Raw genomic sequence first — 72,089 nt, forward strand, 5'->3', positions numbered from 1 at the left:
AAATCCCTTCTTTAACTGAGCTCGGCTGACTGTATAAGTTACACGTATCAATACTCGCCTGATCTAATCTGGTGGCCTAGTATTAGCTTACTTTTACTTATCGTTTTAATCTATTCTCTAATCGAACTTGACTTTAGGCGAAGTTAAACCTTAGGCGAACTTAGCTTTAGGCGAAGTTAAACCTTAGGCGAACTTAGCTTTAGGCGAAGTTGTCATCAGGCGAACTTGGCTTTAGGCGAAGTTGTCATCAGGCGAACTTGGCTTTAGGCGAAGTTGTCATCAGGTGAACTTAGCTTGCAGGCGAAGTTGTCATCAGGCGAACTTGGCTTTAGGCGAAGTTGTCATCAGGCGAACTTAGCTTGCAGGCGAAGTTCATCAGGCGAACTTAGCTTGCAGGTGAAGTTGTCGTCTGCAGCTACTGTTCGTTCTTAAATCCCTTAATCACCTTCGTTTCTTAACCAAATAACTCGATTTAGGTACCCACGGGATCGTCTGACCAGCGCCTACAAACCCCAACATCAAATCGACCTAACATCGATGTTTAAAGGGTGCGATTTAGGCATATAGGTTACGGGTTCTTTTTATCAATCGATTAACCCATCAAATCATAACCATTTTCAGTAAGATTAGCTTTGTTGGATTCGTTTTTACCATACAAACTCAGATCTATCATTTCTCAAATCAAACCGAACCTATACGAACGATTTCTAACTATAAACGTACCTTGAACGAGTCGAACTACGAACACGGTTAAGCCTTGATGTTGTTTTGGTCCGTCACGACGTTCCAGCACCAACAAGCTCGGGTTTTCGCCTTCGGATCTTGGTTCGGGTCGTGTGTGTTTTGGGTGTGTGTATGGAATATGTGAGAATGAGGATTAAAGGGTGATTAATGGTATTTATATTTAGGGATCATGGGCTTAAGCCCATGGACTCTCCTTCCTTCTTTCATAACCCAAGTCCATAACCCATATCCATTACCCAACACTAGCCCGACCCATACCAACTCCTACTCTATTTATTTATTTCCCGATAACCCGAGTAAACTTTCCCTCTATTATTAAGTAATATAATTAATATCATTTTGGAAAATTTCGGGATGTTACAACACTCCAAATGAAGGCTAATAAAAAATTTTCATTTTTGTACCCTTGTGAATTTTCACAAAAACTCGAAATTTTGCAATTTATCCCAAAAGCTAATAAATTTTTTCAAAATTTCGTCCATGTAGCATGTGTTCTTCCCGCCTCATTAACCGTAACCGTCGCACCGGCAACTCTGGCTGCAGTATGTCATCTCGCATTACAAAGGGAATCGTGGAAGACCTCCCAATACTCATCTCTCAACTCCAAACCATGAATGTAACTGCCAATGCTTCCGTAAGCCAAAACCCAACTGTTTGCTCAATCAAGCAATTTAAGAATGCTAACCCGACCGACTACTTTGGGACCGAGGGTGCTACAGCCCTTCTTTAATGGTTCGAGCACATGGAAAGCGTGTTCCTCCACTGTGCATGCCCGGAAGACAAAAAGACCACTTATGCGTCAAGCATTTTCAAATTGAGTGCCCTTACTTGGTGGAATAGCAAAAAGGAAGCCTTTGGGGCTGAGGTTGCCACAACCTTGCCATGGGACGACCTTAAGGAACTCATGCTCAAGGAATTTTGCCCGAAATATGAGCTCCAAAAGTTGGAAGAAGAGTTTTGGAATTTAAAACAAGAAGGTGGTGACAATGTTTCCTACAACGACCGATTCCACGAATTGAGCCTCCTCATCCCGCACATGGTCACTCCCTTGGAGCGTGCCATTGACAAGTACATCACGGGTTTGCCAATGCAAATCCAAGATTCCGTCCTAAGTCGTGACCTGAAGGATCTTCATGATGCCATTACCCTAGCCGGCACCCTCACCGAGAATCACGTTAAGGCCGGGACTTTGATGCGGAAGAAATCCAAAGAGCCTAAAGATAAACCCACGTCTGAGTTCGCCAAAGAGTCCAAGACCGAATCCTCTAAGCCCGAATCCTCCAAACACAACAACAACAACTCATCCCATTACCCGCAAAAACAAAAGAAAGTCAAATTCCCAAAATTATGTCTTGGCCCAATCTCAAGCCCAACAAGCTCAACCCACCAAGAAGCCCTGCACAGGACCCACCCTTTATGTGATACGTGTAAATTCAACCATTCGTCTAACCTCAAGTGTCGTCAATGCACCCATTGTGGTCGTTTTGGTCACCTCTTTACCACATATCGTGAACTCAACCAACCCATGATTCAACCATTTACTTCACCTCTTACCCAACCCCAAGTTTTACCTTATGCTCAACCGTTTACCCAAGCACCCTCAACTATTAGAGCTTGTTACAATTGTGGAGATCCTAACCATTTCCGCAATGCATGCCCAAGACTCGAGCACATGAACCAAATCCAATCTTACCCAAACCAAGCCACTCAATATCAAGCCTATCAAGCCCAAGTTTATCCAACCCATTTTACCCAAGACGAATTCAACCAAGCCTAAGTGAATCAACCTCAACCGATCCAAGCCCAACCCATTCAAGCAATTCAAGCCCAACCTATTCCCAATACCCAAGCCAACCAAAACCCACCCAACCAACCTCAAGTTCACCAAATTGTTCAAGGTACTCAAGGATAAGCCTATTACATCAACGGTTCCCAAGTCTAGCCTCACATTTCAAGAATACATGCTACACAAGAGATGTTTATTTTATCGATTTCTTTTTGCTTTAAACCTCATGTAATGACTTAATCTCAAATATTGTTATGAATAATTGAATAAAGTTTTGTTATGAATGAGGATCATGGTTATTTATTATTGAATTTGATTTCCCATCTATTCCCATTATATCATTTATTGCACTATTTATGGTTACACAATTTATTATCACATTTCAAGTGGTCTATGACCGGTTATTTACTGGGACTATGTGCATGGTGATGCTCATGGTTATCTAACAGTACCGTATTTGTATCATGAACTACCGATGACCGATTTCCTACAAATGTTTCGTTTTAGAAATTGGGACAATGAACATGTATTGTACATAGTTACCTAATAGGAGTCATATGTACAAATTATATTTTGATATTTTAATGCATGACTACCCAAATTCCCCAGAAATCACCTCATTCTCATGGTACTCTATCCTCATCCGATTTTATAGTCTTGACTTCAAGCCTCATCTATATTATTATTATTTTTATATAATTATTATTATTATTTTTATTATTGTTATTATTATTATTATTATTATTATTTTTATTATTATTATTATTTAATTTTTTTTTATCATGTGAGTCGTTTGTTGTGTGAACCTACTATGCTAATAGTTATTCCTGAATTTTGTTATCATCTCAAGTATTTCTATACATCGAATCTGTAAATTGCTTATTTAATTTCAAAATTTTCCTCCATCTAATTTATTTCATTTTGTTGTTATTACTTTTGATTGTTAACTTCAACAATTCGTTATATTTTACAAAGTTGTTTAATATTTAATTGTGATCATCAAATTTCACCAATTTATTTAGTTTCATTTCTCTTGAACAATTAATCCTATTTAAATTTCGATTAAAAAGTTGTCTTTTACCTTGTTTTCGAACCCACACAACTGGACGAACTATGTGCATCATGCGACGATCTAAATAATTATGAGTGCACGCATGATTATCAAAATCCTCGCATGGAACTCATAGTGAATACGGCCATACGGGTGTGTGCCATAACCCAGAACCTAGGGTGATTTGGGGTAACGATACAAATATTGATGTGATAAGGGCATGGTGAATACGCCGATGGTACATCCTATATGTAAGTGTCCTTATCATATTTTCCGTTTGTAGCGTTATCCGAACCACTTGAAAATCTGTTTTATTTTTAAATTTAAAAAAAAATGATTTCTCTCTTGGAACTTATTCCTCACTTTATGATATGGGTTTTTCTTTAATTTAGGGACGAAATTTCCAAAAAGTTGTGAATGCTGTAACATTCGTTATTTTTCAAACCCGAAACCCGACCAATTCTTTTATAACTTGTCATTATCTAAACTATCGTTACTTAATAATCACTAAATTGTTAACTATTTGATCATTGAGTAATTAATTCATTTTCTGCCACTTTGTTTAGTTCTTTTATTTAATAAAATATTATAACTTTTATAAATGTCCATAATATACCTTCTAGCTAACTATTACCCATTTTTGAACGTAAACCAAATCCCGAGGACCTAATCGCAAAATAATCAAATTGTTTTCCCTCCTTCCCAAACCTGTCACCGACATACCTCCCCCCCTACCGAAATTAACCCTCAAATCACGCCATAAAACTTGGAATTGATACGTATGATTGTTTCTTGTTCCAAACGTAATCAAAACATATGGTAAACTCTAATAATTGACAACTAATTTCACTAATTTCATCTATCAAAACTGCGGCTACCTTGATCTCAATACCCTATATATGCTCGTCCAAAGTTCAATTAAACGGACATGCACCATCCTCTCAACGTCGCAAAGCAAAGCCCTATTCCAATTTGTTTTCAAAAGCCATCCAAGTTCGTTGTTGAAATCAAGTTTTGGCCGAGAACCCTAGTTTCCTCGATCTCTTTCGATTCTTACTCAAATCAAGTAATTAAAATTGGGTTTTGGTTTGGATTTAATCAAGGAACAAAAGCCCTCAATTGACTGAGGGCAAACGATCTTGAATTGGGGTTGTTTAAAGTTAGGGTTCATAAGGAATTGGGTAAGTTCCAAACTCTTGTTTATAAAGAATCCAACTCGTCATTTATCAAATAACCAAGCTAGCCTGGATGGTTGTTGCACATTCGTTAAACACTTGAACCGGCTTGGGACGCGGGTTCGATTCCCCCACGCCCGGTATTGTTGAGTTTTTTTTATTTTCTGATTTTAAATTCTAAATTCCTTAATAACTTCATAATGTATTAAAAATTAATATCTTTTACCACTTGCTTATCGAGCCGAACCATATTAAAGGTTCAAAAATAATTTTCCTTTGCTTAGCTTTCCCGTTAACATATATATACTATTACACATAATATTTATTTTATTTACAAAAAAAAATCAAAAATAATAATAATAATAATAATAATAATAATAATGATAATGATAATATGGATAATAATAACTTAAATCCATAAAGTCTCCAAACTCCTTTTAAATTGATTGGTAACCATTTTATTTATCACACTGCATTATATTTTTATATTTGTTTATACTCTCTAGTTATATTTTTTTTTACAAATAGTAAACGTAATAATATTATTAAGTAAATAATTAATAAATAAAATATTCTAAACCCTAGAAGGGTCCAAATCTTTCAACCTTATTATACACCACAATATTGGAAACTAAACTAATAAATTTTCTAATAACAAACTTGTACTTAGAACCTTATCGAATCCCAACTCCGTCATAAGTCTTGTTATTATTATTTCGTTCATTAATTAATATTATCGTTACCAACTAGGAACTTTTGTTGACGTATCCCGAGGAACTCAACCGCGTGTATCTTAATTTTATCGTCATCCCATCTTCGTTAACCCTCTATATTTCAGGTGAGTTTACATACCCACTTTTTCCATCTTTTATATTTTGGAGGTAGCATGTATACCTTATCAACTTTACTCATGTTTTATTTCTTCATCTTTTAAAAGCACAATTCAATTTATGTCTATGTGTGATTATTACATGCTTTATGATTATACTCTATGTGCTTAAGTGTTTATTTTATGTTTGGTGGTTAGTATCTCATCCTCATATATTCTCATCTAGTATGATCATACACTTACCCAAGTACATTGATTTTGTATCAATAGAAACGGGTCCAAATATATTTAGTTGTTTACATTTTCACAAGTGTTGTAATGCTTACCATTTACATATGAATTGTGATTTACCTATACATATATACAACTAAAACTTATGTATTCTCACCAACATTTGTGTTGACAAACTCTATTTTTATACATGTTACAGGTTCAAGTATTTTATATATTCAAGATCGAAAATAGTTAGTTGACCTTAGGATACTTATTCAAATTACTAGTTATGATGTATTTACTTATCGAATTTGTGTACTTGTTTAATGTTAATGAAGTTAAATAATTATTGTCGCTTTAATTAGTGCCTTTTGAGCTATTGTCCAATCAATACGTTACGCCCCGGCATATTCCGCCTTTGGTCGGGGTGTGACATAAAGGGTTATATACAAGTAGGGTGATTAATTCAAAGAAATAAAGTTCTTTCAATTCTTTGCATGTGTCATAATTTACAACACTGTCCATCCATTTTTCGACACAAAACTAGAAATTAAACTGCGGTAGGAGGAAAGCTTACAGTAGAGGATATCAGTCTAGTTCGTATTGAATGGTGTTGCACATGAGCTTACAAATACAATCTTCAAAAGCCGACTTTACACGTAGCCACTTGAGTCTCAACTATTGAGCGACGAAATAAGCTAGTTATATTAAATAACATTAACCACTCAATACACATAATAATCTTTATTATTATAAATATAGTTATATTAAATAGCATTAACCACTCAATACACTAATAATCTTTAATTTAATGATAATCATACTTAATTAATTAAAAATTAGTTTTTGCATTAACTTCGTTACTGGTAAACGGAGACTATCTTTTCGTGACAAGAGAAATATATATATTTTAAGGAGATATATTTATTTTATTCCCTTACTATTTTTTAACAAGAATTATATAAGCATATTGATTGATGTGACAACAGAAACCAGTGTTGGTCTTCTTCTTCTTCTTCTTCTTCTTCTTCTTCTTCTTCTCCCTTCCAAAATAGACGACGAGACGAGTAAACCCACCCAATACCATTCATTGACTCCGTTAAATCCATCCATCCTTCAATTCAATTCAATTCATAATTCTACTGCATATTATTATTATTATTATTATTCAATTCGTTAAATCAATCAATCAATCGATTATGAAGAGTCCTTTCAGAAAAGTACGTGGATTAGGGCTACACAGGCACGATAAGCGTCACCGTATTCAACGTTCTTCCGCTCAATTAGACGAGCTCTCTCAAGCTTCTCAGGTTTTCATTTCCTTCGAATCTCTACTTGTATAATTCATTGTTATGTTTGTGTATGCGATCGAAATTTGAATCGGATTTGTGTTTTTTTGTGATGGAAGGTGATTTTATTAGCTGTTAGGTTTAATTTAAAATTTTATATGCAAATGATTGGTGGATTTTGGGATGAGATCAGTACTGTACCGGTGCGGATACTGAAAACTGAGTGACGATATATACCGAATACCATACCTATTTTGTCGGTTTGGTACCGGTACTGTTACCCGGCACCGTTGAAAAATGGTACCGATATTGAAAACATATGAAATGAATACGGGTACGATCCCAGGACTCACCACAAGGTACCGAAAAGTAGTGGTACTATAAACCAAATACCATGGCTATTTTATCGGTTTGGTAATGGTACCTACCGGTGTCATTGAGAATACTGACAATGCTGAAACCGAATGGTACTGATACTAAAAACATAAAAAAACGAATACTGGTACGATACTAGCACTCGCCACAAAATTGCTCATGCCTAAATCTGTGTATGGAAAGTTGATTGGAGAGGGTTTGTTACATGATTTTGTTTGTTGTGGTATTTAATTTTGTGAATTTTGTTGAATTTTGCAGGATATGCAAGACATGAGAGATTGCTATGACATTTTACTTACTGCTGCTGCAAGCACCACAAACACTGCTTATGGTATCTAAGTGATCCTCCTTTAATAATTAGAGTTATTGAAACTATTTCTTTGAAGGTTGATGTTCTTATGTGCATTTTTATTTGATTCCATATCAATTGTTGTAATCTAATGAAGATTGGCCACCTAAGAACAGTACAAACAGTACACCTGATCCGATAGGGTGTGGTGTTTTCTTGATTTTAACTTTTACTTTGTTCTCTCTCAAAATAATCAACTGAATCTTAAAGATAACAGGGAGATTGAAAACTTCAATATGGTGCTACTGGTTTAAAGTTTTTGTATTGATATTTCAATCTGCCATTTAGAAAAAACTTAACTCTTATCTGGTTCTTAGAAGTATGACATTAGGCATACCATGATACGAACCCGGTTAAGGGTTGTCCATTGCAAAAGAGAAGTAGCGGGAACAGTTTTCTACTTTTGTTAACCACTTGTGTTAGTACTAATACCTGGATGCTCATTTGTTTTGAAATGTTGATGTTTTTATCAAACTAGGTTTTTACCTTTGTAATTGTAGATTTAGCCTATCTCGAATCTGGCTGTTTATCTTAATTTCACTCTCTTAGATTTCCAGTTTCTAACATATCACCTCAGCTTCTCCCAAATTAGTGTCATTGTCTTTATTCTTCATACATCTTGTTAACTTTGGCCATGAATTCCAGAATTCTCAGACTCTTTACAGGAAATGGGTAGTTGTCTTCTTGAGAAAACTGCACTAAGTGATGATGAAGACAGTGGTGAGTATAACCTTATAAAGTGTTCAGCCTTATCTTGTTTTAGCTTTCTTCATGCCCTCATATTTTGTTACGCACACACTCAATTTGCAGGTAGAGTGTTGCTAATGCTGGAAAGGTGCAATTTCAAATCCAGAAGTTCATTGATAAATATGTAGGTTCTAAACTTGTTATCATATACATGTGAAGCATTTTGCTTTTATATATATATATATATATATTGTAAGTTTATAACCATCTCGAATTACCTTTTCAGCGATCACATATCTCTCAGACAATCACAGTTCCTTCACAATCTCTTCTTAATGAATTGCATACAGTTGAGGTCTGTAATTTCTCATCTCATAAATGGTTGCATACATTCATCAGTATATTTATGCATATTTCATACTCTGTCCCACCTTCTGCAGGACATGAAAAAACAATGCGATGAAAAAAGGTACTGCATGATCATTTCGCTTTTCCAATTCATTGATCATTTAATATAATTATATATACACAATTAACTTGTATTTCTATCTATAGGGCGATATATGAAGAAATGAAAATACAGTATGAAAAAGGAAAGATGAAAAGCAGTAAATCAGAACATGTTTCTTCTCGTCAACTGCAAACAGCTTCTGATGAATTTGATGAGGATGCTACTTTATTTATTTATTTTTTATGAAGAGAATGAATCTTTTTATCGAAGGATCAGAAAAAAAAAGGGTCCGGATCTCCTGCGGGAATGATTTGGAAGAGCCAAAACCAAAAATAGTGGTATTTGCTAGCATAGGATTTGAACCTATACTAAAGGTTTAGAAGACCTCTGTCCTATCCATTAGACAATGGACGCTTTCATTGTTATTTTTGGGTATTTTTTCTGATCTTTTAATCTTTTTCGAATGAAATCTTTGAAAAAAGCCCAATCTCGTAGTCTTCTAACTCAAGCAGCTCGGCACTATGCTGCTCAGGTATTTGTCTTTAATATTTATTAATTAATGTTAATATGTTATAACTTATAATTCATAAACTCTTCTATTGGTGAGAAATCTAACATGTTGGAAAACAGATAAATTTTTTTAGAAAGGCTCTCAAATCACTGGAAGCGATCGAACCACATGTTAAATCAACCACTGAACAGCAGCATATTGACTACAATTTTAGTGGGCTTGAAGATGACGATGACGATAGAGATTCTGTATCTCTTTCTGACGATGAAGATGAAGATGATGATAGTGACTTTAACAATGACACATTTGAAGATAGTGAATTGACCATTGACCTACACATTAATGTCAAGAAAATCGAAGTTTCCGTCTCAGAAAACTCAGCAGAGGCAAGAATTTTATTTCTGCTACAACCAAAAAGCTTTATAGTTTATACGTTATAGCCCTAACTCTTACTTTCTGTTATTTCTTTTCTGCAGTTGGATAATGAAGACATTACATTTCCACAAGTTCCTGTCAAATCGGCAATGGTAAAGGAAGTAACATGTTTTCTTTTATTCAATTATTTTGGGGTTAAATTTTGCTACAAAACGTGCATACCTTTGAACTTTCAGGTAAATATGCACAGAAAGTCTTTATGTAACTCGACTATTGATCTTAACAAAGGAAGCAAATCGGCTCCACTTTCCATGGAGAGTAATTATGACCCCTCTGAAAGGTACAGACAGATGCGGCAGTCATCTACTCGAAGACTGAACACTTATGTTCTCCCGACACCACTCGAAAAAAAGTCAGTTACTTCAGGAACTGAAAGTCAAAGTCAAGGACTTAAACCAAAACCACCAACTCGTGTATATCATTCAATGCCATTGGAAAAGATTTCAGGAAAACCGACGCCACTACCAGCTCCTCAAACAGCACACACCTCACCTCAAACTGATCCACATTCGACATCCAGTGCACAGAAAATTAAAAGATATGCTTATTCTGGACCGTTGACTGGGAACTCACAGTCAAACAAGACCCCATTATACGCAAGTGGTCCTATTGGATCCACAGCACGCCATCTGCCCACATCTGGTTCGGTTTTGCAGACTAGTTTGACTCAACCACTGTCATCTTCAGAAGCATACCCGTTAAGTGCCAGTATGGTGTCGTTGCCTGTAATTAGTGAACTTCATGAACTCCCGAGGCCGCCTGCAAAAATGGACATCAAGAAACCTAAAGTCGGGTTTTCAGCTCCTTTGGTGACATACAAAAGGGGGCCTGCTACGAGCATGATTTCACCTCCTCTGTCACCAATAGAGTTTAAAGTTACCTGATGCTCTTGACTCCTGAAACTTCATTGAATATTTCAATCATAGGTATGCATACTTCTACCTAACACTTGTTAATATTGTGTGTATTAAACTTTATCTTCTTATAATGAACTTTTGCAACTTTTTTATGTTATTACAAGTTAGGATTGATGAATTCATTTTTAGATCTGTGTTCTGGATCTTAAAGGTGATATAATTTGTGGTTTGTTGAATTGACAGGCTAGACATATAAGGAACTGTGTGGGAAATGCTCTGAACTACTATCGTAGAGGCGCCAAAACTGTAAATAATTTCCATCATCCAAGGAATCAACAACCTTCTCTTGAGACCCTTTTTTTTTTTTTTGCAATTTCTTAAATCTTCTAGTTTTATTATGTAAGTATGCACACAAAATAACTTCCCAGTCAGATATATTTCATCTTTATATATAATATAAGTGACTTTGTTGATATCAGAATTTCTTAATTGGAACTAGGCTGGTTTATATGCTTTGGTTCACAATTCATGGTTTGAAAAACCAGGTTTAACGGCTCAGTTTATATAAATCACAATAATGTTTATACATAAATCCCGTCTGCTTTTAACAGAACTTACTTGCGTTGACTGTACAAAACGTCTGTTTCTATACTTTCTATATATAATAAAACCAGATTGCAATTACTATCATGTCTTAAAGATACCAACTCTCGTGTCTTAAATTTTACAATTTGGATTTGACATCAACAATCTTAAACCTTCAAACTAAAATGTATACTTGGTTTCGTTTCTAGTTTTGTCGCATGAAGTTTACTTCGAGCAACAGTCAATTTACTTGCAACATTTTGTTGCAACACAAGTAGAGACATTAAGGCTTAAGCGCTTTCATTTTGGACAAAGGATTAGTATATACGGGGTCGATGCTAGTTGTCAACTTGTCACGCATTATATACCTCACATTTCTATTGCATACATTACAGATTGCAGGTATCATAAAGTAGTAATACAGAGCATAATACCACACACTAAATATTTTTAAACATTACTTTATTTGATCATGTAATTCCTAAATATAAGAAATCGGGTCAGTTGCCACTAGACAGTTATCAGATAAGCCACTTGCCAGTTAATACCTAGATTTTTAACAGCGATTACATTATGCATGTAACAGCAAAGTTATTTAAGATGTAAAATCATGTCAATACTTTCAAACGTCAGAATTTCTCGACAGTAGACAAACAAAGATGTCGGGAACAAGAACACAAATACCCGCCAAAAGAGCATTCCAGAACGCAAACGAGGCAATTTGCCCTGCTGGTGGTTATAACTTATAAGCCAACATACTAAGATTCTGACGTCTCAAATAACTTCTCAACCACAGCAACAGTACTTTCCGCTTCAGTCACTTCAGGTCCTTCCTTTTGATTCGCTTCTTCCAGCTCAGCCTGAAACGCACGTCATTGTAAGCCAATCACATATTATTCTAACTATTTGCATTAACAATAGAAGTGACAAATTTAATCCACTTAACTACAAATGAGTTGATAGTAAAAAAAAAATAGAAGAATACCAGTATCCCTTTTAGGTCAGCTAGTGAGGACTCGAGGCGTTTGCGACAATCAGGAATCATCATCCTTGATTCAGCCAACACATTTTCCTGTTCAAATAAATCGAAAAAAAAAGCACTCATTATTAATCAAATAAAGCATATTTTAAACACCTATTTTGAGTTAATTATACCTACTGCTTAAGATCATAAGGATCAGCACCCTTCTCCTTCATGCCAGCCGTCTTGGAAGCTTCCCACCCAACCTCTTTCTCATAAGAGTGTAGCTCTTTCACAATGCGTTTGCACGACGCGGTTTTGATTTTTAGGTTTCTAATAGTTGCCATATTTCCTTAGTATAGTAACTGTTGCATATCAAAATTGCTTCGAATTTTAGAGCTTCAAGTCTTAAAACTTTACAGATATTAAAAAGTAGCACTCGTGTATAGCTTAATACTTGTCTACTTTTCTACGATATTAAACAACTCTTCACTTTTTAAGTACACATTACTAGCATCTTCAGTGTGATCTTCAGGCAGTACAAACAAACAATTTTGGTCCCGTGTAGCCGAGCCAAGCCGAGCCGAGCTCCACTAGGCTCAAGGTTCGGCTCATTTTAAATTACGAGAGCTCAACTCGTCGTGAGACACTTTTTCAAACTTAAGCTCGACTATTAATTAATTTTTATAAGTTTTTAATTATTTTGAGAAAAATAAAAGCCTTAAACGAGCCTAAGCTGTGTGGTTTTAAGAGCCAAAGCTCGGCTTGAGCTTATATGTGCAATGTGAAATTATTATTAATACATTAAAGTGGTAAAACTTATAAAATACATAAAGCTCGGCTCGGGCTCGATAACTAAACGAGTTTTCCTAAATATTGGGAAACACGAGTGTCATTCATTTTGGAGATCACGGCATATAAGAAAACCTAATTAATTAATTATAACAAGTAGCAACATGAAGCGTAAAATTAACAAATGATTGAAAAACGGAGGATGTACGTACCTGGAAATCTGGAATTGAGTGATGATCGGGTGCGAATAATCACTTAATTGGAATTCGGACTTCATTATTTGGATTTAGACTTCAGAATGTGGGCCGGACCCTCAGAATTTGGGTCGTCGGTGCCCCTACCGAATTATTATTGCTCTACCTATTTAAAAAAAATTAAATTACCTGATTGAATAGCACGAGATGCTTAAAAGAAATACAAGAGTTAAATTATTAAATTAAATATATTTTATCAAATTAAATGATTTTATAAGTTTAAATTATACTTTTTAATGGAATATTCATACGTATAAGAGATTTATTCTCACGCAATTCTTCATAATCACGAAAATGCACCTAGTGATTTCATAAGTTGTAATTATATTTTTTAATGGAATGACGAATTTTAACAAAAGATGATAATGTTTTTCATTATAGATGGCATAAAAAACATCATATATAGAATTAGCGTTAGTAAAACATAATTTTGTATTATAGTTTCGAAAGAGATAGATAAAACTCCAAGGATCCATGGATGTTGATTGAATATATGAGAATAAAATTGTTATTCATTCATAATTTCTTATTGTTTTTAACATCTTAGCCTTATAAATATCGTTCATTGACTTTTACCATATTCATCCCTTATACTCAAAAAGTGTATATAAATTGATTTAATAAAAAAAAAGATAGATCTGATTTCATTATATATATATATATATATATATATATATATGTTTATATTGACATAAATGCCCGCACTTTTCTGTGTAGTCATATATATTAGAATCGTAACTCAATAAAGTTAATGATAGGCTTTCGCTTGCATCGTTCCTGAAGAGGTATATACCCGCCTCAACACCGAGCAAGGCGGGTCAACCCACAAGATATAGACAAGAGGCTTGAAATCAAGACATTATGAAGGCACAAAGCCAAAACCTATGCGCATGGCGCATATCACACATGCTCAGGCATCATATGCCCAGGCACCACACATGCTCAGGCATCATATGCCCAGGCACCACACATGCTCAGGCATCATATGCCCAGGCATCATATGCCGCATCATATGCCCAGGCATCATATGCCCAGGCATCATATGCCCAGGCATCACATATGCTCACGCATATCACATATGCGCGTGGCGCATCAACGCGCGGCGCATATCACATGCTCGTGCATATCACATCTGCGCAGGAAACATCTGCGCGTGAGAATAAAGAGAAGACCTCGTGCCTCCTCAGGGTTGGCGCATATCACGCAGGCACATAATCAACCTCGTCCTTATCCAAATCAGGATTAGGGCAACCTTGATTGTGCACGTCAGACAACCTTCCAGAAGGTATCTTTTTAAGGAATAAGAATATGCTGATGTTGACAGCTGCCAAATGAAAGGTGGACAACTCAGCATGACACATGTGATACCACGTGATTACAACCAATGAGAAAGCACCAGGTGTCCCAGAGGACACGTGGCGCAGAGCAATTGGAGGAGGCCAACAAGGCTGAGCCCAATCAGTGGAAACCCTAGCACTATAAATACAGCATCAACTCCACAAGGATAGGATTCATTCATTTTCACATTCAATCATATTCAATTACATTCACTCACAGACAGTTACAGCCAGTAACATACACAATCACATCCAAACACAGAGTATTCAGCTATTAAGCAATACTCTCGAGATTTCCTTACTCTCACATATTATTATCTTCTCCCACAAATACTTATTCTCACACCGGAGGGTTACCCCAAAGAGGACCCTCTGTCCCTTACTGAGGGGTAAGTTGACGGTGTTGTTCGTTTTGTAGGTGGGAGAACCCAGATCCAAGAGAAACCATCGGTGAAGTTGCATAATCACACCCGAGGAAAGTAGATCGTCTACCAGTGAGTCGATCCACGCTTCTTCATTGGCGCCATCCGTGGGACAACGGCAATCAGATCTCATCAGATCTATACATAAAAAAAATCACCATGGTTTCTGGCGTTCATAACGTTGATCAAGTTCTGGAGGATATTGAACGTGAGGATGTTAATGAGGGACAGCAGTTTCTGAGGGCGCCGCGTGATTCTACGCGCACCACCAGTAACCGTCCCTTCATCACAACTCCTCACGGCCAGACTGAAACTCCTCCAGACGATCTCACGTTACAAAATCTTGCCGGCGCGAAACAAAAAGGACCAATGGGTCCAGAAGATGAAACAAATGATCCTAAAGAATGGCTCATAAACGAGCAGCGGCGTTTAATGGACAAGTACAATGAGATGGTCAAGCAGAAAAAGCTAGCCGACTTAACACAACGGCAAGCGTTGGATAAGCAAACTGTTCATGGAACAAAAAGGCCGCGCGCGCCGGAAGAAGGACATTCTGTTCACACTGCACACACTGAGTTCAGTGATGAAGAAGTGCATAGCATGAGGAAGACGCGAGATACTCATGCAGGAGGCTCACAGCTCCGCGCGCCTGTGAACATGGCGCCTGGAGCCAGAGCCGATCTGGATCTGCACATGCCGTACAGCCCACCAGTTAGAGGGCAAGTGGACGTAACCACACCGTATAGACCAGCCATCTTGGTGAAACATTCAAAGTTCACTGAGCGCATCGCGAAGGCTCCCATCCAGCACAAAACCAAGATGCCAAGTGGTCTGGGCAAATATGACGGCACAACAGATCCAGACGATTTCTTGCAAGGTTTTTACAACACGGGAAACCTAGAGAGCTGGACGATGCCAACATGGTGTCACATGTTTGCTCGCTGCCTCACGGGCGCGGCGCGTGTCTGGTTCGAGAGCTTGCCGACTGGGCAAATTGATGGGTTCGAGGAACTATTGGAAAAGTTCCAAGCCCACTTCGTACAGCAGCGCAGACACACGCGCGACCCTGATGACATCATGCACTGCGTACGCAGGAATGATGAAACGATTGAAGACTACATCACTCGGTTCAATCAGGAGTCTCTGGCAATCGGAGGTATAACTGAGCAACTCCTGCGCGTGGCCTTTATACAAGGCGCGCGCAGTGATCAACTCCGCCGAGCTCTCGTAAGTTGAGATGGCATGCCCACCACGTGGGCCAAGTTAATGGAAGCATCGCGAGTTTTCGCGAGAAATGAAAAACAAATTGCCCAAGATAGGGCAAGAGAAAGAGCGCATCAAGCTGAGTCACCGCGCAGCAAAGAAAAAAGGGGCAAACAGAACTCTGTATGGTCCAGGTTGCAACCAACCAGTTTTTCTTCCGCAGAAAAGCAGGCGCAACCAAGCTCACCCCAGCCCCAAAAAGATGTGCGTAATCGCGGGGAGGGTGACAAGAGGGAGGGCGGCAGAGATCCTAACAGACCTCTGCCAAGAATATGGACTCCCCTCACTAAAACGCCTTCACAGGTGTTAAGCACTGAGAATGTCCAATTCAAGAGCCCCAAACCACTACACTACAAGGGACCATCAGACAGTGGCAAGTACTGTGAGTTTCACAAGTCCACAGGACACAACACTGATGCATGCCACCACTTGAAGGATGCAATTGAGAAAGATGTGAAATCAGGCAAGCTGGCTCACCTGGTGAAGAACTCAAGACCAGAAAATGAACAATCAGAAGCCTCAGCCAGCAAAAAGTACAAAAGAATCTGTGTAGCCGAGGGAGGAAGGCAAGGGCAAACATCAAGAAAAAGAAGCGCGCAAATCCAAGGAGATTGGCGCCAGCAACAAGTAATCTTCCCAAGAATCAGGGGAGGCCCTTCAATTAGCAGTCCTCTGGTCATCACTACACACATTGCTCATTACGAAGTGTCAAAAGTCCTGGTGGACACTGGCAGCGAGTCAGACATCATGTATGAGCAATGTTTCAGGAAACTGGATCCGGCAGACCAAGCAAGGCTTGAAATTGTGAATGCACCAATCTCTGGTGTTTCAAATGAAATCATTCATCCCCTAGGTCAAATACAATTTGAGCTAACTATGGGGGATGAGAAACACAAGCGAGCCGAAGTTGTTAACTTCTTGGTCTTGCCCACCACTTCTTGCCACAATATGATCTTGGGTAGGGGAACGATTGCTCAATTCAACGACATACCGTCGCCAGCGCACGGCGCGTTGGGGTTCCCAACACCAACAGATGTAACTTTTGTATACCGGGATCATTTGTGCGCAGTGACAAGTACTCCGCGGGAGGGGAGAATGAAACTTCCAATGGCAGACAACGCGCCAGAGGAATGGATTCTCAACCCAAAATTCCCGGAGCAGAAGATCACAATTGGCGCAACGATATCAGACGACACGAGGTTGAGAATGAAAAGGTTGCTCACAGCATATATGTCGGTATTCGCGTGGCAACACTCTGATATGACTGGGGTTCCGCGAGACCTGGCACAACATTCTCTCAACACCTTCAAGTCTGTAGAGCCAATTGCTCAAAAGAAGAGAGTCATGGGGGATGAAAAGGCGAGGGCCATGAATGAGCAGGTTGAGGATCTACTGCGCGCAAACATCATCCGCCCGATACGATACCAGACGTGGGTAGCCAATCCTGTGATGGTAAAGAAAAGTAACGGGTCGTGGAGGATGTGCATTGACTTCAAGGACCTCAACAAAGCGTGCCCAAAGGATTGTTACCCCCTCCCAAACATCGACGCAAAGGTGGACTCCGTGGCGCCATTCAAGCTAAAATGTTTCCTGGATGCCTACAAAGGCTATCACCAGATTCAAATGGCACCACAAGATGAGGACAAGACCGCCTTCAGAACCGACAAGGGTGTTTTTTGCTACACAAAAATGCCCTTTGGTTTGAAGAATGCGGGCGCCACCTACCAAAGACTTATGGATGCCGTTTTCAGCGAGCAAATCGGAAGAAACCTAGAAGTCTATGTGGATGATCTGGTGATCAAGAGCAGGGAGGAAAAGCAAATGCTCAAAGACATCGAAGAAACCCTTGGGCGCCTAAAGGAAGTTAACATGAAGCTCAATCCGAGCAAATGCACTTTCGGCGTATTAGAGGGAAAATTTCTAGGTGTAATGGTCACCAAGGATGGTTTCAAGGTGAACCCTGAGAAGGTGGAGGCCATCATTGACATGCCCTCGCCATCCACCATGAAAGAAGTTCAGAAGCTGAATGGTAGATTGGTGTCAATCAACAGGTTCCTAGCGAACCATGCAAGCAAATCTACCCCATTTGTCAATACATTGAGAAACTGCTTAAAGAAAAGCCAGTTCAAATGGACTCCTGAGGCCGAACAAGCTTTCAGTGAGATTAAAGAATGTTTGATAAATCTGCCCGCGCTCACAGCTCCACTTCATGGTGAAACTTTGACATTGTACCTATCAGCAGGAGAGCGCGCCATCGGCGCAGTATTATTGGTGGATCGCAAGGGAATCCAAACGCCAATATACTATGTGAGTCGGGTGCTGACAGATCCTGAGACGCGCTACTCCATCATGGAAAAGTTAGTTTTATCACTAACACACGCGTCGCGCAAGCTTCATAGATATTTCAATGGTCATCCCATTGAAGTTCTGACTGGTTACAACATCCAGCAAGTTTTACGGCGCCCCGCGCTCTCGGGAAGGCTGACAAAGTGGGCGCTGGAATTAGGCGAGCACACGATCGCCTATAAGCCCCGTCCAGCAATAAAGGGACAAATGTTGGCTGATTTCATTGCCGAGGTCCCCGAAGGAAAAATTGAAGAGGCTCAGCGCGAGGTAGACCCTCCGCGAGCCAGTGATGAAGACAATGTTTGGAGATTGTTCACTGACGGAGCTTCAAACAACGAAGGGTCCGGCGCAGGCCTAAAACTGGTGGATCCAGAGAATCATGAATATACTTACGCCATCAGGTTGGACTTCAAGAGCACCAACAATGAGGCTGAGTATGAAGCCCTGCTGGCTGGCCTGCGCATCGCGCACAAATTCGGGGTTAAAAAGCTAGAGGCCCATGTTGATTCATATTTGGTAGCAGCACAGGTCAATGGCCTTTATGATGCCAAGGAGAACACCATGCCTCTATATCTAGAGCAGACGAAAAAGCTCATCGAGCAATTTGACTGCTTCAGAATCATTCATATTCAGCGCAGTGAAAACAAATCTGCAGACGCGCTGAGTAAGATGGCATCCACCAGTTTTGATCACTTTGGCAAAGATGTCAGGGTAGAAGTAATGAGCAACCCGTCGGTGGTAGCGAAGTCTGTCTTGGTAACTCATACAACCCCTTCATCATGGATAACTCCAATAATGGAATTCTTGAAGGAGGGAAAGGTACCAGATGATCGCGCACAAGCGAGGAAGATAAGACACAAGGCGCAGAACTATGAACTGCTTGATGGTACATTATATCGACGCTCTTATCTTGGGCCGCTCATGAAATGCCTAGATGCTGAGGAAGCAAGCTATGTGATAAGAGAGATACACGAAGGAATCTGTGGAATTCATGCTGTCCCGCGCATGGTGGTTGCCAAGGCAATGAGCGCAGGCTACTATTGGCCAGGCATGTACTTGGACGCTTTAAAAGAGATCCAAAAATGCAAAGCATGTCAGAGCTATGCGCCAAACACCATGCGGCCAAAGAACAACTTGATTCCAGTGACCTCTGCATGGCCTTTCCACAAATGGGCAATCGACATTGTGGGTCCCCTTCCGCAAGCGCAAGGGCGAGTAAAATTTTTGGTAGTGGCAATAGACTATTTCACAAAATGGGTTGAAGCCAAGCCACTAGCAAAAATCACAGCCGAAGCGATGAAGCAGTTTATTTGGAGCCACATCATATGCCGTTTTGGCTTGCCCATGGAAATTGTGAGCTACAATGGCAAGCAATTCACTGACAAGAAGATATCCAGCTGGCTCAAGGAATTGCGCATCAACCAAATTTTCACTTCAGTTTATCACCCTCAGGGGAATGGACAAGTGGAACGCGCGAACCAAAGCTTGTTAAATGGGCTGAAGAAAAGGTTGGAGGGAGAATCCCATTCTTGGGTCGAAGAGCTACCTAATGTCCTGTGGGCACACAGGACATTAAGCAAAACCAGCAATGGCGAATCCCCCTTCAGCCTAACCTATGGAACAGAGGCAATGATTCCAGCGGAAATTGGATGCCCATCCCATAGAGTGCTCATGATGAGCAAGATTGATAACGAGCGCGAACGAAGGTTGGATCTCAACTTACTTGAAGGGCGCAGAGAGGCAGCTATCATCAGTGAAGCCAAGTACAAGAAAAAACTGGAAAAATATTACAACCAGCGTGTGAAAGAATGCCACTTCAAGAAAAATGATTTTGTCCTTCGAAATAATGAAGCTAGCCGCGCGATACCCCCGGGAAAAATGTCCCCCAACTGGGAGGGACCTTATCAAATCTCAGAAGAATTGGGGAAAGGTGCATATGCTTTAAAAGATTTGAATGGAAAGAAGATCCCGCGCGCATGGAACGCAGCACAGCTTAGAAAATGTTTCATGTAAAAAATATCAAGTTTGTAATCAAGGCCTTTTAAGCCATTATGAATAATGATACGCGCTATCTTCTCTTAATGTGGATTCTATTACCTTTTGCATACATGTTTCACACTTCCCTTTATTAATTTTGAGCAATATGACAACATCGTATTGACATCAAAACAAAATAAAACGAAGTAAAACATACATGCGCGAGCAACAAGCTCAAACGCGTTAACGAGTCTTAACTCTAAAACGTCAGGGCCTTAGCCCAATTCTATTATCTTTTGCATACATGTTTCACACTTCCCTTTATTAATTTTGAGCAATATGACAACATTGTATTGACATCAAAACAAAATAAAATGAAGTAAAACATACATGCGCAAACGCGTTAAAGAGTCTTAACTCTAAAACGTCAGGGCCTTAGCCCAATAATGTGAGCCTTAGCTCAAACAATTCACAACATCCATCCTGCATGCTGCGCAGCCTGACCATAAAACACCTAAACACAACTAAGGCAAAGCAAATGCCAAAACATGGTTGTTAAGGTCTCAGGTTGGGGTCGCGCACGAAATTGTAGTGGATAGCTGAGTAACACGTTGACGCGTAAAGGCTAAAAAAACTCATAATTCCATAAGCGCGCGATAACGTCGCGCAAAAGAGGAATAATGAAAGCGCCATGACACGTGTCAACATAATCAAGATATGGAAAAATCTCTTACAATCTTGTTCTTATTCCAACGTGCAAGCATATCTTATATTCAACAAGCAAACATTCAATATAAAGAGATGAATGGGGAATGCGCAAGATGCGAAGAAGGGAAAAAACAACATTTCATTCAAAAGCAATGAAATTTACAAGTTTACAAGATGAGATACAAACTACAAATAAAAATAAAAAACATGAAGGGCTTCTCAAGTCTCCACGTTGACATCAGCCTCTTCATCATCCTCATCATCGCCCTCGGCATCTGGCGCAGCCTGCTCCTCTTCATCTCCAAACTGACCATAGTCAAGTTCTTCATCTTGAATGGAGTCTTCTAGCACAACAGTGTCAGGAGCGGATCCTTTGGCCACGCCAGAGCCGCTAGCAACGCCAGCATTCTCCGCACCATCGTCGCCGCCAGCCCCTTCGCACTCGTCAAGTAATTTCTTTAGCGCGCCAAGGTCGGGCTGGTCAGCAAGCGCGGATATCTGCAAATCATAAGCAAAAATATGAGTACAAAAAGACTTAGAAAATAAGTCAAGGTAATCTCATTAAGGTTAAAATACCTGCGCAAGGATGGGAATGGGAGTATTCATATACTTCTCCCCCATCGCGGCCATTTCCGCGCAGGCAGCGTCGCTCTGATAAGGGTACTCGGATGGGTTCTTCTTCAACATGCCATATTCGTAACCATCCGTGAACCCTTCAGCTCGGCCCACCAAGCGCGCGGCAGCGTTGCAATCCATCACCAGGGCCTGAAACTCGCCAGAGTATTTCATCGCGTAAGCGCAACGAGTCATGCCCTGTGAGATCAGCCAGTGGCGATCCTGCGCGAGGCCAGCAACAGACGTCTCGAGGGCAGGAACCTGAGAGTTTAATAACTCAACAGTTTCTTTAGTCTTTGTTAGCTCCTCTTTGTCGGACGCTGTTGCCGCCAAGATTTCTTCTTTTTCCACCCGCGCAGCATCAAGTGCTTCCTGGCTAGACGCTGCCGTCGCCAGGGCTTCATCTTTATCGGCCTGCGCGGCCGCCAGCTCCCTCTTCAGGCGCGCAACCTCACTCTCCAGTGATGATTTTTCAGTTATAGACTGGACAAGAGCTTGGTCACGCGCCTCCGCCTCAAGCTCCAACTCGCGCGCTCGGCGCGAGTACTTGGCCGCGTCCGCCTCCGCCGCCTGCAGCTTTTCCCGCGCAGCCTGAAGCTCATGACCGCGCTTCATGAAGGCGCTGTTGGCACTGGCTCTGTTCTCACTGAGCTCGGCCTGGAGCTTCTCAGCTCTCTCGCGAGCATCAGAAAGATGCCAAGCAGACAGCTTAGCCTCTTGCTTGGCTTCCGCAAGAGCATCACGTACTTTTACGTAATCAGAGCGAAGCTCTTGGGAGGCAGCAAAGAAGGCCGACCCAGCAAACATATGGTCGTTGAGCAGGTCGTCGCGAGCGCGGTCCTCCTGGAACCTCCTTTCAGTTGGAGGCACATCATGAGCCCAGAATTCCGCACACACACCCATGGACTGAAAGGTGCTGTCTTCAGTTATATTCCATCTCGGGCGGTAAATGTGATCGGATTCCTGCAAAAGCAAAGTAATTATCTAAGTTATCAAAACACTAAGATGGAAGTCCGCGCAGCGGAACAAAAATTAACCTATATCTGCGGGGATGAAGCAGAAAAGTCAGCGCCAGCCCCACGAGAAGGCTCCGCCGTGAAACCTTGTGGCGCTGCAGGGCTGGCGCGGGCGCCTGCGGAGTCTTCAACTTCAAACTCCTCACCCTCCTCTGAAATAGGCCTCTTCTCCTGCGACCTAGAATCAAAATCAGTCTCGCAGGGAGGGCTGTGCGTAGGAGTAGGTGAGGGAGGTCTCGACGCCGCCAGGACGGCGCACAAAGCGGCCTCCTGCTCCTTAGTAATCCCGATGAGGGGAGATTCATCGCTTGCAGGAGCAGGAGCAGGAGCAGAGCCAACGGCGCTGGCACAGGCGCCAGAAGTGCCACCAGAAGCTTGTACGCCAGCTACGGCTTCTATGAAAAAATCAACAAAAAGAAATGGTTCATGAATATATCTAAAAGAAAGTCAGAAAATAAGAGCGCAATACGTACCTTGGCGCAACTCCGTTCGCGCAGCAAACATCGCCATGAAGTCCATTCTACCCTTCTTTGAGGGTAAAACGGGGGACTTCGAAGCGACCTCCGGCGCAGCCTCGGCATCTTGTTGCGCTGTCGCCGGCTCTACAAACATTTGAGTAAGACAAGATTCATTAGTAATCCTATAAGGATCGCGCTCATAGAACCATAAAGGATAAGCAAAGTTTACCTGTCGCGGGCGTTTCCGCCGCACGAAGGGAGGAGGTAGTGGCACCATGCCTCAGGTGGACAGGAGGTCTGCCCACTTTTTGAGGCAGGGAAGACAAGGAAACCTTGGTGGTAAACTCCTGGGTTTTCCCAAATCCTCCCGCCCGAGTAGGAGGATCCTGAACAACAGGGGCAACATCTTTCTTCTGTTTCTTACTGGCCCCTGCGCCAGTTTTCCCCCTTAGCTTTACGCTTTAGTTGGGGCGCCTCCTCCTCCTCCTCCTCTTCCGCGAGCTCCAGCTCGTAGTTTTCGAGTGCATCTACAATACATGCAACAGAAGTGTTAGCAAAATTTGGTATTATAAAGGAAAATGCATAAGTACAAAGGCTTACCAGGCGCATCGCTGTCGAAGACAAATCCCAGATCAACAGGGATGAACATGTCATCAAAGCGATCCGGGAAACCAACCTCCCCAGCGCCGAGCGCGACGGAGCCATCCTCCATATGCTCATCGTATGCGGCGTGGATATACTCCTTGGTGACTGCACAAAAACAAGTCAAATGATATCAGCAAAAAGAATTAAATTCGCGCAGAAGTAAAGCAGTGAGATAAACTTACGCAGCCCGTCGACTTGGATAACGGGCTCGGTCGCACTGTCCGCCCACCTCCTGCTCATACCAACCCCCACCAGCGCCTCCTCACAAATGTTCTTGGCGGGGGATGGTTCAGCGGTCAGCTTATTAACCCAGGCGCCAGTTGGGTTCTTGAGGACACCCACATCCGCAGGCGCAGAAGAAATCGCGCGCATAGTCATACGGATGGGGATCACACCAGCCCTTATATAGAAAAACCTCTCAGACCAGTCATGAAGGCTCTTGAATGAAACAGTGGAGCACTTCACCTTCTGACTGCGAGGAATAAAAGAGAACCAAGAGTCTTGGATCTTGGGCTTGTAAAAAAACTGAAAGCGCCGAGGGGTGGGCTCCTCGCGCTGGGATTTGCACATGAACTCAAAGTGAGTCATGCGCACAAGTCCAAATGGATGGACTTGGGATATATGAATCCCATAAAACTGAAGCAGTGCACCCACAAACCTTGTCATCGGGAGACGAAGGTTGCAGTGGGTGAAAAAATGGCTATACAAGGATATATAGCCGGCAGGCGGGTCCGCCGCCGTTTGCCCGGCCCCAGGCAACATGCAGCCAAACAGAGGGGGAAAACCCTGAGAGGCGATAAGGCTGTCCAGATCAGCCTGCCTCAATTTGCAGGGGATTTCATTCCACCTCTTCACGGCCTTGGCCCTCCCTACCTCCTCCGATAAGCCCTCAGCAGCCTTCTTCCCCTTGCCGGTCTTCTTCAATGTAGACATTACTAACGATTTTCTACGGCAATGGATGGGGGAGATTGTGTTGTCTGAGCTATCAGACATACAACTGTGACAACGAACAAAGATTGCTTCTGAATAACAGATATTTGGGAAGCAGAACAAAGATAATCAGAAGACAAAGAAAGAAAAGCTCTGAATAACAAACAAGAAGATGAAGGATAAAAAACTCTAAGAGCTGGCTTTTATAGGCCCAGGAGAGAGAAAAATTCGTGCTGATCGGACTCCACGCGCCCCCACTCGCAGGTGTAAGCCAACGGAAGCGCGACACGTGTCAATCACACTGTGTGAGGGGACACGAAAAGAAATAATACAGCTGTTGCCAGAATTCACGCGCCACCACTCGCAGGAACGGACCAACGCGAGCGCGACACGTGTCCCTGACAGCATGTGAGGGGACACGAAAGGCAACTGTAGCACCTCGAGCACACGAAAGGCCTGACACGTCTCCATCACTGACCCACGTCAGCAACAACCAACCACGTACAGGGACGATTCGTTTGCAACCAAAAGGATAGAATTTCGCGCAACGGTGAATAATAGGAAGAAAAAGACAAACCCCTACTAAAAAAACAAACTGTTAAGTCTAATATCTATCTTGCCTCGCTCGCGCGAGACAAGACACACATTAGACTAGGGGGGCTTGAAGAGGTCAACCCACAACACCGAGCAAGGCGGGTCAACCCACAAGATATAGACAAGAGGCTTGAAATCAAGACATTATGAAGGCACAAAGCCAAAACCTATGCGCATGGCGCATATCACACATGCTCAGGCATCATATGCCCAGGCACCACACATGCTCAGGCATCATATGCCCATGCACCACACATGCTCAGGCATCATATGCCCAGGCACCACACATGCTCAAGCATCATATGCCCAGGCATCATATGCCCAGGCATCACATATGCTCACGCATATCACATATGCGCGTGGCGCATCAACAAGCGGCGCATATCACATGCTCGTGCATATCACATCTGCGCAGGAAACATCTGCGCGTGAGAATAAAGAGAAGACCTCGTGCCTCCTCAGGGTTGGCGCATATCACGCAGGCACATAATCAACCTCGTCCTTATCCAAATCAGGATTAGGGCAACCTTGATTGTGCACGTCAGACAACCTTCCAGAAGGTATCTTTTTAAGGAATAAGAATATGCTGATGTTGACAGCTGCCAAATGAAAGGTGGACAACTCAGCATGACACATGTGATACCACGTGATTACAACCAATGAGAAAGCACCAGGTGTCCCAGAGGACACGTGGCGCAGAGCAATTGGAGGAGGCCAACAAGGCTGAGCCCAATCAGTGGAAACCCTAGCACTATAAATACAGCATCAACTCCACAAGGATAGGATTCATTCATTTTCACATTCAATCATATTCAATTACATTCACTCACAGACAGTTACAGCCAATAACATACACAATCACATCCAAACACAGAGTATTCAGCTATTAAGCAATACTCTCGAGATTTCCTTACTCTCACATATTATTATCTTCTCCCACAAATACTTATTCTCACACCGGAGGGTTACCCCAAAGAGGACCCTCTGTCCCTTACTGAGGGGTAAGTTGACGGTGTTGTTCGTTTTGTAGGTGGGAGAACCCAGATCCAAGAGAAACCATCGGTGAAGTTGCATAATCACACCCGAGGAAAGTAGATCGTCTACCAGTGAGTCGATCCACGCTTCTTCAGTTCCAACTTGTTATGACAAAGTTATTGCTCAACCTTTGTCAAACAATTCTGATGTCAAATCTGGAGCATTGTAAATAACAATGTTTTCTCATGTATAACCAAAATAAATTAAACAAAATAAAAACTTCAAGAATGTAAGAGCTTTTTAAGGTGTGACCATTAAAGATCATCTTGCAACCCACACACCATGATGTATGAATTAGGTGGGATCATAGACATGATTATATGATGATTTTAGAACTATTATAACAAAAAGGAAAACAAAAGAGAACAAAGAACAAACACATAAAGCATGATCAAGAACAAAGAAAATATGAAGAACATAAATTAAAAACTTACTTTAAGGAATGTTTTAGGGAGAGAAGAAGAGATGAATGAGCAAATGAAATAAAAAGAAAATGAGGGGATATTTATAATTGTGATTAGAAGGGGTTAAATAGGCTAGTCTTGGAGAGAAAGCTATGTTTGAAATATGCGAGAAAAATATTTTTCTTTTAATAAAAGATGTCTAGTAAATACTTAGAATAAAAATTAATTTAAGATAGACATAATTATTTATGTTACAAGTTAAAATACTAATCTAGACATACCCGGTTCAATGTGTCAAATTAATGATTACACATGTAAGCTATGAAATGAACATAGATTTAAGTATTTGCACATACGAAATAATGTTAATAACTTGAAATGAATAATTTATAATTAATAATAATAATAATAATAATAATATAGATGAGGAATGAAAACTTTATTAAATTTGATCATGTGATTCCGCAAAGCAAAGTTTTCGCATAAAGTTTAGAAATTGAAAGTTTTAACCCCTAGACTTTGGTTAAAGTATAAAATACGTGAAATAATGTTTGAACTCGAAGTTGTAACTTAACAAATACAAATCAATGACAAATATCATAATAAAATAAAAAAATAATAAAATCAAAATTTTAAAATAGGTCGGGTATACAATACAAATACAAGAAAATGGAAAAACCAAAATGTTACAGTTCGTTTTTCGGTGACATTCAAAAGCTTTTCGGCAAAGTTCATTTTTCCGGCGACTACATCAAGAAGGTTATGCTGCCAACATTCATTGTTTGTTGACTTGGGTTCGATGGGTGTTTTCTTGGGTGATGCAGTGGGGATCGGTGTTGCGATGGTGCTTGGGTGGTGGGGGTGGTGCTTGGGTGACATGTGAGGTGCTCAAGTGGAATTTGCAGATGAATGAATGGTGCTCAGGGCTTTTTTTTTCTTTTGGGAGGGGGGGGGGGAGATGATGTGAGGAAGAAAGGGAAATGATAGATCGAAGATAAAAAGAAGATGGTGTGAAGAAAGGGTGGTATAGAAACCATAATTAGAAATTTGGGAATAGAAACCCTAATTGAAAGTTTAGGAGAAGATGAAAGGAATGGGTGTGAGGAAGTGAGAATAGAAACTCTAATTGGAAATTTGGAGGAGATGAAGGGATAAAGATGGTAATATATATTTCATATGGGAAAATTCTCAAAATAAGCATTTATGAATACAAATTTCTAGTTTTAGGTAGCATTTGCAAAAAAAATCCAAAAAAAGGGTATGTTTGGTTGTAGGTGATTGAATGAAGGGGGAATGGAATGAGAGAAGGAATGGAATAGACAAGTGAATGAAATGGATCATTACTATTCATTTGTCTTGTTTAGTTAACCTATGGAATGAAATGAATTATAATTACTTTATGTTGTTTGGTATCCAAAAAAAATTGTAGGAATGAAAGATAAATAATAAAAACACATATATCTAAAAATATTTTCTTTTTGCACAAAAAAAAAACTGCAATGGCGATGATGGTGGTGGTATCTCATGTGACGAAAATGGTGGTGGCGGTAGCGGTGGTCAAAAGGTGGTAGCATTGGTAGTGATGGCGATGGTAGGGCGGCGGCGGCGGTGGTGGCAGTCAGCAGGTGGTAGTGGTGGCGGCAGCGGTGGAGGAGGTGGTGGCAACGACGACGGTGGCGGTCAGGTGGCGGTGGCAAAAATGGTAGTGGTGGAAGTCGTTGGTAGGTGGTGGTGGTGTTGTTGAGAAAGTAGGGTGAAGGAGGAATGGAATGAAAAAAAAAGAAGGGGGGGGGTGAGAAGAAATGGTTTTGATTGAATGAAATTCCATGTGTAATGAATGATTCCATTCCATTGAGTAACCAAACACCACTTTTTTCATTCCCACGTAATGAATTATTCCATTCCCCTTGTCATTCCTACATACAAAACACTACCCAGGTATTCTAAACTAGTCGTGACGAGTAGTTTGTAGAACCAATTAAAACTTGCCGCGTGCTCTTAAACTACCATAACGAGCACGTTCACTAATCATTTACTCGTCACGACTAAATAAGTTTCATGCCTCGTAATCAACGCCCACGAGTAATTCATACATCATTTAGTCACGACGACTAGTTTACCCGGTTTACATTCTCTACACCAGTAGTTTATTAGTAGTTAACTCGTCGCGACTAGTTTAACCTTATAATCTATTCGTCGCGACTAAATGACTTATGAATTACTCGTGGACGTTGATTACGAGGCATGGAACTTATTTAGTCGTGACGAGTAAATGATTAGTGAACGTGCTCGTTACGGTTACTTTAAGGACACGTGGCAAGTTCTAATTGGTTTCTACAAATTACTCGTCACAACTAATTTATAATATCTATTTCTGGAAATTTTTACAAATGACACCTAAACCTAGAAATTTGTTTTCATAATACCTATTTTGAGAAATTTTCCCATTTCATATTCCGTAACTATACTAAACAACTTAATTCACATGGTAGGCTTTGTTGTTGATAAACCGAAGGTTTGGGGTTCGAATCCCAGCCTCTCCATTGTTTTGGAAAAATATTTTTGTTGAAAATAATGATTTGTGTTCATGTATTATTGAAGGTCAACAGAAGGCTTGGGTTAAAAGGGTCATTTAAGCATTTCTTTTGACGATTCAACACATGGGCAACTGACGAAAAAGGTACAATTTTGTTCGTTATAAAACCATGAGGGTACAAATCAATCAATTTAAGAACCGGACATGCAAAGTACTCGCTCATAAAGCACAGAGGTACATATCATAATTTTCCCCTAATCATAAAAATTACAGTGACCGGAATTTGTCACTATAATTTATTCCTAAAAGTAGCACTTTACGTTCTATCTTTTTCTTCAGCATTTACAGGATTTTATACCAGCTTCTAGCACACGGCATGATTTCTAACTATGTGGAGTAGGAGTGCAATTTCCATATGATGTTGTTGGTGGGTACCATACTACCATATGGCCACATGCCCCATGTTCTCACATTGTCTCATGGAGCGATGTAAGATAATGAAATTTTAAGTTTATTATCTGGGATCATTTTCCATCAATAAGCAAAAAGAAAAAAAATCGTTAGGACTATAGCTGGTCTTCTGATAGTTACCATATTTAATTAAAAATATTTGTCGCTGGAACATTAATTTTTAAGCAAGTATAAGCTAGTTTAGACGTGTATAAACTATAAAGTATATTTTTTATGGATGGATGGATGGATGGATGGATGTATGTAGTTTGAGCATATTGTTATTTTTACTCCCTGACTTTCAAAAATTACACAATTAGACCAATAGTTTGCAACGATTAACATAAATGGTTCATGAAATAGATGGTCCTCTAGTTTTGTGGTTAAGTCACCTCAAGTGCTTCCATGTGAGAGCATATTTGTCATTTACATGCCTCTATTATAGTAATTTCTATCTCCTTTTTCTTCCTTTTCCCTTCAACCCGAGCCGTGGTCGTATACTTTTATGAGAGATTTGTGGTTTTAAACATCGTGGAAAGATAATAACCCAGGGCAATGATTCTATCCCCGTCTTGTATCAGTAGGCACATATTTTTCTCATTTTAAGTTATTTTAACATGTCTAATATATGGTGTTCTTTTACAAAAGTAAAAAATGTTGATTCATCGGATGCTTAACCCACCAATGAGTTCACATTCAATGGAGATGTTTCTAGTTTTTCAAGTAAAAAACAAACTTGAAAGCGAAGTTAGTTGTTTGGGACCTGAAATTCATGGAAAGAACCCAAGGATCTTGTTCTTATATATTGTAGGATTAGAGTTCATATGTATGATAATTGTTTCTCCTTTGTATTGTTTTACCAAATACTAATATATTTAGAAAAAGAAGTGTAACAATGGTGCCTCCTCTGTATTGCCAATTGTTCCTGGCTTGGTTTGTGATGTGGTTTTCTGCTCTTGGTTTGTGATGAATATTGCCATGTACGGAATTGGTGCAACCCACCAACATTTTGTTGTTCCCTTTTTTCCTACAATTTCCTTAACCTTTTGCTTCTTCTTGATATCCCTGATCATGTCAATATCTACTTCATTCACCTCAATATTATTGTTATCAACTATGTAGTCATCATCATCACTATTGTAGCAAGCAACCACCATACCATTTTGTCAATGTGTATATACTTCAAGAGAAAATAGTTGTTTTTACAAAATAAATCTTATATATATTGAAATTTTACATTATTCTAACTTACATGATAAACTTCTTCTAGTAAACTTATACCATAAAAAATCTGTTGATAAATGAATCCCAATTTGTTGACTATTACTTATCAGATCTTGCTCTACAATCTGGTTTGCTTTTGTAGTCCAAATAATCCCGTACCATGACGTATCTGGAATAGGAGTAATTAGTGAAACAAAAAGACTTGTACATACCACGAAAGTTACTCCATCTCCCACGGTCCAAAGACAGAAATCTTTGGAATATTCTGAACCATTTATGAACATCACAGCAAAAATGATTAAAACATTTATGGTACCTACGTAAATAAGGAGCTGCGCAGCAGCTACAAAATGGGAATTCGCCAGAATATAGAATAACGATATACAAACAAAAACAAATTCCAATGAAAAGGCAGAATAAATGGGACTGGCAAGTAATACTACTCCCAGACCCCCTAATATAAGACCTAATCCCAGAAAGACTAAAAGAAAATCATGTATTAGTCCAGATAAATCCATTATATACAAGAGATAAATAAATCTGTAGTATAAAATAGTGAAATGAACACCATATTCCAAACCTACAAATTGTTTGCAAGTTCAAGTTCCTTCAAAGACCAAAGAATACACTTTTGACTTATTGCCTTATATAAACACAAGGAAGCTATACAATTTGCAAGTTCTACTAACATCACCACATTAATCAATATCATACTTGACCTTCACTCAAACTTGCAACACAATACGATATTCAACATCAAAGTGCTCATCCAAACGTAACATAACAAGTTACTGCACACTTATATTTCATGACTATGCAGGCAATGCAAAACTCTTTTGAAGCCAATTCGGAGGATCCACAACCGCACAAGCATCATTCTTCTCAAATTCAGCAAGCTGCACTGATAGCATCGATTAGAGTTTGTTCTTCACATTAAAATCCACAATTTCTAGTAAAAATGAAGTTAAAAAAGAAAGGAAAAGGTGTATACCTTCTCACTACAGTGAGGTCAAAAGTGGTACTTGTGCCAAAGGCAATCCATTGGAGGACAAAGAAAGCATACTCCAAGCATGAATGGCATCATGCAACCAACAACAGCAGCCAGACTTATTTTTGATCTATTAACCATATAAAAAAACAAGCATCCAAATTGATTAGTTGGGGCTAGATATTTAGTTCTTAAGATATACATAATTACAACTCATTGAACGACAAAACAAGAAATCCTTTTATCATGTTTAATGATGATTATTATGCAATAACGCACGCTCAACTAGTTCAACAAGTGAATTTGTGTGCAGCTGGTTTGATAACCAGTCTGGTTTTTTAACACTGGTGATGACCATTATATGAATTGTAGGGGCCGTTAAAGTAAAATAAAGATACTGCTTACAAAAAGAATAACAAGAAATGTAAAATAAATGTTACATAAACATAAACGTTATTCAAACCGGTGTCTCCAACAATATCTTTAACAGAATCTTTGGTTGTGAAATTGAGCAAACTAAGGCGTGAAGAACACGGGTTCCATAATCACTACTGGAGATGAGCACAGTAGTCGAGTTTTTTGGTGTTTTATTACTCACGAAAAAAGTAGTGGTATGGAACGATTATAGAGTTCTCATCTCTATATTGAGCCTTGATATACAAAAATTTTATCGGATGTCCCCAAAGGGACACATAATAGCTCATTTTAAAATGATCATTGAGAAGAAGGCAAGCCCATAAATACTAACAATTTTCACTAATTTTTCCAACACAGATTATATAATTTCTTGTAGCTAATTTGTTTATCCTTCAAGGATTCGATTACTAAAAGAGTATTCACAATCATTGTCTGTTCTATTCCAATGAATCCATATAAATAATTACAAAGTATTTTTGGTTAGGATTGTATCCATAACATCTAGAATAATCTATTTCTATTACAATATAACAAGATCATATAATATTAATATGAGATATTGTTTCTATATCTATTATACCCCTGCAGTCGAAGCGGGAGGAGACCGAATGCTTAGACTGGCCTGAAAATCTTCAAAGAGTGCACGCGGTAGACCTTTTGTGAATATGTCGGCCACTTGATACCGAGAGGGCACATGAAGGACACGCACTTGTCCTCGTTGAACCTGCTCGCGAACAAAATGAATGTCGAGTTCAATATGTTTGGTTCGTTGATGTTGAACCGGGTGTCGAGTTCAATATGTTTGGTTCGTTGATGTTGAACCGGGTTCCCAGAAAGGTAGATTGCACTCACATTGTCACAATAAACAAGGGTAGCGCGTGATAGAGGATTGTGGAGTTCGAGAAGCAGGTTGCGGAGCCAACAAATTTCTGCCACAACATTCGCAACGCCACGATATTCAGCTTCGGCGCTCGAACGAAATATTGTTGCTTGCCGTTTTGAAGACCAAGAAATGAGGTTATCACCTAAATAAACACAATATCCGGAAGTGGAGAGGCGGGTGTCCGGACAAGACGCCCAATCAGCATCTGTATAAGCAAGTAGAGATGGGGAGAATGAAGGTCCTTGTGTTAGGCCATAATCAGAAGTTCCCTGAATATATCTAAGTATGCGCTTCAATGCATCCCAATGATCCGACCGTGGAGCGTGCATGTACATGCACACTTGTTGTACCGCGTAAGTGATATCGGGCCTCGTAAATGTTAAATATTGTAACGCGCCGGCAAGACTCCGATACAATGTCGGATCGGTGAATTCGGTACCCGAGGTTGCACTGAGCTTAATGTTTGTGTCAACCGGGGTGGCAACCGGTCTGCATGAATACATACCCGCACGTTTTATAGTATCCTTTGCATATATTTTTTGTGAGAGGAACATGGCGTTACCAGTTCTGTTAACTGAGATGCCCAAGAAGTAGCATAAAGGTCCAAGGTCTTTCATGGCAAATTCGGTTGCAAGGCGTTGCATGAGGCTTTGCCGAAAGGTTGAAGAGGAGGTGACCAAAAGTATGTCATCAACATATAGCAAGAGATAAGCAGTTTGATCGCCGTTGTGAAAATTAAAGAGAGATGCGTCACACCGACTTTGTTTAAACCCCAAGGTGAGAACGTAATCGGTGAACCGTTGATACCATGCATGAGGGGCTTGTTTGAGCCCGTAGAGGGACTTTTTAAGGGAGCACACATGATTCGGGAACCGTTTATCTCGGAATCCCAACGGTTGATACATGTAGACAGTTTCGTTCAACTTGCCATGTAAAAAGGCATTCGGTCACATCCAATTGATGAACCGGCCATGAGTTAGATAGTGCTATCGATAAAACTGTCCGTATCGTGGCGGGTTTGACCACGGGACTAAACGTCTCCCCACAATCTACGCCAACCTGTTGTAAACGACCGTCACATACGAGTCGTGCCTTGTACCTTTCTAAACTGCCATCCGCATGCAATTTATGTTTAAACAACCACATGCCACGTATGATATTCATATGCGGTTAACGTGGAACTAATTCCCAAGTCTCATTTTTAATAAGAGCATTGTACTCGTTAGTCATAGCGTTCGACCATTCCTGTATTGACAGGGCGTGATTGGGATTCTTGGGAATAGGTATGATAGATGATGTGTGGAGATTTAGGAAACGTTTGGGTTTGTGTATCCCGTCCATGCCTCGTGTTCGCATGGTACGAGTCGGTGGAGGTGGTGGTGTAGGGGTGATATTTGGTACACTGGGGGACGGGGGTGGTGAAACATGGGGAGTAGGTAAGTTGGTGGTTTGTTGGTTAAATGGTTGTGCATGGGAGAAGGTGGGTGTTGAGGAGTGTGCTAGGGGTTGGGAAAAGCTTTGTGAAGATTGGTCAGTAGGTTGTAGTTGGGCCGTAGGTGGGTTATGGGTAGACAAGGATGATTGATTTGGAGAGTTAAGTGGTGTGGGATGTTATTTGAGCTGTAGGTATTGGTGTGAGGGGTAGGTGAACAGGAGGTGTTGAGAGGTGTAGGTTAAGCCGTTGGTGTTGGTGTGGGGTTGGGATTTATATGAGTCCAAAGTGTCGGGTGTGACAGGTCTGATAAAAAATCATACGAGGGAGAGAGATTGGATTCAGTGGCAAAGGGAAAATGGTCTCATCAAATATGACGTGATGAGAGACAAGAATTTGGTTTGTTTTAAGATTAAGGCATTTATACCCCCGGTGATTGGCGGGGTAACCGAGGAAGACACTTGGTGTGGACCAATTGTTAAGTTTGTGTATAGTAGTGGAGGGAGCTAAGGGATAACATAGGCAACCAAAGACTCTTAGATGGTCATAAGAAGGTGATCGTTGGTATAGAATTTGAGTGGGGTTAGAGAGGTTTAAGATTTTACTAGGTAAGATATTTAGGAGGTAGGTGGCCATGTCAAGAGCATGATGCTAATAGGTAGGAGGAAGAGAAGCATAAGCTAATAGGGTACAAATAATATTATTAATAGAGCAGATTTTGCGTTCCGCTTTGCCATTTTGTGAAGAAGTGTGTGGACAAGAGAGGCGGAAGGTCATCCCATGTAAAGCGGAAAATTGCTTAAATGAACTGTTTATGTATTCGGTCCCGTTATCACATTGTATGCTTTTTATTTTACGCTCAAACTGTGTTTCAATTAATTTGTAAAAATTACAAAATATTGAAAAGACTTGTGATTTCTTGGCTAGCGGGTAGGTCCACAAAAAATTGGTGCGATCATCAAGGAATAATATACAGTACCTATGCCCAGCGGTACTTAATATTGGTGAGGTCCATAGATCACTATAGATTATATCAAAAGACAAACATGTAAAATTGCTAGATTCAACAAATGGTAATCTAGTACCCTTTCCAAACACACATGATGAACAAACATTCTTATTAATAGGTTCATAATTAATACCACAAGAACGTCTTAAGGAATGCAATAAATTTTGGCCCGGGTGACCAAGGCGGCTATGCCAAAGTTTTTGTGAAACGGCAACAAAAGTAGATGGAGATTTGAGCTCGGAGATTATTGATGGTAGGAGTGGATAGAGATCACCGCTGCTGTTGCACTGGAGGATAGGGGTCCGAGTCTTGTAATCCTTCATAAGAAAACCAAATGGGTCAAATTCAATTGAAATCCAATTATCGGTAACTAAGCGACGAACCGAAATAAGATTTTTTTATTAGTTTAGGTGCATAAAGAACATTGTTTAGTTTAAGAGGGGGGAAGGGGGTGGGTAGGGTTTGATGGCCATAACCAGTTACCGGAATTGCCGTGCCATTACCAACAATGATATTATGAGGAATGCTATTATTAAAAAAAGACTGGAAATTACCCGGATTGTTTGTCATGTGAGAAGTTGCTCCGGTGTCCATGAAGTATGACATCTCGGGGGGTGTAGCGACATAGTGTATAACGCTTGTTCTATGTCGGTCGGGGCATAAGCGGCCAGATGGGCTTGACCCGGAGCAGTGGGTTGTGGCCCTAAAATTCCATTACCCGTAGGCCTGTTAGTAGTTAGGTATGGGCATGGGGGGATGGGCCATTGTTGAGTATTCGGGCCATTGGTGTTGTGGGCTAGCCCATGGTGGATTAAAGTATTGACCAGAATATCCATTAGATTGATGGAAAGGATATCCAGTTGGGTTATTGTACCTCCTGCCATGACCTGATCTTCCTCGCCCCCTTCCGCGACTTTGTTGAGATCTGTTACGGCCCCGATAATCACTTCGGTTGTCACCTCGATTTCGATCTGAAGAGTTCTCACCACCGTATTCATTATTTTGGGCATTGGATGATGTCGATTTTGTGGTGGATGCATGAAGAGCTGTGTTCCTTACGGCGGCAGCCGCGGCTGCGTATTGAGCCTTTCGGTCTGCTTCATAAATCAATTTGGACCGGGCTTCATAGAAGTTCGGTAACGGCTTGGTGTTGGCTAACAAGGTTGCAAAAGACTCGGATTGTTCATTGAGTCCCGTTATTAATTGCATCACCAATTTCATGTCATCAACCGGAGCATCGACATTTGAAAGTTGGTCAGCGGGAACTTTTAATTCTTGGCAATAAGCCGAGGCATTGGCAAAGTTGTCGATTCTGGTGTTTGAGAGTTTGTTGTTGAGGTGAATGGCCCGAACAATTTTGTTGTCTTGAAAGATGTCTTCGAGAGCGGATCAAGCAGTGGCGGCAGTTGTGTCTTTCTTCATGATTGTATTAAGGAGATCGGTTGAGATTGTTCCATATATCCACTGTAAGACAATGGAGTCAATCCGTTCCCAATCTTCATTTGTTTTGGTTTCGGCTTCTTTCGGGGAAAGATGATCGAAGACTTGGTAGGCCTTACAATGTATTTTAAATAACTCGGACCACGTAGACTCCATCTCTAGTGTAACGGGGATAAAGTTCTTTATGTTAGACACGGTGATGGCGGGATGGAGTTTGTGATGCATAGGGAAGAATGGTGAAAGAACGGAATACAGGAGGTCTAGTATAGAGGTTTGATGAGAGGAGCAAACAAGAATGGAGGTGGCTTTTAGGTTAAGATTTGGACTCGTGATACCATAAAAGAGTATTCACAGTCCTTGTCCGTTCTATTCCAATGAATCCATATAAATAATTACAAAGTATTTTTGGTTAGGATTGTATCCATAACATCTAGAATAATCTATTTCTATTACAATATAACAAGATCATATAATATTAATATGAGATATTGTTTCTATATCTATTAATTACACTGATCCGGCAAGGATTCGACAATAACTTAATAAGTAACATCAACTTTTCACAAAATTAATTACCGAATGATTTTATCTATGCATGCATGCATGCATGGTGCAAGAAATTTAAGCTCTAGGATTTGGTCTAGATCGATCGATAAATACCTGACTTTTGTGACACCGGAGCCGCCACACAAGGGGCAGTTAATGGGAGCAGGAGTATCTCTATAAATCGTCTGCTTAATAGGGACACCTTTGGGATCACCAACAATGGCGTTCGGAGGTACCTTGCCGGATTTATAAGGATTATTATTATTATTATTTCCGACGTATTGGTTGTTGGGATTGTAAGGGATCCCCATCACCGGTTTATCATTCTTCTTATCCATCGTTGAAACCACAATTACACCGATCAAAGTGTTAAAAGAGTTTTTGGGAGTACGTGTGTATGGAAATCAAATAATGGAAATTGTGTAGAGATTGTATGATTATTATTATTGTTGTTGTTATTATTGTAGATATAGATGAAATTGTGTGAGCATAGAAGATATGGTCGTGGAAGATGTTTTTTACAAGTCTGTCATCTGGTTCATGTTCCAGGAATGATGTTGCTTAAACATGTTTGATCGACTTTCAGGGTAGTCATGAAACGTGTAATTTTTGTTGGGGAAAAACGGATCTGGTAAAAATAAATATATTAATAAGATTAAATATTATATTAATTGCACGGAGTTATAATATATCATTTTGTTAAAACATTTTTAAAATATTAAAGCATTATCTTTGCTTTACTTTATGTCCTTGATGTTGATGAACGATTCTACAGGTTCTAGAACTTAATTAATTACAATGAAACCTTCTTTGGAATACAATCATGTACTCTGTTGTTTTCAGCATTCACAAGTCTATCATCTAGACCATTCTTTTTTTTTTTCCTTTCTATTTTAATTCGGTAACAAAACATCTCACGTTGCGGCTACGTAACTAAGTGTATTTGATTGGTATCGGATTGTTTACCACAATAAATTCAAAAAACAAATTATTGAACATCCGGCATAGTAAAAAAGAGCCTTTGTTGAAAAACAAAGGCAATGATGAAACCTAATCATTGTTAAAAGTCGGATATAATGAAACTAATTTCAACGTAACATTGTTTCTTATAAAAATCGTAGATTGGTAACCACGTGCTATACTGTTAGTCTAATATGATTTCAAAGCCTTTTAGTCTTTTACACTTTGTTGCATCATAGGAGTGTATTATAAAATTTATCTTATGTAATATGGGTGTCTGCTGCTCTTCTTTAACAAAACTATTGCTTGGCATAAAGTTTAGGAATTTTTACTTATATTATATATTGTTTAACAGTTCTTTTGGATTTATCATCATGTGTGGTCATGAGTTTATCCAACTAGTAGGGCCTCTTACTTAGCTTTCCCAAATTTCTCTAGTGGATTAGGTGAATTATTATTTGCTTTGGTTACCCACACACCCTTTGACTTATACACCTCCCCTTTTAAGTGGGTACCATACGATTGTATAACTCCTATACGATCGTATATAGGATGCGTGGATAACCAAAGGGTGTACCAATAACATATCCCTTATTATTTATGTTGACGTTGATCTAAAGAGAACAAATCCAACAACGTTCCAATTTTTAATTTGTTTTTTATCACTACTCTCTTCTATATATTTCTACAAGAAGACAGAAATGAAAAAAAATAAAAATTAGTACATAACTACATAAGGGTTACGATTTATGACCGCACGTACATACTGCTTATATGAATGTGACGCAAAAATAAAAACGTCGTTAACTTGACATAAAAACAATTAACATTTAAGTTGTGACGCAAAAATAAAAAATGTCGTTAATTAATTTGACATAAAAACGATATTTACGTCGTGTCTCAGTTATTAGCATATTTTGCTTAATTTTATAGAGACTGTCCATATTCAGATTATACTAAATTAAATAGATCAACAACTTCAATCTTACAAGGACTGGCCTGTTCTAATAGCCATAATAGCGAAGATGTATGGCCTTGCCTTTAACTAAAAAGGCTGTGTATCTAAAGATGTATGAACCTTAACTAAAAAGCTATAAATTTTAGTCTCATCCAGCTATGAATTTTAGTCACATCTAAAGATAAAGATGTATGACCTTTAAATAAAAGGCTATGAATTTTAGTCTCATAACATGAAGTAAAATAGAAGAAAAAAAAAAGATATATAGGTAAGAAAACTGTAAGTAAAAATAATTAAAAAATTTTATAAAGTACAATGAGATATCGGTGAAAATATATACTAACCGAATAAGATACAAGCAGCTTTCAAATAAAACTAAAGGGACACTACTACAAGATACGATAAAAATATAAAAGAACAAACCACTAGGACACATATACTTAACGGCGAGAGTTTAAGCTGATTAAACTGTATTTGATGATGCTGCTGCTGCTGCCACCACTACTTTTGTGTTGAACTCCGACAAGCTGTTCATAAGATGCCTCGAAGCTTTGTCGTAATTAACAAATCCCATGAACCAGAAATCAAGACCATCAACCGTAACAATCTGTATATACCTCTCCGACGGATTCTCCCTCATCGTCACCGGATTCACCGTCCCAATATTTTCCAACGGTATCACCACCTGTTACGTTCAAAAATTAAAAACTAATTAAATACGCGGTTATTAATTTTATATTTTAAACATGTATTTGCTAGTCAAAGTTACGTGTATACACATTACAGACTACTATTCTATATATGGTATAAGTGTGAATATAAAATGCTAGTGTTAGTGTTGATCATTCTTTTATATTTTATAGTTTGTTAAATAAATAAATTAACGGATGGATTATGGATTTAGCTTTACCTTATAGTAGGTCCAGGTTTCTTGTTCAGAAGGTGCGGTGAAACACAACGGCCGATCACTGCAAAAAGCAACACGAGCCGTCGACAGATAGATAGTACCCGCGACAGGGCCGGTGCTGGTGGAAAGATAGCAGGCGAACGTCTTCTTCAGCTTCTCGTTCGGATAGGAAGGCTGGAAAATCTGTTTGAACATAGACTCGAATCCTCCTTCTGTGATTGCCTTGGCCGTTAAATTCACTTTACCCCATGCCGCTTCGGTCACTGATGGTCCCGTTTTCACTACAATCCAATTTCAATCATTAATAAAAGGGTCATGCTATAGCTACGCCATTTATTTAGAGGTGTGCATAAATGATAAAAACCGATAAAATCGATCCGGAGCCAAAAAAAATCAAGCCTAAAACCATAACCGAAGGAAAACCAACCAACGGTTTAATTTTATGTTTTCGTAAAAAAAACAACCTTGTGGGTCGGTTTTGCTTTTGAATAGTATAAATTGAAAAGGCCAAGAACTGGACCGAATTTATAGATTTTCATATATTTTTACTTTAAATAATCTGTAAAGTAACAACTAATAATTAATTAGTTGTTAATTAATATAAATATTTAAGCCCAAATTTATTATTTTCAGCCAATTTTTCCAGCCCATAATTTGAAAATTTAATGAGAAACCCGAAACACATAAACCGAACTGAATGCGAACCCAAACTGAATATAGAAACCAAACGGTTTTCAAAAAATCAAAAACTTTTGGCTTTTGGTTCGATTTTAGTAAAAAAAACAACCCAACCCAAACCAACACCATTTCACACCTTCAAACTTTCGTCCATAAAGCACCTATATTGTCTTTTTGAACAAATAAAATTCAAAGTTTGACCAATACCCAAACGTGATCATAAATGGTACAAAGTTTGGTCAAACCTGCCATAGAGCCTCTGTTATAAGTTTATAACTAGAGTTTGAAACGATGTGAAATTAGAAAGAATAAGATGTTTCATAATTCTATGCGTATAGTTAACAGAATAGTTTCATAATTCTCATATTATCGAATAACAATAAAAGAAAGAATAAGATGTAATTAGTAGTTACAGTTGTGCCATATGTTGCGAGCGATGGAATCCGCCTTGTTGGTCCACGTATTAAACAGGTGGATAACTGGCTCTAGTGGATTAGTAGTTGGTTTATCAACCGGAGAATAAACCAAGTACGTGGTGGTGGATCTGTTGGTGGTCGGCGGCTTTCCACAACGCCGCCTTTTGATTGTCGGGGTGTGTGGTGGGGACCGCCGGCTGGCCCATGAGATGGGTCCCCCACTTCTCTGTTTCCTCCGGTGGTGGTGCTTTTGAAGGTGATGATGATTCTGGAGGTGCTGATGACATGATTAATTATTATGAGTTTTGGTTAAAGTGAATATTGAGAGTGTGTGTTTGATGATTGAAATGGTGTGTGTTAAAGGGTTTATTTATAAATGTTTTGTCGGTTTAATAAAGAACGCGTCTGGAGTTGTCTTTTGGATTAAGGTTCAGGGTGTTTCTAGAATGGAGAAAGGTGGCACAGGATGCGTTTTTGGAAATTTATTGGTTTTGATATTTATGCACCGCGTTGAATTATCGACAGTTTTCAAGTTTCGATGACACATACGAGGGAGGACTAGTGGAACACTCTTTCACGTTATGTGGCGTGGATGTTAAAATGCTATTCAGTTTAATTCTTTACTTTATGTGGTGTTGATAAGAATGCAGTTTTATTTGTGTTTATTTATGTCATGTCACTATCACCCCTTTAGGATAGGTGCAAGAGGCGGTAGAGAGGGACGACAAGCGGGTGACAGGTGAGAACAACCCCCTCTCCGTGGGGGCGATAAGAGGGGCCAGTGGGGAAGCTTGCAGTGGCGGAGCCATCCTTTGGTCACCGGGTTCGGCCGAACCCTGTCTTTTTTCAGTTATATATATAACCTATAGTATCGAGCCATTGGGCGAACTCATCCTTTTTCGACGAGCGAACCAAGTGTCATTCTAAAAAAAATATTCGAACTCATTAATTATGAAAATCTTAGTTAAAATTTTTTAGTAATGAATATTCTTTTTATAAAATATAAAAAAACTATAAAAATTGCTAATAAACGTTATAAATGGGTCAATAATAACTCATACATAGATTATAAAAAAAATGTCCAAATTATTCTTAAAATTGTCTAGTAAACCCAACCCAATTAGCATTCTTAAACATAATACCTAAGTAAAAATTAAATTAAAAAACAAAAACAACATCCATCACCTCAACGATCGATAAAATTATGCTTATATCAACTAAACGACCATTACCTCGTCACCTTTGCCAGCTCGCCTCAAGGCTTCAATCAACGCCTTACTTGCCGCACTTCAACCAGATGACAACAATGATCAGTCAACTGACTCCTTTGATGAGCTTTCAATTGATCCAAACCACACGACGAATCTTGGTTTTATTTTGTATAATTAGACGGGTGACGACTATATGTATGTGTGTGTGTGTGTGTGTGTGTATTATATATATATGACGTGTGCATTTGCTATTTTAAACGAGTTCTTTTTTTGAGTCGCGATTGAAGATGCTATGAATCGTTTCCAAAGCATGAATATGCGTATAAAACAATTATAAGATGTAATATATTTTTTATTAAATATAACTTTGGGCCCGACCCATTTGAGCCCAAAATGACGCCAGAAAAAAACCGAGCACCGAAAAATGCCGAACACGCAGGAAAAAGTTTCTGGCTCCGCTACAAGAAGCTTGGGCTTCGTTACGGCGGTGACCAAAGTCACAGATCCAAAAATTTTTGAGTCGACGATTCGGTTCGTGTCGGTGGTTCGGTTCACGTCGGATCAAACAATATGGCATCTATTATCTATTTTTTTCATTCATTCAAAAACGATTGTTCTGTAAAAAAAACCTAGACCTAAAATATCGATAATAATGCGAGAGCCAAGAGGAGGGGTGTGTACCTTAGAAGAAGAATTACAAAGCAGCTCGACGACCTTTAAGATTTTTGAATTCCTAAATTATGGATTCCAAATTAAATGTTTCAGTAATTTCTTTTTCTATGTAAACCATCAAGCTAAGTAAGAAGATTCAATAGGCTGAGTTAAAGTAAAATTTCACTATACAATACCAATTAAAAGCTTAATTGATTAATTTTCTCAAATCCCCAATTCACAATTACAAACTCTAATTTTATAATCCTTGAACATAAAGATGAGCTATGTTTAACAATAACACAAAGATAGAACTATTACCTTACTATCAAGGCCGAGCAAAGAGCGTAGGAAGTCAGGCGGTGGACGGTGCGGTGGTGGATGGCCGACGATGAGCAGAAGAAGGGGCGTAGGTAATGTGGTTGGGTTTTCTAAAAGAATCCCATTCTTTTTTTTTATTTTTTGTATTTTTTGTTAACATTTTTTTATATTTACAATTTACAAAAAGCCCCCTCAATTTTGAGTTTTATAAAAACAAAGTTTTTTACTATTTTTGTAACTTTTGTTTATAAAAACCGTGAGGTTTTATAAAAAAAATCAAATGATGGGGTATTATATTTAAAAAAAATTAGTTGTAACCGGTAACATTTTGGAATGACCGCGCTTAATACCAATAAAATTTGTTTAGAAAATCACGAAATTTACCCTACTAACATAAAATTTGTTTGGAATGACCAGGGCCACCACATGTCTCCATTGAGCTGGGCCAATGAGAGGGGAGACATGTCTTTGTCCCCGTTTGGCTTTGAAAAATATTATTATTTTATTCTTATGGCCTTTGAATGGTCAAAACTAAAAAATAATATATATATGTGTGTGTGTGTGTCTGATTTTTTTTTAGAACCACCTTGAGTTATGAGAACTCGAAAGGGCTCAGCATAATGTAACACCCCGGCTAAAACGAAATACGCCTGGGTGTGACGTACAGATCACTCATAAGCTCGTAACGCTATTAAAGCGACAATAATTATATTTATTTCATTTCAATACCTCACAAATACACAATCAAATAACAATACGATAAACATTGAATTTCATTATGTTGTACTTCTAATAATACCCTAATGGTCCAGCTAATCTAGTCTTCAATCCTTAGACTTCAACCTGCAACACGTTTAAAATAATATAATTTGTCAACAATAACGTTTGTGAGAATTCATAAAGTTTTGCATATGTATAATACGAAAAGTGCAAAATTCATAAGTCAAGATGTATAGTCTCAATCATATAGCAAAAGAAAAGTAAATACATGATATTCCTGTTCGCTTGACATAAGCCAAATCTACTAAGGAACCCCCGTTTGCTGAGCTACTTGGAGTATAGAATATAATAATGATACCGCCATTAACAAATGGACGGCGCTGGTACGTCCCGTCGGACCCTCCCACTATGAGTATGTGTATTATACCGCCATTAACAAATGGACGGCGCAGTTTCGTCCCGTCGGACCCTCCCACTATAAGTATGCGTATCCACCAACAAAAACAATAAACAAGTAGCACATAATCATATAGTTTACAAGCAATATGATACAAAACAAATACATACAAGACACACATGTGAATTTTAGTTTGACATAAGAAAATCAAGTTTGGACGTGCTGCACCCCAAAACGTGTAAAAGTAAAAAAGGGGTTATGAAAACTCACCTTTGATATGGTAAAAAAAATAAGTAATAGCCGAAAAGCGTCAAGGAATTGGATTGGTTGAACCTCACGAGCTATAAACGAAATAAAACGAATATTTAATGACGATTATGTGGAAATATTAAACTAATTATTTTATGAGTTTTGTTGGGGAGTATTTATAATTATATTATTTTATTAATATTTTATGTTTTAATATTATTTTAATATAACTTAATAATTTAATGTAACTACGAGAAATATGAGGTTTTTAATGTACGAGTTAACTTTACGTGTTTAAAGTTAATTTAAATATTTTTAATGGTTTAATAAGTGTTAAAGTTACGAATTAATATTAATGAAAATAAATTAGAGTTTGATACTTTAACAAGTTTGGAAATCAGTTTGTATGGAAAATGGTGAAATATGATTTATAAAATTTTATTTGGTTTAAAATGATTTCATATAATTTATTTTGATTCGTAATTAATTAACTTAATTGCAAAAATGAATTAATTAACTTATGAATCCTAGATCTCAATAAAACAGTTAAGTAAGCATACTGACAAACCAACTGAGCTAGCAAAACAGTTAAGGAACCAGAATGATTTTATATAAACTAACTTAGATTTTCTTCATATTTCTTATGAATCCTAGATCTCAATCTGGTTAATTGGCTCCCAGTTTGATCAGATTATGTTAGGGCTTTTGTTAAACGCATGTAGACGATCATAAAGCATATATTAATTACCTGGTGTTGAAAGGATTTGACGGTGAACGAGGACTCGCCGGAATATGAATTTTAACGGAATTAATACGGAGTTTTAGAGAGAACTTTAGTATGTTTGGATAATATGAGCACGTTTAGATGCTATTTCATAGTCTATTTATAGTCTCAATTGATCCGTTGGGTGTTTAATGTTCATCATTGCGTTTTAATCAAAAATCCGGCCGTTGGTGGTCTTAATTCGGCATTATGTGATCGTTATTACACGTTATGATGGTCGATTATTGTTTTACATTAGTGGAGATAGATATTACTAACATTTAATTGGGTTAGAGACACGTTTTGGTGGCCGTTTAATGCTCGCCGGAAAACGTAACAGGTCGCCGGCGGCGACCTGCCGGAAAAACGGGGAAGAAGGGCGGCTGGGGTTGGGTTTTTTAATTAATTAATATATTCTAAATTGAATTTTTACAATAGCCCCCTCAAGTTTCATGTTTTATTAAATCAGAAGTTTAAACATATTTGCAATATAAACCCTGCACATTGAAATGTTATAATTAACAGGTTGAAAGTTATTATACTTGGAGGTTTACACATTAACCCAAAACTTTGCAAATTGATTGAGTTTAATAAAACTTTAAATCCCAGAGTTTCATTTATTGAATAAACGAATAGAGCAATGAATGTTCGATAAACATAGATTCACGTTTATATTATATAAACGACGAACATTAACCACGATTATAACGAAACAACAAAATAGGTCGGTTTACCGATTACGAATACAAATCCAAATAAAAATAACGAATGACACGTAAAATACCCGAAACGAACTTGAGATATAGAATAATATATATGTATGTATTTATAAACAAAAATCGAAAATTTAAAATGGGTCGGGTTTTCGGGTTTGAAAATTAACGAATGTTACACAAAACAACTTTTTTTCGAATTTATATATATATATATATATGTGTGTGTGTGTGTGTGTGTGTGTGTAATATACGTAGGTTATTTATGCACTGAATCGACTTTTTACATATGTGTAACGGATGTTTAAATTAGTGTAATCACTGTACATATTTATTCTCTTTTCTACTTAATTTTTTTAATCAGATTTATCTCAACCACATAATCTAACATATTTAATTAAATGTGTGGTTAAGAATGAGGTTGTTAAAGTTATAAAACTCAACAAGTTCTCAAATTATCCTCCCCGGGGTGGGATCAAATGAAAACTCCTCTTAAAAAAAACTTAAAAACTCTTAACTAATTATTTTTAACTTAAAAAAAAGGTTTTGTAGTTTCTTTTTTTTATTATTTTTATATGTTGATATTGTTCAAAAAAAAAAAAAAGAACCTCGTCGGTATAGTGCACATATGTAATAGTATGTATTGCATATATGCCAAAGTGTTGCATTGCATAGAATATAACATTGTTGCACATATTTGATACACACTATTGTATATCTGTAATATAAGACTAATACACACATCGAATATATACTAGTGCGTATGTGTAATCGACTTTTATTTATTATTATTATTATTATTATTATTATTATTATTATTATTATTATTTTGCATGTAATACAACACTACTACATATATACAATATACAAATATTAAATATATGCAATTAAACACTATTGAATATAAAAATACATAGTAATACGCATGTGTAATACAACAGTATTGCACAGTACTACGTATATGCATTACAACGTTTTTAATTTAATATTTTTTTATTTATTTTTTCGAGTGAAGGATAACAAAATATAAGAATAATGGTAAAAACGAAATTTTGAAAATATTTTTTTTAATTAAAAATAATTCTTTAAGAATTTTTAAGTTTTCTCTCTATGGATGAGTTTTCTATTAATCCTCTCCTTATATACATATACCATATTCTTCTCAAAAAATCACATACTTCATCTACAGCATTTTCAATCTTTCATACAAAAATATTACATCTCTTCTCCAAAATACCTACGAAAATGAATACTAGAAACAACCCAAACTATCCACTCCCCCTTTTCGAGCAATACCATGCTCTGCAAAACCAACCGAACCTAAACTATCAATGGCTAAGTTTCGGCCAACACCCTACTCCACAAAACTAACAAACTAACTTTCCGAACATCGGAATCCAACCGAGCATAAACTATCCATTTCCTTTTCTTGACCCGAACTTAAGCATGTATGCCAACTTGCTCAACCCCTAAAATCCCACGCCGGTGTTTGGGTCTAGCCAACCAGAGCCGAAGCTAGAGACTCAATCGGCGCAGGCCTCCAGTTCAACCCGAAAGGCGGCCCGTAAACACAAAAATAAGGAACCGGGGGAGCGAGAGACGCCACTAGAGTACTTAGCGTGGACGGAGGAGGAGGAATTAGCTCTCACACGAGCTTGGATCGCCATTTCGAAGGATCCTGAAGTTGTAAGTTATTAATATTAAGTATTTATTTAGCTTTATTTAGTATTTTTTTAAAATTAATATTAATTGTGAAAATAATTTTAAGTTAGCAAACTTTCAACCCGCCGGAATATTTTGGAAGAAAATATTGACGTTTGGTCCAGCTAACAGGCAAACTGGTTGAATATCGGGGTAACGAAGCGTTCAATCCCATTGGAAGGGTCATAAACCAAGAATGCCAAAAATATGATGGGATATAAAACCGAGTGAAGTGAATCGGTTGGAGTAGCTGGCAAAACGATGCCGACATCCAATCTCGAGCGTTAACCAACTTTCAAACTCAAGGGTAACCTGAAGGCAGGCAAGGGAATGCATTTAAGTAACTTCTTGGGAGAAACTTCGTGTTTTCCCAAAATGGAACGGGGCACCCAACTTTCTGGTCGCTCGACGATCCGGTGCATCATCCCGAGCTCCAAAACGTTGAAGACCTCGTCTTCAACAAATTTGAGCACGCCCAACACACCCTCCGATGCTCATAACTTCAACATCGTTGATGGAGATGAGGAAGACGCTGTTAATTTAGTGGAAGATGACGTACAAGAGTTGACTCAACCCTCAGGAGAGGAACAAAAAAGAATGAAAACATTTGTAGGATTCGTCGTCGACACGAGCCAATGTGAGGGGCCCGCGAAGAATTGGACCGACTAAACAATATATTTGGTCTACATTTCACTACCTTCCATGCTAGCAACGAAACCAACGATCGACTTGCCGGTTGTAACATTCGTTAATTTTCAAAATCCGTTTTTAAAACCCGACCCGTTTTAATGTTTAATGAAATTGGTCTTTTATTTATTGCACGTTGTCTTGCAATCTCGTGATCATTTTAATATAATTTTATTTAAAAATCCACGATCATGATTATTTATTCATGAACTTTTCTCATTCAAATCTCTAGAATTATTCCTTGATTATTATTATTATTATTATTATTATTATTATTACCCTCCTTCCATATGTTGTATTTAACTAAAAAAGAAAACCAATGAATATTATAAAAAATTTAGTGAAAGAGTAACACTTTGAAAACATCTTAAACCATTTTAATTCTTGTTTTTAATTATATTAAACATGTTTAAATTCATAAAGTCTATAAACATAACAACTCTATAATTTCATTATAAAAAGAGGACTAATCCTCAATCATTTTCACACCTCAATATATTATTTTCTTAACCTTGATAACACTAAAAAGTAAGTTTTACGATTTCAAGCTTTTTATAGCTTTTGTTTTGATTTTACCGTTCATACTTGTTCGTAAGTTTTTCTTAATGATCATGGATATTCAAGATAAACACTTTGATTTTCTGAATATTGGATCAAACTTAGTTATTTTGCAAGAACAAACATAAATATTTATCTAAATTTTATGATTTGTTGATAATTATAAACTTATGAATTTTCTTTTAAATAAGATGTTTTATAAAAAAATTGTTTTATTAAATATTTTTTGATATCTCTAAGTAATTAATTGAGTAAATTAATTATTGTTTATTTTGTTCAACATAAACTAAAATATACAATTTCTTTAAAATAATTCATATAAAAATCTTTAAATTAATTAATTAGTAATTAATTTATTTTGTTACTCAAAAAACGAAACGTTTAATCAAATTGTTTTTAATCTTGTTATTTAAGCTTATATTTATAAGTTATAATTATTCATTTAAAATCATTCTTCAAGTAATAAATATCAAATTATTTATATAAACTTTAATTTATTTTAGTTAAACTCATTTTAAAAATTCCTAAGGGTATGTTTGGTTGGAGGTAATGGAATGAAGGCGGAATGGGATGGGAGAAGGAATGGAACGGACAAGGGAATGAAATTGATCATTACATTCCTTTGTCTTGTTTTGTTAACCTATAAATGAATTATTACTTTATGTTTTTTGGTATCTAAAAAAAATTATAGGAATGAAATAGAAATAATAAAAACACTCCTATCTCAAAATTATTTTTTTTTACCAAAATAAAAAAAAACTACATTGGCAACGATGGTGGTGGTAGCTCCGGTGACGAAAATGGTGGTGGCGATGGTGGTGGTGGTGGCGGCGGTCAGGCGGTAGGGGTGATGGTTGTGGTGGTGGTGGTAGGGGTGGCAGTGGTCAAGCGGTGGTAGAATTGGTAGTGATGGCAATGGTAGGGTGGCGGCAAAGGTGGTGGCGGTCAAGCAGCGACAATGGTGGTGGTGGTGATGGCCAAGCAGAGGCGGTGATAATGGTTACAGTGGTTACCGCAACGATGGTGGCGGTGGTGGTAATGCTGGTTGTAAGGTGGTGGTGGTGGAGGCGGTGGCGGGTGGTAGCGCTGATGGTAAGGTGGTGGTGGTGGTGGAGACGGTGTCGGTATTGGCGATCAGGTGATGGTGGTGGCGATGGTAGTGTTGGTGGATGTTGTTGTCAAGTGGTGGAGTTGTTGAGAAAGTATGGTGAAGGGGGAATGGAATGAAAAAAAAACGAAGGGAGTGGGAAGGAATGGTTTTGATGGAATGAGATTCCATATGTAATGAAATATTCCATTCCATTGAGCAACCAAACATCACATTTTTCATTCTCACGTAATGAATCATTTCAATCCCCATGTCATTGCTGCATACCAAACGCTACCTAAGTTCCAGTTTGTCATAGTTTCGTTTCCATTTAGACTTGTTGTTAAATTATAGTATACGTATTTACTTGTTTAGGATAATTCACCGTGATTCTTCATCTTGTTTGTTCGACTCGTTCAGTTTATCTTCCTCATTTTCGAGGTGAGTTTTTCATAACCCATTTTTCACTCTTAACATTTTTGGGGTGTAATACGTAACTATGCTTCTCGTTATTTTATGATCATTGTTTACAAACCGATTCGCAATTATGTTATGCATGCTAATAGCATTCTTTCATATTATTTATGATGACTATACATGTATAATGTGTTTATCGCTTTATAGTTGATACATCAAACATCAAAGCGTGAGAGTACGATGGGACGTACCTGCCCTATCTATCCTTCAAATTCAGTTGTCGAAAATGGTGGTATCATTATCATTCCCTTAGGTTGAGGCGTTCTTTTGGTTGCATTCAATTTACTTTATGTTTGAATATATTGCATTCGTGACAAGTAACTCGACAAGCGTTTTACACACACACACATATACACATACATACGCAAAACCTATAAAAGCTCACCAACATGTGTTGTCAACAAAAATATATTATTTTAAATGTGTTGCAGATTGAATTCAATGATGTGCTAAGGATGAAGATCATTAGTCAACCTTAGGATATTTAAATAAAGCTTAATACTTGTTTTATTACGATGTAATGATATTTGTCATATTATCAAACTATTTGTGTACTTGCAAATTTATGAAATAGAATAATTATATTGTCACTATTAATAGTGTTACGAGCTTATTAGTGATCTGTACGTAGCACTCGGACATATTCTGCTTAAAGCCGGGGTGTTACACTGGTCTATTTGAATTGCGGAAAATTGAACGAGACTACGAGTACCTCGTCTCAAAGGGGCTTACTAAAGATGCTGCATTATTGGAACAACGACGATTACAAAAAAATACGCGAATTTTTTTTAGTATTCTAGTTACTTTTATTATGTATTTTTTCGGTGTTTCTTTTTTTAAATTTAATGTATTTTTTATTAATTTATTGATGTTGGTAGTTTAATCGAATATTAAAAAAAACTAACTAAAAGAATATGATTGGCTGAAATGGAAAGAACATACCGCGTTTACGAAGCGACTAGCAAGCGGCAAAATTGTCTGGCGTCAGGGAGATGTTGTGGTTTGGCGCTTGGTTAAAGGGGGGTGGCATGGTTGTCTGGTTGGTGCGTCCAACCACAACCTCAATACATGATCTAATTACTGTGTTATGGTTTAACTCACAATAACCGACATCAAACCTTAACTTATATTTTTTTAAATTAAACAACACAAAAAATATAAAACTAATAAAATAAAATAAAAATAAAAAAAACATAAAAGCAGTATTCGAAAGAAAAAACACAACAATTAATACAGAAACCCCCTTCATATTTGGATCGGATTTTTTCGTTACATTGCCTCAATATATAGCCCAGGTGGCCGGATCTAGACGTGAGAGATCCTTCGCGAGGAAGTCGAAATCCTTTTTAACTTAGTGCTCAAAATGCACCTTTTTATATTCTTCGTACATTTATTTTCGTTCTTCATGATTTTTTTTTTCAATTTTGAACTTTATTTAATCGAGATAGGTTCGGAAAGTTTAAGGTCCAAGCTAATATTAACACTCTTTTTTAAGTAGCCTAAACCATTTTTATTTTTTATTTTTTTAACTAAAAATTAATTATATATTTATAAACACAAATAAAACTACACTTTCATTAAAATTAACCATAAGTATTAAATAAATTAAAAAAATATGAAAACTGTTAAAAAAGGAATCTAACAAGTTTAGAACGCCTTCAGGCTTTCCATGCTTAGGATTTCTTGATTGTCATCCCCATCGAAGGGTTAGGGCAGCACATGCCAGCAGTGGAGTACCGAGCCATTCCTGAATATCGCTAAATGATCCCATTTATCGTAGTTGATGAGCCATCCCGGTTTACCGTAAAGTTTGTTTGGATAATTTTCGTGAACACGCCATTCATTGCAAGCAGCTTCCGGAGTTTAAATATAAACATGATTTGGTCAGAGATGTCCTTTGTGATGTGTTAAAACGAGCGGGGATCTCGGCAAAAAAAAGAAGCTCTTATGAATTTCCTGTCGGGACTCTCTGGCCAGCCGACGTCTTGTGTTTGGATGGGCAGGGGAAACAAGCTTGTATACACCTTACTGGAGTATCCCCCTTGTCGGGCTTAGGGTTACCGGGTTTGTTGTTAGGCAGGCTGTGTTGAAGACGGAATCAGGAAAAATTGCTAAGCATGAGAAAGTGTGAGCCGAGAACCAACACGTCTTCAATCCTTTTGCTTTTGATACATTTGGGTTCCTTGCTCCTGAAGCTATTACGTTTATGAAAAGAGTTCAACTGGTCATGCACCGTAACTTATCAACGCCCAAGAACTATAACTTTATTTTCAATAGGATCGGGTTTGCTATTCAAAGGGGGTGGCAATGCAACTTGTTGCCCGTTTACCCACTTCTCTATTGTAATTGGATCCTTTTGTTCAATTTGGACGATTCAATCGTTAAAAGTATTAAAAAAAATACGTAAAGTGGTAAAAAAATTAAAAAAATGATAAAAAAAAACTTTTTATTACCATAAAACATGTGAGTTATGAGTGTTGGGTAAAAAGATAAACTTCTTCAGAGCATTCTCTTTCTGTTTTCTATAAATATGTGAGTGAGTTTTATAAATTATATTGTATAGTTGTAGGTAGAGGAAAGAGAAAATGTTATATGAGAAATTTATTTTGGGGTTTACTATTCACATTGTATAATTTTTAATATTTTCTGAAAGTGGTTGTGAATAAAGAAGAGAGAAAAGATACTCATAAAGGTATAAAACTGTGACAATTGAGACAAAACCAGGTACACTTTAATACACAATTACCAATTTAACGATTAAACGTGTATTACGTACCGAACAAACGAATAACTGAACGGGTCTGGTTATGACCCAGATATCCCTGGGGGGCATCTATAAATGATATACGATTAATATAAGCTAATATATTAATATTATGGCCTTAGTTCGATAGCAACAAGTTAAACGAAAACATACTCGTTTAACTATCCGCTATAGATTTAAACGCGAAAGATAGTTTCAAACCAAGCATTGTATCATCCGTTAAGCCGAACAAGATTTACAAAACACTTAGTGGGAATGTTTTAAGCGATCCGTGAATATATTTTTGATTTTTACAAAGAAATAGTATGTTTTTATAAATTAACAAGAAATTAGCCGAAAAACACTTGTTTTCGCACTGTTTGTAGTACCCGATATATTTTTCACGCCAAAACCCGAAATAAATTTGGACTCGGCATTACACGTACGGATACGCAAATCGAGAAATTGGGCCAAATGGGCCCAAAAGATGGCCCATTTCTTTCCCGACCGCTAAATTAAAAAAAAACCACCTCCCTAAGCTTTCTCCTTTATATATATTATATACTCTAGAAATTTTTGACACCATAATTCATAATTTCTGGAGATTTCCCCTGATTATCATAAAAACCTCAAGAAACTAAGGTAACATTCATTTTTATCCATTTTTAACTTGTTTTAACCATGTTAATCACATATAAACATAGTATGATTGCCCAAAATCATTCCTAACCATGCAAAAATCCTAAAAATTTTCCAAAAATATGTTTTTATCATACACATGGTTAGGAATCAGAATCATAATCTTTTTTTGGCAATAAACACAGATTAGAGGGTTTAAATGGCGTTTTTATGGCTCAAAAGTTCGGTTTTATAACCTAGCCGAAACCCTAAGTTATGGGGCTGTTTTGTTGATGAACCTTGCTTGTTTTGTGATATAGGACTTGTATCTAACCTGCATAGAAGCACAAGAGCTTGAAAACTTGATTAGAAAGGCGAAAACGAACCAAAACCGCTAAGGTAATGCCGAATCACTCGTTTACGGGCTGTTTAGGTTAAGGTTGTGATGTGCATATTTTTAGTTCTTGAAATTTTTCAGGGACATAAGGGACCTTATCATTGAGTCCCTGTCCAAATTTGGTAATTTTTCGACCATCCGAGAATATTTGGCAAATTTATTACCAAATTGGGACGTTTAATTGGGAAAAATAGTTAAAATACTTGAAAAAATATGAAATTTTTTGCGGAACTCAGATTTGGTATATTTTGATCACATATGAAATTTGGAATCATTTGGAAAATCCTAAGTATGTTTTATGCACATGCGTTCCTATGAGTTTTTATAGTCGAATTTGGCCCGAAATGAATATTGAACGAGGTTGTTACATTCTGGAATTGATATAGATGGTTTAGGGATATAATCTGAGCATCCAAGAATTTTTTTGGAATTTTTAGAAATTATTTGGGATAAACGGACGATTTTCAGACTAAATATAGCAGATAAAATGAACTTTTATAATTTAATAAATCAGTAAATAATTCCAGAAATATTTTTATAAAAATATAAATATTTTATTTGATAAGTGGCTAAATTTTCATAATTTAATGATTAACGGTTAATTAATTATATTAATTTGAAAATTAAACAAATTCAATTCTGATAAAAACCGGCAAGTTCGTGACTAACGAACCTGCGAGAATATCAGAACACCAACAGTGACCAAAAATCATATTTTTGGATTAATTAAGTAAAAACGAACCTTTTTATGAGAAACCTGGATAATCTGGATATATTGTGCGCGTTTCTCTTCAAATCAAACTGAATAAACGGAAACGGGCCCCGTAGCGAATCCGGAACCTCAATGTGTGATCTTTCTTTATAACTTAATCATTTTATCGACCAACACATTTACCCAAGCTTACTTCCCCATAAATGTTTTCTGAACGCATAAACGAACAACTTGTCCCAGCTAGGAAAACGGGGAAACTGAGCCAAGATCGGTTTTAAGTATTAGACACTGAACAACATCACAACTTAAGCCTATTGACACTTTCTAGGCGTACCAGCTATATCCAGATTAGTTATACAGCCCAGTTTAGTATTGAGATTATAATAATATTAAAATATTAATATTATTATAATATTGATTATAGGGGCTAGTGATACGAGTCAAACGAACTACAAGCTGACGCTGTACTGAATCCCTATTAAACGTGAGTTTCATGACCCCACTTTAAATTGTTTTACGAACTTTTGGGGTAAAAAACATGTGAATACATATCTATATACTATGAATTGTTTGATGATGGGAATTATCTAAGTGCTAACACACGAAAGTCTCCACGAACACAGTGATTAACTTCGAGCCGGTGACTTGTGGATAGTACTATTGGTTTGACAAACCCAAATGGAATCGGCCTGGTTGCCGTGTCACATAGCGCTGTTTGCACATGACCATATTTATACAAACAGGCTATGTAGTGTTAGACATAGCTACCGGGGCATGTTGTGGGCGGAAGGGGAGCCACAGTGGTTGATTGGGCGTGGGAAATGGATGCACGCAACACAAACAGTCAAGGCTTCACTGTAGCTTAGCATAATTACATCATAAACATACAAACAAACGTACTTGTGAACGTACATACATACATACTTGCTTATTTACAAACTATGATTGTTGTACGCACAACTGATTTCTTGAAACTCGTGAAACTCACCAACTATTTGTAGTTGACCCGTTTTAACATGTTTTTCAGGTATATCAGACTTGGACTAGAAAGTCAATGTGTTATGTGTTTGACTTGCGATCAATGCTGGGTGAATTGATACTAGTGTGCTAATAGGAAGTAAAGCCGCTTAATGGGCTGGATTTAGTTTGTATCACCTAGTTATAAATGAAACCAAACTCCTTTTCCTCCTCATCTCTCTCATAATCTTCAGCATTCATCCTCTTAACATCTTCACACAGTCACCTTCTTTTGCAACAAAAAAAAAACAAAGAAAACCCTCGCGTATCATCCTAAAAATTTGGGGGACTTCAAAATGCGGGCCTACACTTGCTTCATCCAATTCAATAGGTTAACAATACCCGTGATCACTACATGATTAGGGTACCCGCATGGGGTCGGCAGTGCAGCCACACAAGTTAGCCTATCGAGAAGAGGGTAACCGTTGTTGCCCCTTCTGTGGCCCCTTAATTTCATAAAGGGCTTCAATACAAACACCACGCCGTGAAGTATAGATCGATGTGGATGTCATGTTATATGATACATGAATATGCATGTCACATTATACAAGCCATATTATATTATACAAGTTTTATGATATCAAATTAAGTTTGAACAACATTGCCTATCACATTATGCTCGTAGTGTGATAAGGTAAAAATTGATCTTACGAGACATATGAGTTTGTCAATAATCACAATAGTTATTTCTTTGTCAGTTAAAATATATCATAATTGCATATCATATGGTTTGCCTCTTATACAACCATATTGCTATTTTGTCTTTTACATAACTCATATGGCCATTTTCACTTGTCAACCTACTTTGGTTTTTTTTTTTTTTGAGTAGAGTATATTCGAGATTGCTAATCACTTGGGGTTGAACTTTTTTTTAATCATATAAATATAAATATTAAAAACTACTAGTCTATATGTGATTTAAAAGAAAGGTTAGATGACATAAATATTAAAAACTACTAGCCTATATGTGATTTAAAAGAAAGGTTAGATGACAGATGTCACCCCCCCACCCCCCCAAATTGGCAATCTCAAATATTGAAAAGAAGTAAATAAATCGTCCTCATGACGGATGTCAGCCTGCATGTCTTTCCTAGAACGGGCCTATAGCCATAAATAAAATAACTCGTAATCTATACCAAAATATACTAACAGGCCCATTAATAAAACGAGACTCCCCCTTCAATAAACCAACAACCCTCCACATCTCAAATTAGAGGTGCAAAAAAACTTGTACTCGTAACTAAACCTAAAAAAAATATTTGGAACCGATTTTTTATACCCGGGTATTCTATACTCGAAATCAGAACCGACCCTAATATGCAGGGTATGGATATGGTATTTATTTTGAGTTCAATACCCGTACCTGGAACCGTATCTGATTTATACCCGTAAATACCCGGAACCATTCATATCCTATACCCATACCCGGTTCTACCCGATACAAATTTTTTTAATACCCGAAATAAAAGAAAGTAAATAATTTGTAGTTGAGTTAAGTTGTGGTTTTTGTAATATATTTTACTTATTTTTATAAATTACAAAGCAAATTTAATTTTTAAACAAACTTAAATATATAGAAAAAAAATTACAAATTCAAAACTGGGTATTAATATCCGGTTATACCCGGACACATAACCGCTTCCAAAACCTGATTATACCCGAACCCGATCATACCCTACCTGGGTACATAGGGTTGAGTTTTTCTCTTCAATACCCTACCTGATTTCTCTCAATACCCGATTATACCTAAACTTAGTTTCATACCCAAAACCGGGTACTAGAAAAAATCCGATTTGTGCACCTCTACCTCAAATACTTGAGCACAACGCAAGCTAACAAATCCCTACTTCAAATTAGGGATGAGATCAGCACCGTACCGGTACCGAAAATCTCAATCCCGAAAATGACAAATTCTTGGTAACGGTACCGAAATTTTCGGTTCGGTATCGGTTATGTACTAGTACCGGTATTTAAGGTAATATTCGGGAAATACCGGTACCGTATCAATACCGAAACTCAAAACTTTGATGCCGATTCAGTACCGACGGCACCAAATCGGTACCGAGGTACCGAATTTGCTCATCCTACTTCAAATGACTCATTGGTAATCCCAATTGCATTCACTATTCAAACAACAGCAACAACAACAACAGTAGCAACAATAAAATGATTAAGATGAAGCGTTGGCTCGTCAATAAACGAGCCAAGCCTTGTCGAGCTCCAACTTTAAAAACGACTCACGAGCCAAGCTCGAGCTAAAGTTCTCGTAAGTCAAAATGAACCGAACTTGAGTCTAGTCGAACTCGGAATACGCTATGCTCGTTTACACCACTAATTCACAAGATGTAACATATAAGACCATGCGTAGTCAAAACTCTTCACACTTGGGCGTTTTACGCCACGTGGCGTCCAATCAGCATTTCAAAGTTTTGCAAAAAAGTAGTGTAGTAGTAAAAGCCCACGATGTCTCATATGTAGGGCTGTCACTTTTACCCGAAACTCAACTTGAAAAAACGCGTACCCGAACTAACTCGACCCGAAAAACCCAAACTCGAGAAAAGACTAACCCGAATCGAAGTAGTTCGGGTTGGTTCTCGGGTTTGATTTATAAGTTTCGGGTCGAACTCGAGAACCAACCCGAACTATACCTAAAACTCGAGTTCGAAAAACTCGAATAAACTTTTTGTTTTAAAATTAAATATATTTTTAGGTATAATAGGCTAAGACTTAGCCACTAAAGTTATTAGAAGCTAGGCCTAATCGACTGTTGTCATTCCAACTATTATGGATAATCTATGTTTTCCGTTTATTACTAATAACAACCGTAATTGAACAACCAAATCACGCCAGATTAAAGGCGATTATAGTTCGAGTTAGTTTTACTCTTCTTTTGAATTGTTTTATCAAGTTATCTTGGTTTATTATTTGATTCTTTGCGTTACGAGCGAAGAGGAATATGTTGTTTTAATTTTAGCATTGTAATTTTTAAATTTTTTTGCCTTTTGTTTTCTTTTCTAGGATACTCGAAACCGGATTATCCCGGAAAAACCCAAACCCGAATTTACCCGAGCTCGAAAAACCCGTGAGAGATTCAGGTTAGGTTTCGGGTCAAGATTTAAAACTTTGAAATCCAAGAGCCGGACCCGAAAAACCCGAAACCCGAAAAACAAACCCGAAGAACACCCCTACTCATATGGGAGTTAGGTAAAGGTGCACAATCAGGTTTTTCAAATACCCGGGTTCGGGTATGGAACCGGGTTCGCGTATGACCGGGTATTGAAAAATCGGGTATTGGTAATACCCGGGTCGGGTATGGAACCGGATATTCTAAAACCGAGTATTTGAATACCCTATTTTCGGGTATTGAAAAAACCCTATTTTTGGGTTTTTTGGGGTTTTTCTCCGAGTTTTTTTCGGGTATAGATTGGATTTTTTATGGGGATACAATTTTTAGGGGTATATTCAGGTATTTTTCAGGTATTTTTCGGGTAATTTCGGGTATGGATCGGGTATTTGAAAAACCAGATTCCGAGTATGTAATCGGTTCAGGGTTTCGGGTATTACCAGGTATAAATCGGGCCCGGTTCCGGGTACAGGTTTTTGTACTAAAATGCATATCCTATCCGTACCCTACGGGTAGGGTCGGGTACAGGTTCGGGTAAACCCGGGTATAAAAAAACCGCATCCGGGTATTTTTTCTGGTCCGGTTCCGGGTTCGGGTTTTTTTCACCGCTAGAGTTAGGTATGTGTCGTGAAAAGGGCCAAATGGGCCGACAAAATAGACAAGGCATGATAGGCAGCCTGGGGTTAGGTTCAGACCCCCTTAGGCCCGCATGCCAAAATTATTTTGCAAGATTAAAAAGCTCGTGACTCACTTTGTGATAAGACTTAGCGTACATAATCAATTTTGTTATCTTGCGAAGACTGAAACATATTGTTGTAGGTTCCCGGACGGATCTTACACGGGATATCGCTATCTATGCAGGTGCGGAATCCCTGCGTAGGTAGTTACGAGCGTAGAATACGTAAGACAATCACACACGATACAAACGAACACGTTATGTATTATAACCTGAAACACGTCTATTACAGACTCGATCTCTCGTCTATTGACTTACTGAAATACACGTTATAAAACCAAAACTCTAACTGACCAACTCGTTTCACGTAAACCCGTAGGTTACTTAAATACACGACAACTTCGCCTCAGGCGAAGTTGTCTGTAACTTCGCTCGTTGAACAAGTTCGCCTAGGCGAACTTGTCAACAACTTCGCTTGTTCAACAAGTTCGCCTAAGCGAACTTGTTGATAACATCGCTTACATACATAAACATAAACTTAAACATAATTACATTACAGACTCGATTACAAACGCTAGACTATGAACTACTGACATTTATGTACCAACAGACTCCCCCTTGGCAGTAGCTTCATATCTTGATCTTCAAAGCTTGAGTCTTGTAATCTTTCGTCTTCTCTCTTCACCTCTTCAAGCATGCACTCCCTGTCTAACACATACAGAAACCAACTTCTGGTACTTCTTAGCTTCCTCTTTCCAAGCAGGAATGTAGAAAATCTTCTTAGCGTGTAGTACCTGCAAGTCAGCTTGAGACAGATTGACCAAGTGCATAGGATCATACACTCTCATGATCTCTTGCTCATCTTCATCCTCCATGACCGCTTCATCAGTTTCACAATCCACGTACCACCACTTCAAGTCTTTCAAGACGTTCTTGGGCATCACCTTCATCGGCACTTCTTTTAAATGACGGACTGGTTTATACTTCATAACCATCCATGGTTTGTCGTCTGCCCGCATCCCTCTATCTTTGTCTTCTACTAACTTCCCTTTCTGAGGCTTCAGAAGTTCAAACTTTTTATCTTTAATGGCCTCCTTCCAAACAATTTTCCCAATTACTCTTGCCATGTTATCATCGCTTCTGTTTATCAGCCCCAGTTTTGCTAAGTCTTTCACCTCACACTCCGGTAAGGTATTCAGGGATCTTAACATCTTCTTGAAGTACTGAATGCCGTCGTAACGTTTGATCACAAATAACTTCAACTCTGCATCGTACAACCAGCATATGATTCCCTTCTTTGATTCTGCATATCCCTTTATATTATATGACTTTCTGAACATCGTTGGTACTGCTGGCTTCTTCGTCTTTACAAACCACTGAGCGCAGCCTTCCTTCCAGTTTGGCTGATCTTCCCACTCAGTGTTGTCAACTGCAGCATCTTCACATATAGTCGACTGTTCAACCACAGGGATCTCATGCTCTACATTTTCTTCCACAATCTCCCCTTCTTCTATCACATTCTCAACCACAATTTCTGCACCAATCTTTTCGATCTCATCGATTGGCAGAACATCATCTTCATTCATCAACTCATCATCTTCTAACATATCGTCTATCTCTTTCAGCGCATCAATCATATCATCAACATCTTCAACATCATCATCACCAACCGCAACCACATCATCACCAGCTGCAGACTCCCCCTCAGATGTGGAAGCCCCAAGAGCTATAGAAGTTCTTGGCAACTCACCACCTGCACCTTCCGGTGCATTGGGATCATCGTCTTGATCGTTTCGGCGCTTGGTCCTCAACTCATCTCCTCTACAGCTCATCTCCCCCTGAGATGCCAAGAACACCTTCAAGGCATCTATTACTTTCCCATGCTCAGCCAGGAGAGATGCCTGCAGTTGATTTGCTTCCACTAGGCTTTGTATAGTCTTTGACTGCTCAGCTACAATCCGCTCTAGTGAAGCTATTCGTTCCGAGTCTGAACTGGGCGTGTCCGCAGGTGGTACCGTACCCGATAACCCTGCAGTTGTGGTGACCGTCGACTCGACAAATCGTGCTACTACCACCGATGGAGTATGCGTTTGAGGTGGTAGAGACACAATTGCTGGAGTTGACGTCTGGACGGCCGTGATCGGTGGAATGCCAGCCGACGATGTAGCCACTACGGGAACAACCGTAGCGCTTGTACTCGATACCTGCACAGAGGTAGGAACAAAGGACATACCAGATAGGGCAGGTGGAGCAAAGCGTACCAACCGTGAAGTCTCTCCAGCTACTACACCCATACCTGTCGTTTCCCTTCGTGAACGCTTTCTCACCAACTGCACAGCTTCTTCTTCATCATCTTCCTCGTCGTCGTCGTCAACAATTCGCTTTTGTTTACCAACCGTTCTCTCATGCGTAACCATCATCCTTCTAGCCTCTTCCATCACATCATCAAAATCTGCCTGTGGACCCGAGACTTGAATATTCTCTTGTGGATCAACTCGGTCCATATCAAACATTCCATGGCCTCCCAACATGTCATCAAGGTCAATCTCTGCAGCTGACACAGCAGCAGATACAGCAGGCGCAGCTGATACAGCCTGGGGTGCTGCCGCCTGTTGTGGTCTTGGGTCTCTGAACTCGTCCCCTGCCGCAGGCACATACTCCGGGTTGATAAGGTACCCAAAGAGCGGAGTATGCCTGGGACGCAGCTCAGGCTTGCTTCGTGCGCTGGAAGTGCGACACTGTGCAAAGATACGTTTTGTCACACTTTCAACGTATCGAATAGGGCGTCGTTGAGGCAGCGTCGGAGCCACATGATTGAAAATCATCTGTAGGAATCGAGGATACATAGTAAACCGCTCACGCGCCACAGCCCTTCGTTGTCTATCGATCTCGTAAAAGATCATCTGGCTGAAAGAATATCTTTTATTATATGTCAATGCAGTCAAAGCAGACTGCATTGTCGCACCCATTCCATCAGTGCCTGCTTTCCGTCCTGACATACATACGATCATGACGTGCATAAGGAAGCGCCACTGATCTAAAAGAAATCCCTTCCTCCGTTGAGTGTCCCCTAAGAGACCAGAATACCCCATCCTGAGAAACGCCCCATCACGGAATGGCGCAACAAACTCCGTTGGGTCATCCCTCGTCTCTTCACCAAACTGCAACGCCACCCGTATTTGTTCAGAGTTAAACTGAACAACTTGACCGTTTACGGTGGCTCGCATAACCGGGGGCTCAACCCGGCAATCGTACTCTACCGTCTCCCAAAAGTCTTCAATATTCGGTAGGGAGATAGGCAGGGTAGTGGTTATAGCATGATATATCCTTGAGCGCAGGAGAAAAGTCATTATCTCCCTGTAGTCCTCCACGCCCTTTGCATCTGGGTCAAGTGTAATGAACTGGTTATGAGCCGGGAAGAACTGTCTGTGATCATCACCGTCATCACCTGCACCTCCTGCACCTCCAACAGCAGCCATATCTGCACTAAACGAACCAAGTTAGATAAACGTTAAAGTGTTACACAAGTTCGCTTGTTTACCAGCAGCGAAGTTGTGGTCAAACCTGTATAGGCGAAGTTAAAGGTGAGGCGAAGTTGGGAACAACTTCGCTTCATCTTTAAGTTCGTCTAATTAATTTTAAGTAAAATGGTTTGGGCGAAGTTAGTGATAACTTCGCCTCATCACAACATCGCCTCAGGCGAAGATAAGGGTTAGGCGAAATTAAGCCTCAGGCGAAGTTGCGGATAACTTCGCTGAAACCCTAACTTCGCCTGAACTGAATCGGCGACTGTTAAGATTCTAACAGCCGGAATCCGATGTTTCGGAAAAGATTGACGATCCAGGAGACTCTAACACATGATAATACGGATGGTTAGATGAAAAGATCGTCCATGAACACGTAACACAAGTTTGTAAATCTCGGTTTTGAAAGGTCACCGGACCGAGGTCACGAAACCGTTCAAAACGAACTATGAATAGCACCACTGTCTTTGGATATACGGTTAATTGATAACACACACCTTGAATCTAAGAATGAAACTGAGAAAAAGGATCGAAACGGAAACCAATCAAGTTCACCGGAAAAGATATAAGTTCGCCGGAAATATCTGATAACTTCGCTGGAATTTCTGATGAACAGTTTGAACCTTAAAATCCTTTATATAGAGGCTCTGTTATACAGGCGAAGTTACGGATAACTTCGCCTAGGCGAAGTTATTCACAACTTCGCCTATTCAACAACATCGCCTAAAATTTCAAAATTTAACCCTTAAGATTTTAACAGTTGTCCTTTAAGAAATAAATATCCTTTAAGAAATAAACGACATGATCAATTCTAAGTAACCAGATAAACAATCATAAAACTATCTAAGTACAAAAACTTAAAAATTTAAAGTATAAGGGATCAAATTTCAGTCTCGGTAGGGACTGCTATGTTTTAGAAAAGATCCGAACAGGAATCATACTAACTACGTGACTGTCACATAGATCCGTGTTTAGCTGTATTATGACATATAGAGACAGGTTGTAAGCAGGTATAACTTAAAGTGGTTTTCATCGTTTCTGTGATACGAGTTAGGTTCAATTAATCCTTAAAATTTAAGTGGGCAACAACTCAGAAATATTGATGCCTCCTATCTATCCTCAAAGCGTATTTGGCTTTCCCCAAGTCACCCCGAATTGACTTCGACCCATAGTGTCTGATGAAACAAGTATGCATTCTTCTTCTGGTTCCCGTTCTTCTTCTTACTCTAAGATAGAGAAGTCTTGATTTTATGATCACTAATATGTTACAATAACTTCAAATTTTTTTTTTTTTCAAACATACTTATAGACTTCGGAGTAATAAACAACTGCAAGTCCCGAATCTGGATCACTGCAGTGTCTTGAAACGCTTTCTTCACGGGAATCGGAACACACATGGGCTCGTGTATGACTGGGTAATCGCTTTTCTGCCTATCATTCGAAAAGATATATATGAAGACACGCAAAACTCTTAAGGAGTTTCCTCGTAAAATCAAGTAAAATTAGTTTGTATCACATCTACTTTTACGCACCATAGAAAGTTACCATGACATACAATGATTGTCCTAAAGCCTTTTAAGCCTAATAACTTCACTAGTTAAGCACACAAAGTTAGTATATCTATCATTTTCCATGGTTGGATCAATTTTCCGTTTAACATAGCAAAGGTACTTCATACGAAGTAACAGACTTGAAAAGTAATTTCATTTCCCTAAAAAAAATTTTTGACTTCAATCGCCCCGATCACGTCAAAGTCTTCAGGTAAACGGCAATCCTGAAGATCCAATGGATCAACTGGACCGACCACATACAAGTATGTGTCCTTCTAACTAAGTATGACCGACTAATTTTCAGCGACAGAAAGAAAACACCTCATAACCGCCCCGGTCACTTTCAGTCGTCTGGTTAATGGCGACCCTCATTCTCTACAAGTAGAAATGAGGACCAAAACATATCCGAGGATATGTCCATCAAACTGAGGTAACCGACTAATTTTAAGCAATAGTGACGTTTTTTTTTTTAACACAATAAAAACATGGTTACTCGGGATTGATCATCCCGTTCAGCTCAATTAGGTTTTGAAATCTGGATTTATCAAATGCTTTTGTAAATAAATCAGCGAAATTTTCTAGCGTATCGACCTTTTCGACCTTAATCAGTTTCTTCTCAGCACAATCCCGTATGAAATGATGACGAATGTCAATATGTTTAGTTTTACTATGTTTCACGGGATTGTTAATTACTGAGATGGCAGCAGTGTTATCAATTAAAATAGGAGTGAGTAAGAAATTCAGACCATAGTCGCGCAATTGTTGCTGAATCCACAAAACCTGAGAGCAGCAGTTGGATGCTGCCATATATTCAGCTTCGCACGTTGAGATTGCGACTGATGTCTGTTTCTTGCACTGCCAGGAAACTAATCTTCCACCGAGAAACTGACATCCTCCTGTTGTCGACTTCCGACTCTGATTGCACCCTCCATAATCAGAATCTGTATAAGCAACCAGTTCCACGTCTCCTCCCTTCGGGTACCACAACCCTAGTTTCGGCTTGCCTTTGAGATACCGCAAAATCCTCTTCACACCCTTCATGTGAGATTCCTTTGGGTTTGCCTGAAAACGAGCACAAAGACAAACAAAAAAACATTATATCAGGCCTAGAAGCAGTTAAATACATCAAAGAACCTATTATAGCCCGATACTGAGTTGGGTCCACATCTGCGTCACCGTCTATTTCAGCTCCCAACTTGTGGTTGACGCAAATTGGAGTGTCAAATGGAGAAGAGTCCTCCATCTTGAATCGCTTGAGGACATCATGAACATATTTTGTTTGATGAATGAACATCCCATCCTTCTTTTGATCAACCTGCAATCCTAAAAAGAACGTTAGTTCACCCATAGCACTCATCTCAAATCTTTTCTTCATGACGGTCTCAAATTCCTGACACATGGAGACTCTTGATGCAGCAAATATGATGTCATCCACGTAGACTTGAACTAGCAGGAAGTCACTTCCATCTCTCTTCACAAACAGTGTGCTGTCAATCAAACCCCTTTCAAAACCATTCTCTAGCAAGTAGTCCGATAACGTTGAATACCAGGCATGAGGTGCCTGATGTAATCCATACAGCGCCTTGCTCAACTTGTATACATGATCAGGAAAGTCTGGGTCAGGAAAACCCGGAGGTTGCTCAACATACACAACCTCATCAACTTTCCCATTGAGGAACGCACTCTTCACGTCCAACTGAAACACTTTCATCTTCTTGAAAGCAGCAAACGCCAAAAACAATCTTATCGCTTCCAACCTGGCCACCGGAGCAAACACTTCATTATAATCTATCCCCTCTTGCTGATTAAATCCTTTAACGACCAGCCTCGCCTTGTTTCTTATAATAATCCCTTTTTCATCTCTCTTGCACTTAAACACCCATTTTGTGCCTATCGCATGCACATTCCTTGGTTTTTCAACCAAAGTCCAAACTTCCATCTTCTTAAATTGAGCCAACTCTTCTTGCATGGCCTCGACCCACGAGCTGTCCTTAAGAGCCATTTGATAATTTTTCGGTTCGATCTGGCTAATAAAGCATGAGTACAAACATTCGTTCATTATACCCGTTTCCTTAATGCTTGTATAAACACAGGTGTGCTCATTCAAGTTACTTCTGGTTTGTACACCGGAGGACACATCACCTATCACATTTTCCAAAGGGTGATCTATGTGAATTCTCGTGGTCGGCACAGCACCGACATGCAAATTATCTTCTAAATTAGTAGAGAGCTCATCAATGGTTGTTTCTGGCTGAGAGTGAAAAGGATTGATAAACTCTTCTCCAGGAGAGACAGCAGGGGAACCGATAGAATTTGATGAGGAAGGTTGACAATCATCAAATAGCTGTCTATGAGCCAAATTTTCCTCCTCATCTAGAATCATCTTCGTAGCTACACGTTCTTCTTCTTCTGTACAAAACAAATCAGGTATGTTAAAAGACTTGAAGAGCCTATCATAGTCGAAAATCCCAGGAGGTCCAATGCTCGGTCTTGGCGATCTGTAACTCGTAATGTCAGTGTTACATACCACCTCAACCTTGCCGTTCGTTGTATTAAAGACACGCCTGTTGGGTGTCCCAACTTCATAGCCGACCAAGATTCCTTCAGCGGCTGCTTCACCAAACTTTGTATGTGCCTTTAAAATTGAACACGGGAACCCGAAAGCTTCAAGTCCACACAAATTGGGCTTTCTCCCATGCATAAGCTCGTAGCATGTTTTATTAAGTCTTTTTACCGTTAAAACTCTATTCAGTACATAGCAGGCTGTAGAGACAGCTTCAGCCCAGAACACCACCGAAAGCTTCGAATCAGCCAGCATAGTCCTGGCTCCTTCAATTAAAGTTCTATTCTTCCTTTCAGCCACTCCATTCTGTTGCGGAGTATACGGAGCGCTGAATTGGTGTTCAATCCCTCTTGACAGACAGAAGATCTCCATTTCAAAATTTTTAAACTCGGAACCATTGTCACTTCTGATGAACTTCACTCGTTTATCCATAATGTTCTCAACTTTGGTAATTAGATTCTTCACCATTTGAGCCGTTTCGTCCTTTGATTTCAGGAAGTATACCCACGAGTATCGTGAGTAGTCATCAGTGATCACCAAGCAATAAGTTGTACCACCTAGACTTCTTACATTCACAGGACCGAAGAGATCCATGTGAAGCAGCTCTAGTGTACTGGCAATTGAGTTTACTTTCTTGGTGAGATGGGACTTCTTGTGCTGCTTTCCCTTTTTGCACGCAAGACATTTGTCTTCAAAATTGAAACTTTTTAAGGGAACACCCAACACAAGCCCATGTCTGACAATATGGTTCATCTTCCGAAGATGAATGTGCCCCATTCTCCTGTGCCACAGTTCAGATTCCGTTTCGCTTGCTTTCGTCAAAAGACACGATTCTTCCGTTGACATCTCAGTTGAACTTAAATACATCATATACGTATTTCGATCACGTGGAGCCTTCATTACAATCCACTCCTCTGGTATTTGGAAACCAGGCTTCAACACTATCGCATCAGTCTTCGTGAAGTGTACGGTATAATCTTTATCACAAATCTGCGACACACTCAGCAGATTGTGCTTCAGTTCTTCAACAAAGTTCACATTTTCTAACGTCATCTTCCCGTTAGTTACCGTACCCCTTCCTGTTATTTTGCCTCCACTCTCACCGGCAAAACTGACTCTTGCCCCTTGAACAGGTTTTAAATCTTGTAACAAATCCTTGTTACCAGTCATGTGCCGGGAACAGCCGCTGTCCACAACCCAAAGATTATTGGAAGCCCTGTTCAACTGTTCCTGCACAAACAAAAGAGATTATTAAAATTTGGGGACCCAAGACCTCTTGGTCTTGGGTCGACTAACCTTCTTAACAGAACTCACACTCCTTGGCTAACCAAAGTTAGCATTTGAAAAATTTCCACAAGTCCTAACAGGATACCTCCTTGGAGACTGATAGTGAGGCCAACCAAACCGACGAACATTAAGAGAATCAAAAGAATTATAGCATTTGGTTTGGTTATTAGTAGTGTAAAACCGAGATGTGTTTCTTTGAAAACCTGTATTATTTCTCAAATTTGAATGGTTTTCATTTTTAACATTTGAACGATTACCAAAAACCTTAGTCTCAGTTTTCGAGGGCCTCACCTCTCTGAAACGCTGCTTCAGAGGGCAATCAGCAACAAGGTGCCCTGTTTGATTACATCTAAAACAACACCTATATTCAGCTTTCTTTTCAGCAGATGTTTTAGATGTGGAGGCAGTATTACCAACCGTACATCTCACATAAGGTAGGACATATGGGTTGAGTGGAGTACTCCTTTTAGTTGAATTAACTTTTTCTCCACTAGTGGGTAATACTTCCTTCTCTTTTGTCTTACCCGACTCGGATGACTTATCCGAATCAGATGAGACTGGACTTGAAATAGAAATTTTAACTTTTGAGACAGGCGAACTTGTTTCGCCTTTACTAACTTCCGGTACTTTACCAGTTTCCTTAGCAGGACCTGTCTGATCAGCTACAAAATTAACAGATTCATGAACACTTGGATTGAAAGTATAATTATGGTTATAAGGTGGTGGAACCTCATGGTAACCAATTCCTCCCCTCTTAGGTGAGGAACCTTGATCACTAACGAGGTGATCAAGAATAGCAGAGGAATTCCGGAATTGCTCCAGTTTCCTATTTAGTTCCACCACTTTTACCTGGTTATCAGCAATCTGTTTTTCTTTCTCAGCGATTAACTTGGTTTTCTCTTCTAAAACCTCGTAGCTTAGATCGATCACATCAATTTTTTCAGCTAATTTTGTTTTTAAACTCTTAACGTCTTTTTCACAAGCTTTAATTTTTATTTTATAATTATTTTCTCTTGTCTTTGTGAAGTGATGATCTTCTTTCAAGGTTTTAAATTCGGCATCCTACTTAACATATTGATCAGTAATTGTAGTAAGCTGTTCAGACAAGTTCTCACATTTAGTACAGATAGGTTTAGTACATACCTCGGAGTTCTGGTCATTAGCCATAAAAGCTTTTTCATTCTCAGCAGCTTTCATACATTCTTCAGCTGCAACCTTCGCCATGTGTGCCTGCTCAAAGAGTTCTCCAGAGAACATGTTCCAGTTGTATTCACCAGCATCAGACATCATGGCATTATCCCCATTGTTATTTCCACTTTGCTGTGTAGTCCTCCCCTGACTACGTTCTACCCGTGCATTAGTGCACTCCTTTGCAAAGTGTCCATTTCGTTGACAATTGTAGCACCTCACCCTTGACTTATCAAATCCTGGCTTTCCACCTACGAACTTTCTGCCAGTCTTCTTCATGAAACGCTTCACTCTTCTGACTATCATCGCCATCTGCCACTGCAGATCCATCTCCTCCAGATCATCAGGATCGATCTGGTCATAGTCTTCTTCCAAAGCAGCAGGGTCCACAATCTTCCCTTGTATGTAGTTCTCGTAAGAAGCAATAAAAGATGCATAGAGTGCAAACTGCTCTTCAGCAGATTTGACACTCATTGGCATCTTAGTGTAGTTATTGCTTGAAGCACTGGGAGAGAAACTACCCTTGGATGCTTGAGGTTTCGAAGCACTTGATCCTCCAGCAACAAAGCAAACATCACCGTTCATGTTTACTGACACATTTCCTTCATGAGAAGAGTTAGAACCAGACTCTCCTTTGGAGTAGTAAGCAGCAGATTCAGACTTCGAACTTGAGCCTGAGTTAACTTTGGCACCATACATACCAGGGTCTTGAACCTGATCCGTTGGTGTTTCTTTACGAACCATATTAAGCTCAAAGGTTCTGAGCTTGTTTACTGCTGTCTCCAAGTCGTAATTAGGAAAGTCTTTGTCTTCCCTCATTAGAACAGTGTACATTTCCCACTTTGGTGGGAGAGCATCGAGAAGCTTCTCAACTATTTCCTCCTCTCTGTAAGCAATAGAATAGTTGTTCAGCTCTGTCATTAGATGATAATATCGGGTGATAATATCATCGAGCGATTCGTTCTTCAAATACTTGAAGACAGAGAACTGGGTCTTTAACAGCTTAATCTTCGAGGCACGAATACCCACGTTCCCTTCGAATCTATTCTCAAGAGCATCCCAAAGCTCTCGTGCAGAAGTGTACTTCCGGAATGTATGGAGAATCTCTTGAGGAAGAGCCATAGTAATTGCAGCATGGGCCTTGCTCTCGGCCTCGTACATCTTCTTATCTTCTTCCTCCATCTTGCTGTACTTCTTTATCACATCCCTACCTTCGT

The 72,089-nt window shown here is 38.8% G+C and overlaps 1 protein-coding gene and 3 pseudogenes across 4 annotated transcripts; 1 reads left to right on the plus strand and 3 right to left on the minus strand.

Annotated features, from left to right (window-relative positions):
• The first annotated feature begins 6,974 nt into the window (after nt 1-6,974).
• On the plus strand, nt 6,975-10,787 carry LOC143632081 (uncharacterized protein At2g33490-like; annotated as a pseudogene). The gene is made up of 11 exons (XR_013153480.1): nt 6,975-7,108; nt 7,721-7,793; nt 8,457-8,531; nt 8,622-8,682; nt 8,785-8,853; nt 8,939-8,967; nt 9,054-9,181; nt 9,405-9,481; nt 9,580-9,846; nt 9,937-9,987; nt 10,072-10,787. The product of XR_013153480.1 is annotated as an uncharacterized protein At2g33490-like (transcript).
• A 1,122-nt stretch (nt 10,788-11,909) lies between these two features.
• On the minus strand, nt 11,910-12,663 carry LOC143632082 (tubulin-folding cofactor A-like). The gene is made up of 3 exons (XM_077100669.1): nt 12,497-12,663; nt 12,323-12,413; nt 11,910-12,197 (listed from the first exon to the last, which is right to left on the minus strand). The coding sequence occupies exons 1-3, from the start codon at nt 12,643-12,645 to the stop codon at nt 12,096-12,098; spliced, it is 342 nt and encodes a 113-aa protein (XP_076956784.1). The 5' UTR covers nt 12,646-12,663; the 3' UTR covers nt 11,910-12,095.
• Nucleotides 12,664-32,055: 19,392 nt separating this feature from the next.
• On the minus strand, nt 32,056-38,357 carry LOC143632083 (GSH-induced LITAF domain protein-like; annotated as a pseudogene). Its single transcript, XR_013153481.1, has 3 exons — nt 38,134-38,357; nt 32,296-32,422; nt 32,056-32,200 (listed from the first exon to the last, which is right to left on the minus strand). The product of XR_013153481.1 is annotated as a GSH-induced LITAF domain protein-like (transcript).
• Nucleotides 38,358-40,375: 2,018 nt separating this feature from the next.
• LOC143632084 (GEM-like protein 5) lies at nt 40,376-42,226 on the minus strand (annotated as a pseudogene). The gene is made up of 3 exons (XR_013153482.1): nt 41,936-42,226; nt 40,848-41,125; nt 40,376-40,622 (listed from the first exon to the last, which is right to left on the minus strand). The product of XR_013153482.1 is annotated as a GEM-like protein 5 (transcript).
• Nucleotides 42,227-72,089: the final 29,863 nt, after the last annotated feature.

Source organism: Bidens hawaiensis, unplaced genomic scaffold (assembly GCF_021521415.1).
Source record: "Bidens hawaiensis isolate Kalapana, Puna unplaced genomic scaffold, B.hawaiensis_p1.1 tig00006365_1, whole genome shotgun sequence".
NCBI classification, from domain to species: domain Eukaryota; kingdom Viridiplantae; phylum Streptophyta; class Magnoliopsida; order Asterales; family Asteraceae; genus Bidens; species Bidens hawaiensis.

What these genes read in the sequence shown, in the direction of transcription:
- LOC143632082 (XM_077100669.1), bottom strand. Translation starts at nt 12,645, where the DNA reads ATGGCAACTATTAGAAACCTAAAAATCAAAACCGCGTCGTGCAAACGC. An exon ending in GATCCTTATGATCTTAAGCA is followed by an intron (nt 12,414 to 12,496) that starts GTAGGTATAATT and finishes CGATTTATTTGA; the next exon opens with ACAGGAAAATGTGTTGGCTG. An exon ending in CTGACCTAAAAGGGATACTG is followed by an intron (nt 12,198 to 12,322) that starts GTATTCTTCTAT and finishes CGTGCGTTTCAG; the next exon opens with GCTGAGCTGGAAGAAGCGAA.